Source organism: Haemaphysalis longicornis, unplaced genomic scaffold, assembly GCF_048455015.1.
Source record: "Haemaphysalis longicornis isolate Haplotype H1 unplaced genomic scaffold, Haemaphysalis longicornis Haplotype H1 scaffold_9, whole genome shotgun sequence".
Classification (NCBI taxonomy): domain Eukaryota; kingdom Metazoa; phylum Arthropoda; class Arachnida; order Ixodida; family Ixodidae; genus Haemaphysalis; species Haemaphysalis longicornis.
Window position 1 is genome coordinate 65043313 of NW_027526460.1, and position 72089 is coordinate 65115401.

A 72089-nucleotide genomic window follows, 5' to 3' on the forward strand; every position below is an offset into this window, starting at 1 on the left:
ATCAACCTGTGTGATCTGGGTGGCGATATAAGACCTCGAAGACCTCGAAGACTTCGAAGTGTTACCTCAATGACAGAGTAGGTAACATTTCTTTTGCAGTTGAACCGAAAACGTGTCCCTTTTATCTCATGAAGCCTTTCAAAGTCTTCTTCACCCCCACGACAAGTGAAAGCTTCAGGCTTTAGCTTGCTTCTGAGTAGGCTGTCTGTCACATCTGTGCTGTTCGGAAAGGTCGTCCACGTGCCATACTTCTTGCGAGAATAACTGGCACAGTAGTAAAACGTGTGAGAACATCCGGCGTATTGGGTGTTTTTAAGCCTAAAATGAAGTTGCGTTTCCTGTGCACAAACGTAAGCGTTAGAAATATTGTGGCTACGAGATATGAAATCTTATCCGGGATCTGTGGCTATGGTCCACTTCGCCGTTGCGCAACAACAGTACAGATGGTTTGACTATACCTTCCCAAGGATATCGTGCGAAGAAAAAAAAACCCACCTTAGTTCTTAAAAAGGGTTTCATAACACTAATGCCGGAATATGCATGTGTGTGGGTTCCGCACTTTCCTAGAATTACAGCCGTAATCTCCGGGCGCGCTCAGCGGTTTAGGATTAAAGTGGCGTTATATGTATTACGAAGTCGATCCGTACCACACTTTGAATTACAGAGAGCAAGGGCTTTTTCCTGTGGATACTGGGTTTGTTTAGGCTTAAGGACTTTCTTTCCAGCATTGGACAAATCGTAGGCCTGGTAACTTTTAACTCACTGCACGCCGAGAAGCGCGTACGAGTAGGATACGGTAGACCTTGAGGCTTGCCATTAGGCTCAACGTCAAGTCGTTGATTACACACGTCGCACCTTCCCTGTATTACAGGTTATCTTTTGCGCAAGTGGTTTATAAACGGGAAAATATGGCAGCTTTAGAAATTAAGCTCTAGTAACCTATCCGCCAAAGAGGCCATAGCCTAAGTCAAGACGATGTGTGTAACGGTAACATAAATCTCTAGTATTTCGAGTGGGCAACTTAGACTCTTGGTGGTTTGGAAACCCGCCTTTGACTCATATTCTCCTGCGTTGTGCCCCTACTCGTTTCCCAACACATTTCCATGGTTTCGGGTTTCATGACATATATACAACGAACAAGGAAGCGGACGGAGGGTAGACAGTACCACACGACGACGCATAAATCGGCCGCAGCGACACCCATACAATTGCAAAGACGAGATAACGCTCAACCATGCACGAACGGAATCGGACTCCACCTTGCGGATACGTAAGTCCTACGGAATAGCGCCCTGTTCGCGCTATTCCGTAGAATGCATCGACGTAGTCGCCTATCTCAATTATAACCCAACCGAAATACCTGCCACGAGAAAAGGACGAAAACGCTGAAAAATGAGAAGGCTGCTCTGGTCTCGTCCTGTTTCTTATCTCAGTTTTTTGAGCACGGTCACAATTTTGATACGACCTACAAAATCACAAAACAGTACGCTTTGGTAAGCCTTAACCAGATGTAGGCTAAATACGATTCGTCTTCCGAAATACGATTCGTCTTATACGAGAACTCTGACCGCGGTCTGGTCATAAAAAGGCATCTCGCTTCCTAGGTTCAAGTAGAGCGGGATGAGAAATGTCACAATCCCCCTTTTCCACTCGCGAAAGAACCAGACGCGACAACAGTTATTTATACTTGCAGGATGACCGGCCCGTGTGTGTGCACGTGTACCGAAGTTGCTGGAGTTACTGAAACTTCACACGGGTGCAGGGGTACGTTTGAGACAAAATACTTTTACTGCATGCACAAGACGAGATTACATGGGGACAGACAACGAAGACGAGAAAAAAACCCTTCACGTGGATATCGGCTTTGCGCGCGCCGGCACTAAGCGTGGCATTATTACGGACACTAAGCAGTCACTACAATCTCCGCACGTGCACGCAGGGAGGATAACGCACTCCGTTAACTTGACAAGCGACAACCAAAAAATTCCCCGCATTTCCCCGAGGGGAAGAATGTGAAAGTGCGAATGCAGGAGTTGAATTTGCGTGGTTCGGTAATGTTCGCGAAAGAGAGATCACACACACACACACAACTACAAAGAAAGAAAGATGCATTTATTCACAGACACCTATTTGTGTTGTCGTTGTACTTGATTGCTAGAGCGGATCTCAGCTTTGAAATTTCGTGTCAGTACTCCTTTAAGCGGGTGCATTAGCCCTTCTCACGCCCGATTCCTGGCCAATCCCCCACGTGGGTATGTGCCATGTCAGCGGCCAGGCAGCGCACGCCCATCTCCCCCCGTTGCCAAGGAAGACGAGGAGATTCCTGGCCAATCCCCCACGTGGGTATGTGCCATGTCAGCGGCCAGGCAGCGCGCGCCCATCTCCCCCCGTTGCCAAGGAAGACGAGGAGCGCGCGCACCCGCAGCTGTTGCTATGCGGACGGCGGCGGACGCTTCAGGCTCGCTTAAGAAGTGCATTCGCACTTAAAAAAAAAAACCCGAAATACACAATGCGGGGAACACACCGACACACTCTCTGGGGAGGCTTACATCTTTACCCTATAGACAACAACAACAACAACAACAACAACAACAACAACAAAAATCAAGTAGCCCGCCACGGTGGCTCAGTGGCTAAGGCGTTGCGCTGCTGAGCACGAGGTCGCGAGTTCGATTCCCGACCGCGAGGGCCGCTTTTCTGATGGAGGCGAAAAGCAAAAACGCCCGTGTGTACGAGATTTCGGCGCACGTTAAAGATCCCCAGGCGGTCAAAAATTAATCCGGAGCCCTCCACTTCGGCGCGCCTCATCGCCTGCGCTGCGTCGGCGTGTTAAACCTACAATCAATCAATAAAAAAAATCAAGTACAAACGCTGTAAGCGACATAAACACTCTAGGATGAGGCATACACCTTACCGTAGGCGTGGCTATGAGTAACTGCGTGTTCAATGACGGAAAGTCACGGCGAAGTCGAGTAGGCTTCGCCGGGCAGCCGCTAACGCTTTCGGAGTTCCGGGGTGCGGAATACGGGCAGCCTTGGGACACGCGACAACGAGGGGAGCTCGATCCCGAAGACGAGGCATTGGTCGTTCCACCGCGTCACCCACGGACCCTCCCCAGCGTCTTACACGTTGAAAAATCTCCAGTCGACTGCCCAAGCTGCCGCTCGCAACACCTTAAAAAATCACGCCATATCCACGGAATGAATGATGATAAGTGGGGCGAAGCTCGGGAGGGGGAGATCATCGGTAACCGTAACTCTCCCGTGAAAGTTCGCCCATTACATCATTAAGGAAGACGTAAGACTGTGTGCTATGCAGCGATGGCGTAGAGGTAGAACACCCGCCTCGCGTGAAGAAGGACCGTGGTTCGAATCCCGGTGCCGGACAATTCCCACCGGATTAAAAAAAAAATCCGCGTATTGATGGAATTGCACAAAGGGGCTTGGGGTGCGGCCTGACCCCGGCGACCATTGCCGGTAATGCACTCCCTCACCAGAGCAGGATTGGCCACCCTGGTGTAGAACCGGCCACAACCTCCCATGAATACGCCAACTAACCCTCGGCCCTCAGTCCCCAGCGGCTGCGAAGCAACTGACCACGGCGGCGGTCAGACCTGTGACGCAGCAGGGGGTGCTAAGAATCACTGGATTCGGACAGGCCGCCAATGGAATCTGAACCTGGCAACGCTTAACGTGCGAACCTTATCTAGCGAAGCAAGTCTCGAGGTGTTGTTCGAGGAATTAGAGGGCATTAAATGGGATGTAATAGGGCTTAGCGAGGTTGCTGAAAAATGGACACGTCTTATGTTACCGTGGTCTAGAGGGCAGAAGAGAACTGGGAGTGGGACTTCTAGTCAATAAAAGCATAGCTGGCAACATAGACAAATACCACAGCATTAACGAAAGGGTAGCAGCTCTTGTAATTAGGCCCAATAAGAGGTACAAGCTCAAGGTGGTGCAGGGCTACGCGCCCACATCCAGCCACGACGACCAAGTAGTGGAACGCTTCTATGAAGATGTGGAATCGGCAATGGCTAAAGTAAAAACGCAGTATACTGTAGTTATGGGGGACTTCAATGCTAAAGTAGGCAAGAATCAGGCTGGAGACAAGGCAGCTGGGAACTATGGTCTGGGCAGTAGAAATAGCAGGGGGGACCTACTAGTTGAGTTTGCAGAACGGAATAACCTACGCATAATGAATACCTTCTTCTGTAAACGGGAGAGTCGGAAGTGGACCTGGAGGAGCCCGAATGGGGAGCACAAAAATGAAATAGACTTCATATTATGCGATAACCCTGGCGTCGTGCAGGATGTGGAAGTGCTCGGAAGGGTAAGGTGTAGTGACCACCGTATGGTAAGATCTCGAATTAGGCTAGAGTTGAGGAGGGACCGCAACAAGCTAGTACGAAAGAAGCCGATAAATGAGCAAACAGTAGGACGTAAAGTAGAAGAATTCAGGATCGCGCTGCAGAACCGATATTCCGCCCTTAACGAGGAAGCCGAGCTTACGACACAGGAAGCCAGCGACAACCTTACACGCATTCTCACGGAGTGTGCAGTAGAAGTCGGGGGCACTATGGCTAGACAGGATACTGGTAAACTTTCACAGGAGACGAAAGATCTAATCAGGAAACGGCAAACCATGAGAATCTCCACTGCAGCTGACAGAATAGAACTAGCAGAGCTCTCGAAGTTAATCAATAAGCGCAAGACAGCTGACATACGGAAGTATAATATGGAGAGGATCGAATACGCTGTAAAGAACGGAGGTAGCCTGAAAGCAGTAAAGAGACGTCTTGGCGTGGGGAAAAATCAGATGTATGCACTTAAGGATAAGCAAGGCAATGTCATCACAAATAGGGATAAAATAGTCACAGCGGCCGAGGAGCTCTATAGGGATCTGTACAGTAGCCGAAACATACAGGATAATGCCGAACGAGACAGTAGTTCAAAGGAGATAGACATCCCACCAGTAACGACCGAAGAAGTAAGGAAGGCTTTGAAAGAAATGAAAGGGGGCAAAGCACCTGGTGAGGATCAGATAACAGCAGACCTCTTGAAGGATGGCGGAGAAATTGTACCTGAAAAACTGGCAAACCTGTATACGCAATGCCTAATGACCGCAATGGTACCGGAATCTTGGAAGAACGCGAACATCATCCTAATCCATAAGAAAGGCGACATGAAGGACTTGAAAAACTACAGGCCGATCAGCTTACTGTCAGTCGTCTACAAGGTATTTACCAAGGTAATCGCTAACCGAATCTCTGCAACCTTAGATTTCAGTCAACCTAAAGAACAAGCAGGGTTCCGTAAAGGTTATTCAACAATGGACCATATTCACACGATCAATCAGGTGATAGAGAAGTGCGCTGAGTATACTCAACCCCTATATATAGCCTTCATAGATTATGAGAAAGCATTTGACTCGGTCGAAACCCTAGCAGTCATTCAGGCATTACGGAACCAGGGGGTAGATGAGCATTATGTAAGAATACTAGAGGATATCTATACTGGGTCTACAGCTACCATCATCCTCCATAAAGAGAGCAGTAAAATACCTATAAGGAAGGGTGTCAGACAAGGGGACACAATCTCTCCAATGTTATTCACAGCATGCTTACAAGAAGTATTCAGAACGTTGGATTGGGAACAGGTGGGAGTAAGGGTTAATGGAGAATACCTCAGTAACCTCAGATTTGCTGATGACGTTGCCTTGCTAAGTAACTCGGGGGACGAATTGCAAAGCATGCTTTCCGCACTGGGCGAACAGAGTAGAACCGTGGGCCTGAAAATTAATATGCAGAAAACTAAAGTAATGATCAATAACCTCGGGACAGCACAGCAGTTTGAGATAGATGGCGAGGCAGTGGAAGTTGTAAGCGAATATATATACTTAGGCCAAGTTGTGACCCCAGATCCCAACCATGAGGCAGAGATAATTAGAAGGATCAGAATGGGGTGGAGTGCATATGGCAGACATTATCAGATAATGAATAGCAGCCTACCATTGTCGTTGAAGAAGAAGGTGTATGACAGCTGCATCTTACCAGTACTCACCTACGGGGCAGAAACTTGGAGGCTCACTAAGAGGGTTCAACTTAAATTGAGAATGACTCAGCGGGCAATGGAGCGGAAAATGATAGGTGTAACATTAAGGGACAAGAAGAGAGCGGAGTGGGTCAGGGAGCAAACTGGTGTTAAAGACATATTAGTAGAAATTAAGAAGAAGAAATGGACTTGGGCAGGGCATGTAATGCGAAGGCAAGATAACCGCTGGTCATTAAGGGTAACAGAGTGGATCCCTAGAGAAGGCAAGCGCTGCAGGGGGCGGCAGAAAGTTAGATGGGCAGATGAGATCAAGAAGTTTGCGGGGATAAATTGGTCACAGTTGGCACAGGACCGAGGTAATTGGAGAATAATGGGAGAGGCCTTTGCCCTGCAGTGGGCGTAGACAGGCTGGTGGTGATGATGATGATGATGAAGACTGTGTGCGTACATTGTACAAATCAACTTTTATTTTCGGAGTAAATGCTCCCAGGCCCAGACCTGGTGAAAGACCCCGCGCCATCGAGGACTACCTCGCACCTCCACCACAATTTGTCACGTAGGATGGGACACAACGGTAAAGAAAGAACTTTTATTTAGGGCGAACTTGTGCCCGAACAAGACGAGAGGAAACGAGCAAAGGTCCCTGCGTCTCGTTCGATCTCCGAGAACGACTGCCTGCGTTCGTGGCGTGATTTCTTGCGTGATCTCCCCCTCGCACTGCACGTGCGCTCGCGCCTCCGTTGGCGAACACAGACAAGCTCGCGCTCCCGGTGCCGAGTTTGCGCTGCCGGTTGCAGCCGGTTCTTGCGCGTGCAACGCGGCCCACTTTGCGACATCTCCGAAAGCATGCGGCGGTCACGTACCACGAGACACAAGGGATGGACAGACCCATGGCTTTAGGAGCTTCGCCCCTAATAGACTTCGCCCGATCACCCGACTGTACCGCATATGTGCACCTCCGCCGTCCCCATTGGTTTTTTCTTCCCCCACGCCGCATCTGCGAGTGCGGGGCTGCTTCCCCGATTACGACGTCACCTTCCCGGAATCGCGGAGGCACCCGAGACGGACCATACCGGTTCGCCCTGGCGCACTGACGTCGCCTCCCGATTAATCGGGACAGCCTTGAGCGAGCCAAACTAACGCGACCCCGCCACGTGCCCTCTTCGGAGCGGTGACAACGAAAGGAAGGGGAAAAAAAATTAGCGAAAACGGGAAAAGCAGAGTAAGTGACTCAGGTGCCGAAGCGCGACCAAAAATGGCCGTCCCCTGCCGAGGAAGCCGTCATGTCGGCCGCCCGAACTGAAAAAATTGAGGGCCTGGCCGTTTGTTCGCGACGAGCACCGAAGACGCAAAGCCGTAAGCTCTGGTTCAGATAACGCAATTTCCACAGGCCGCGATTCAAGTTCTAGGCTTCACCTGAGTCACAGTAAGCCTAACCTCAGGCGATATGGGTAGATCGCTTGGTCGTAGATTCACATACAACGGCGCTCTCGAACGTTTCTGGCAACAATGGAGTCAACGCTTATGTTTCTTACCTCGTGACCATGTCGAAGACCGAGGGCGCAGCTTCGTGTCCAGCGCAAACGCAGTCTTTTCCGGGTGGCGGACTCGTAGACGCAATATGGCTGACTGCTCTCTTCGGCTGTTGTTGTTGTTGTTGCGCCTTTAGGTATGGCACATACCCAATCAGGGGATCGGCCAGTCAACAGAGGATGGTTAAAATGAATGGAATTCTTTTCTAATCACGCGACGTTTAGGAAAGATAATTTGGACCGGTTTGAAAAATTTTTGAGAAAAAAGGAAAAAAAATATCCTGAAAAATCAAAGCGAGGGTGACCAATCGCAATCATAAAGAGAACCGTTTTGAATTTTCAATGTAGCGCAGGAGGGCAGAGCATACATCCCGGCGGCAGAACCCCGTTTCGGATGCCCCGAACGATAGAATAGCCGGCACTGTTAGGGATATCCCCAAACTGTAAAGCGGCACCTCCAGGGACTGACGTCTGAGTCGGGAGAAACGTCGGCATGTCAAAAGGTAGTGATCGACAGACTCGTCTTCGTTGCAATAGCTGCACAGAGCTGTTGGCGCCAGACGAGACCTGTGCAAATACCTATTTAACTTGGGTACTCGACAACGTAAGGCTGTAATAATCACCTCTAAGTTGCGTGAAGGGCACCATTCAGGTTTCCTTGAAAATTTAAGATGATTAAAATCCCTTAATGATAATAAAACCGATTCTTGCTGTACTTGGAGTTTCAGCCTCCTACGGTACCTAGCTGCTGTTATTAAAGGTGTCGGCTCTACGACGTCTACTACTGGCCCAGAAAGCGCTACTCTTGCTAGAGAGTCGGCAGTCTCGTTGAATGTGATCCCTGCATGACCAGGAACCCAAAGAAGGTGAATTTCAGTGAAGTGAGGTGGCAGGAGTGACCGAAACGTCCGCAGAAGGGGAGTGTCTTTAAGGGAAGAAAGGGCTAGGCATACAGAAAAAGAATCGGAAATTATCATTGGAGATGTAATTGACACATCCAGCTTTCGTAGCGCCAGGACAATTGCCAGGAATTCCGCAAAGAATATGGGGATAAAATCACGCAGACGAACCGAAAAGGTCCAGTTAAGGGAAAGGGAAAATATTCCGATACCGGATTTTTCTTCTCGTTGAGAGGCATCTGTGCTGCCACTTTTTCTGCCTCTTCTTCTTGATCTATTCGTCGCGCGCTGTTCAACGTAGATTTTCATGTCAAGTCACAGACACCAGCACACTGACGGAAATGAAGACAAGCAACAATGATTTGATTTCGATCTCTTCTTCTGTTCCTTGCGCTCTTAAACCTTCAACCGTCCAGGCTCCCAAACGAAAACTCGCTCTTTAAATGCCAAGCGGATAGAAAAGAAGATCAAATCCTATTAATATTTCTTGATATTCCATGTGCTACCATTCTGGAAGCGGAACTCCATGCCATCATTCAAGCCATCGACTTCCTCATGTTCAACTTTCACTCCTCCGTCCATTCACAAATGCGCATCCTGACGGACTCATTCGAAGGCCTAAAGACACTACAAAGTCCCACATCGACCAATCCCATTGCCAACAAAATCCTGCATCCGATCTCCATCCTAAATTCTAGCGACATCCATCTTCGCATCGACTGGTCGTCTGGACACGAGGAGTGCTCACCGGGGAACCAGGCAGCCCACTCGGCTGCACAGGAGTGTATAACCTCCAGTCCTCCGCTGGTACCCGACTTGGCTCTTCCGCCTCCTGAGTCATTACCGCAAGCCATACAGATTCTACGGTTCAAAAAAGACAAAAAAGACCGCCTCAAGACCCTCACTCCAACCGGCTTTTTATCTGCACTACCCCCGCTCCCAAGATCAGCCAAAATTTTTATGAACAAATATTATGCAAATGCTAGCTTAACCCCAGAGACATTCCGTAAATGGTATACCCCACCCCTGCCGCCTCGATGTCCCTTCTGCGCCTCCCTCACACCCGCCAATCTCCAGCACCTAATTTGGCACTGTCCGAAATTTACGCGTAACAGAAACTTCAACCCTCCTCCAAATGCCTCCTCCTCATACATCGACCCTCGAACACTGGAACCCTCCACGCTGACTTTAATTGCGCACTACTCCCTAGAAAGTGGTCTAGCGCGAGCAGTTTAGAGCCGCGAGACTGCTCTCCCCACCCCACGTGGCCTCTTCCGCCTTCGTAAGAAGCCAACCAGCTTCAACTTGAACGGTTTATTTTCAAGATGTCCCAAGCTACGAATATTCCACCCTCTACTCCAACTTACCCCACTTGACTTAGCGTCTTCCTGATGTAATAAAGGCTATCTCCTCGTCCTCCTATTCAGGGCGGGTATCTCCAAATGCTTCGGTGCACAGAGCACCCACGTGACATGTCTGTTCGCGCATGCAGAACGGTAATTAAACGTGGTCATTGACTGCGCCACAAACCTAAAGCGACCTAAAACACACCAAATCACTAATATTAACTAATTTGTTTTAAGAAAAGAAATTATAACAAACGGTAAGGAATGAAACAAAAGGAAAGTAGAAATATACCTGCCGGGGTTCGAACCCAAGCTGTCAGCATCACTACTTAGTACTCTACTTTGAGGCCACAGAGCCCGAACGGTAGGCGCCTTTTAGCAGGCCTTCAGAAGAATAGCGCGCGCAGTGACCTCACACATGTCATGTTGGTGCTCTGTGCAGCGAAGCGTTTAGACAAACACGCATTCAGGGCACCCAAAAGTTTTCAGCTCTAATTGTGCAGCCACCTCAGTACAATAAGCCGCACACGTACCCGAGACATACTCCAGCCTCAGTCAGACAAGACTACCCATCCACAAGGGGGGGGGGGGGCTCTCGAGGTTCGCTTACCATTATTATTGCGTTACTTGGTTAGTGCCGATGATTGGTTAGGGTCAGTGGCGCTCTTCCTTGATATATGCTGTGGTGGCTGCTACTTTAGAGAATCTGGCAGACAAGATCCTGTTTCGAATGGTGCCTCGTTGGCAGTATTGATTTGAATCTTTTGGAGGATGATGGCTTCTAAATTTAGGTCCATGCGCATAAAATATTCTACAAAAGCTGCCTTGACGTTTGTGACGTACACTATTTCAATAGGCCGAAGAACGTGCGACCCTACTAACACAACCCGCCCCAGATATCTGTACTTAGCGCCTAATTTGCTCACTGACCGATCGACCGACCGACCAACTGACTGATTCATTGACTCGGTGACTGAATGACCGAGTCCAAATCCTAAACTGCTGGACCTGAAATCCTTAAACTGCCGGTGGAAATTCCTTTCGAAGCGTCTGCATCACTAAGGCTGCCTGCTTGGGACTTGCGCTCCTAAATAATAAAGGATCTGAATTTTTCTTAAGATGTTTGGCTATCCCGAAGGCCCATAAAAGACATCGAACAGGTTTCTGCTAATGTTTTTACCCGTAAAAATGCCAGAAGTCATCATCATAATCACTAGCCTATCTACGCACTCTGCAGGGCAAAGGCCTCTCTCATTAATCTCCAATTACCCCGGTCCTGTGCCAACTGCGACCAATTTACCCCCACAAACTTCTTGATATCATTTGCCCATCTAAATTTATGCCGCCCCTGCAACGCCTTTCTCTAGGGATCCACTCTGTTACCCTTAATGACCAACGGTTATCTTGCCTTCGCATTACATGCCCTGCCCACGTCCATTTTTTTTCTTAATTTCTACTAATATGTCTATAACACGCATTTGTTCCCTGACCCACTCCACTCTCGTCTTGTCCCTTAACGTTACACCTATCATCTTCCAGAAGTAGTTTTATGTATTATCCTTGCCATATCATGCCAGAAGTAGTTTTATGTATTATGCGTTACGAGCCAGATCTGGTTTTTGGGGTACAATGCGTGTTTTTACGATTCGTCAATACATATTCGGTTCGTCGACTAATCTAATGTATTTTCAATTAACACTTTACGCGCGGTCATCATCATATGTATCAACATCACCATCGCCCTCCTATTGACGTCCACTGCAGAATGAGTATCTCCGCCGTCTGCTTGCAGCCACTCTTTTCCAGCGCTGCCGGATCGAGTCTTGAGTCTTGCCACCAAGTTTTCTTAGCTCCACCCCCCGTGGAGACACCGTGATTCCTTAAAATGTTGTCCCGCCTCCCGGTAGCCACTTCGTTACCTTGTTTGCACATCGGTTATCAGTTGGTAATAGTGGTGGCACCCCTTAAGTTCACCCCAACTGCACATAATTTTCTTATTTTCAGCTAGAATATCGCTTTCTTATTTTGAGCCAGGATTGAGCTAAGATGATCACTTTCCATTTTAACGCGAAAGCCTTAACAGCCCCATTCGGAGACAAGGCGGCCATGTTGTGGTGGTTGTTGTCGCTGTAGCTATGCGGTAAAGAAAATGGCCGTGGCCGTAAAGCATAAACAATTACGAACACACGTATGATGCAGTACGATTTGAACCCGGGTCACCACAGGTGCAGCCGAGGGCTATACCAACAGTGCCATCTCCGCATGTTGACAGCGTAAAAAAGTTGTTGAGGTTGTTCCTTTCTCCTTAGGACATACGCACTTTAGGGATTGGCCAGGACGTTAGCCTTGACGGGTCGTGTTCCCACTTCACAAAATTCACAAAACTATTAAATGAGTGCGACTGGCGTGACACTTGAACTTGATGGTACGTGAGTGGAACAGGTTCACAACAGCCCAGCGGAAACCTGAATCTATCGAGGCTGTGGCGTGTGCGAAACTACTTTTTGGAGTAGGTGATGCAAAAACAGTGCGGTAGGACGAAATACACGAGGAAAGAAACCATACAGGACGAGCGCTGACTATCAACTGAAATTTAGTTGAGCTAAAAGACATGTATACATAAAAAACATTGAAACGGCGCATGCGCTAAGGCATGGCGTAAGAGGGAGAAACGAAATCGAAGAATGAAGCAGAAACACGGTGGAACAAAAAGGATCCCTTGGAGGTAAACTGAAGCAAAATGGAAAGACGAGCTAGTTGGTGAATATTCATGAGCGAAAGTTAAGCGCGAACAGACACAGGGACTGGTGTCATTTCTATTTCTCGTCCCTGTGGAGGTAGTTCGCGCCAAGAGACAAAAAACGAAAGCAGAGAAATTTACGCAAATGTTATGTTGCTGTAAAAAATTGTTTGACAAGTGTCATCGTGCTTTCGAATTGTAATCACGTAAGCAGTGTTAAATGCCTCGAGGAAATTTTAAAACATTTCTAGCGATCGCCTGTCCATGCATCGTAGTGCAAGTCTAAGTGTTCCTTAAAATTATTACTGAGTTCCTGAGTTTTTGTATTTTATGTCGTCACCTGCAGCCTGCGTTGGTTGTATTCTTTTGTTGGGATGGTTTTGATGGTGGTGGTGTATACGACGAAGATGATGAACTGGTGAGTGGTGCTTTTTGTCATTACGCCTTTAACAGAAAAAAGAGGCCTAAAAGATGACACGAAGGATTAATTACAGTTTATTTAGATAAGAATGTCAGACGGCTAAAAGGTTTTAACCTTTCAGCCCTAGAATTTTTATTTCAAGAAAAGTATTTTCCTGAGTGCTTTCATAAAGCTTAGCACTTAATGAGGTTACAAACGAAAAGGTGAGCTGATGGTGCAAGTATTTATTATTTTATAGGCACGGCGATTAATTAAGGCATTAGGCAAATAAAATTTCTGTTTCAATGTTTAAATTTTTTCTTGTTTCCTTAAGAGCAAAGACGCCCTGAGCCTGCAGACAAACCAACAAGCTAGCAGTGAAATAGTTTTTGAATATGCAGAAATCCTGACAAACCATCATTTGTTTCCCCCTCCTCCGGTCGTCAAGCCTTGCCTCCACGGGAGCTTTTTTCATAGCGCCCAGTTCCGCGAAAACACAAGAATGGTAATGTCAACAGCAAGAGGCATCCCTAAAAAACTTTTCCCCAGAAAACCTGCAGTTTTGGTCTTGTCCTATAGGCTCTAGCAAATATTTTGTGCGGTGTCGTAAATTGACGATACCGTAGGTGAAGGACTTAAGACTATTGTTCACTATCTCGAAGGCACATGGAGATATATAGCATCTTTAGTTAAACAGCTAAGTGGTGGTGGTGGTGGTGGTGATGTTTATTGACGGGTGGGCCTAGCCTTGCGTGGTATGCCGCAATTGCTCACCCGATCAGCACCTTTTTACCGCTATGCGCGGGAATTCACCATGCCTCGCTGAGGCTTGTGACACGTAAAAATTGCAGGATCAAACGAAAGGTGTCCCTCCTCGTGATCCAATGGCCTTCCGGGAAAATTAAATCGTTCAAAGAGGCATGCGGAGCGGCCATCCTTCGCAGTTCTTTAAACAAAGCTAACCGCTCCTCCGCATGCTCTCGGCAGTCCATAAAGATGCAGTTCAGAATGATGCAAAAGCAGTTCCAAAGGCTCCTGAACATCCCGTCCGCCCAGGGCGCCTAACGAGTATATTAACGATAATGTGATACTGCATTTAAGCTGGGCCCTCCTACGAATATGCGGTGCATGCGTGCAAGCCGACTACTGTGTTCACTAAAATATGACTCTTCTTGCATTTAACACATACACAGTTAGCTCATAATTTAGGAATGAATAAAAAAAATAATAAGGCAATTAGGTCTAGCTAAGAGATTTGAACGCGAAAGCAGAAGGGCAATCACAAATCATTCGTGGTGAGCCTTTGACCACACCTCTCATCTCCACAGACTAATCCCCCTGAGTTGGTTTGAGGAGATTCTGGTTGAGTATGTTGTTGTGGCAGCCGAAGGAAAATTGTTGAATAGGCCGCAAGCTTTTTGAGGAAGCTGTAATTATCATTTGGCAATCCCCTTGAGTGAGTATGTGGTCAAACCAGATACTTCATTGGGGCATGTTCATGGAACACGAATGATATACGCGGGATGTAACCAAAACGTATCGCCCGGAAAGCCATGATGCTGTCGCATTCATTACTGTTGACATTGACATAAAATCGGCTTATGACTGCGTGCTCCATGTAGCTATCTGTACGGCTATTAGGTCTGCAGGTATTTCGGGATGCATGTACGATTGGGTCTGTGATTGCCTCTCCGGCAGAAGCTTCTACATGCGCGTAGCAGATGGTAACACGTAATCGCACAATGTTACCCGCGGTGTCCCCCAGGCGGCGTTTTGAGCCCAACCCTTTTTAACCTCTCCTTGGTCGGTCTTCAGAGATAACTGCCGCAATCGGTGAAAATCTCAATGTACGCAGGTGATATATGCATTTGGTTCTCAGGCCACAACCGGGGTGTGATTGAGACTACAGCGCGCTATTAACTCGGTTGCGAAGTTTCTCGCGATGCGCGGCCTTGAGATATCACCCGCCAAGTGCGCCGCAATGACCTTCACTAAACGGGATGTATCGAAGTGTCATTTAATGGCCGCTGGCGTACCAATACCATATGTCGATCAATACAAATTCCTTGGTGTCACCTTTGACCGTCATCTGAAGTTGAGACCCCACGTTCGCAGCTTAAAAGAGAAGCTGCCATCATTTGCGGACATTATTGGTATGCACTCCAACAGCGCCGGTGGATGCAGTGTCAGCTTTCTTTTAAGGCGATGTGACGCTGTCTGTGAAGGCCTCCTCCGCTACAGCCTCCCAGCACTAACCCCACTCTCCAAAGGGAACTTCAGTGGGCTAGAAGGTTTACGGGCGAAATTACTACGAACCTTTCTTGGGGTTCCGAAGACCACATCCACTCTGGAAACGATTAGAGAAAGTAGACGTCTTCCGCTTCCTACTCTGCAGGCACTGGAACTATGTCGAGCGCAACTGCGCCTTGTAACTAGACAGCGTGGGCATGCACTTGCCGCGGTCCATGTTTCCAGGGCACAGGAAGTCCTACCTTCACATTTCCAGTCCCCAGCCCCTTTTTTTCACCCACCGTGGATGTTAATTCCACCCATGAAAATCACAACCACTGTTCCTGGCTTCAAGTGAAAAGCAGCCATGCCGGCCCCAGCTTTGAATTTTTCTGCCTTGGAGCTCATTAATACTTACTATAGAGCCCATACGCACGTGTACACGGATTGATCAGTGACGGGTATCTCTTCGGCGATTGGGGTTTGGATTCCCTCGTCAGGAACTACCATTTGCGTCCCACTTAGCCACAAGACGTCAACGATGGCTACCAAGCTCTCTGGGCTACGGGCTGCTTTTCACTACATCTTAAAGCAGCTACTCACTAAATGGGCTTTTTTCACTGACTCCCGGTTCACTCTAGTATACTTAGGATCACTACCGAAAGATCAGATGACATGCGACATACATCATCTGCACCTCCAAGGTACACAACAGTGGTACAGCGTCGAATTGCAATGGCTTCATGCTCACTGCGGAGTCACCGGAAATGTTGCAGCTGATACTGCAGCCTCATCGGCCCTCAGCTTCTGTGTTCCACCGCGGCCAGTTTCTTTTACAAGAAAGAATGCGGCAACCTTCGCGCATTCGATTGCCTGGAGAACACAGCGGTGCATTTGGACCGACAAGAAACGTCAGCACACGTCTCTGCATATCCTTGAGCCTAAATGCAGCTTCAAGATGCCTCCTAGGCTCAGCAAGCGCGAGGAAGCGGTATTGCACAGCCTACATCTGAACGTGGCGTACACGCAGCCTCTCCTCTGCAAAATTCAGCAGGACTCGTCACCACTATATCCAACATGCCATGTAACAGAATACATCAAACTTGTCATCTGTGCCTGTCCAAACTTCTCAGTGCTAAGGAAGACTCTGTTAACATCTTTGTGTATGCCACACCACGTAGGCCTCTTGAACTAAGGGCAGTTTTGGGCCCTTGGTCAGACCCACACCGGGCCGTACGGGCTACAAAATGTCTGTTGGTGCTCTTGCGTAGTACTGGCTTGCCACAAGTGCTGTGACCAACTTAGCTTCTAAACACTGTGTGTGTGATTTCCAAACTTAGTAAGTGCGCTTGATCACTCGTGCGCATCCCCCTTAGAAAACGTATAGCCCTCCTGAACCAACAGATCCAAACGTACTCCAGCCAGCTTCACAACCAAAACTGGAGGGACTTCTGCACCCGCCTGCGAGGTACCCTACACACCCGCAAGGCCTGCCACCTCCTCCGTTCCCTTCTGGACAACCACTCCACTCAACGTCAATCAATACACTGCATCTTTCAACTCATCTGCAACCATTGGCAACCCCCTCCCGAGCTTCTCCGCACAATCAAGCAGCATCTCTTTGGTGATCCGGTCACCCATCCCCCTGCCAGAACCTTCAATACACCAGACCCCCCAACGCCCACATGGACCTCCCCTTCACCATGACCGAACTCCACGCTATCCTTGCCCGCCTAACCCGCAACACCACCCCGGGCAGAGACCACATTACCTATAGAACTGCCCGCAACCTCCCGGGCGAGACCCTTGAAGACCTCCTCACTTATTACAACAGCCACTGGGAAGCCGGCACGTACTCCTCACAGGGGCGCCACTCAGACATAACCCTTATCCCCATGCCCAAAAAACCCTTCTCCGCCACCACCCTCCGACCCATCGCCCTCACCTCCTGTTTCGGGAATATCTATGAACACCTAGTTCCCCAGCGCCTCTCCACCTACCTCGACGACCGTAACCTGTACCCATTACCATGTTCGGTTTCCATGAACATCTCTCCACCCTAGACGTCCTTATAAAAATAAAAGAACGGCTCCTCGACCATCTCAGCCGTGACACCTCCAAAACGCTCCTCACCCTCGATGCCAAAGGTGCCTTCGACAACGTTACGCACCAAGCCATCCTCGATAACCTCAACCACACCGGTTGCGGCCACCACTCCTACAAATTCGTCTCCGCCTTCCTGCGGGACCACACTGCCACCCTCCGGTGCGGCCCTCTCCAATCCCCTATCTTCTATTCCCCTGCCAAAGGCACACCGCAAGGCTCCGTAATTTCCCCTTACTCTTTAGTATCGCCCTCCTCGAGCTCCCCGATCTCCTGAATGCCATCCCCGGTATCCACCATGCGCTTTATGCCGGTGACCTCACTATATGGACTACCAGCGGCTCCAGCGGCGCACAACAAGACGTCCTCCAGCAAGCCATCGACACCACCGTCACTTACCTCTACCTAAAATGCCTAACGGTCGAACCAAACAAGTCAGCCCTCCCCGTTCTCCGATCCCGCACCCACGGCCGCCCCCACAACCCACCCCACGGCACTCCCATTACCCAAGTCGCCACCGTTCGGGTACTCGGAGTTCCTTTTCACTACGACGGCTCGGGCGCCATTCTTCTCCCACAGCTCCGCAATAGAATCACCCAACTTACGCCCCTCATTCGTCGCATCCGCGGCTCCACCTACGGCCTCAAAGAATCCGACACCTGCAAACTCGTTCAAGCCCTCCTCACATGTCGCCTCACATACAGCTGCCCTTTCGTCAACCTCAAGATGCAGGAAGCTAACAAGCTGGACGCTCTGATCCGCAAGACCTACAAAGCAGCCTTAAGCCTCGCTACCTACACCTCCAACACACGCCTTTTCCAGTTTGGCCTCCACAACACCCTCACAGAAATCTCGGAATCCCAACGTACTTCCCACGTGACCGACTCTTCCTCACACCGGCTGGTGGACCGGTACTTCAGGTAATCGGAGGTGGTGGTGGTGATTTATTAACAAAGGAGGGAAGAGAAAAGGCCTGGGGATATTGTTGAACTCAACGGGAAGTTCACCCTCATCGCACGGTCCCTGCCACCCCACACGCGCCCCAACGTATTTCCCTCTCCATTCGTCAACGCATCCACGTCGCTCCCGCCGCCAAGCATATGCACCCCTTTTACAACCAAGACCACCGCAACGCCCGCGTCCGGTTCCTCGAAAAACGCTACAGCACGGATCCTAACACCTGCTATACCGACATAGCCCAGTCCTCCACCCGCCACGGCCCCACCATCAATCCTCACCAATGAGGGCCGCCTCCCCACCGCGGCCTTTTACCGCCACATCCGCATGCTCACCTACGAGTCTTGCCATCGCCCACGCTGCCTTGACCCACTGCCACCAACCCTACCTGACCATAATCCCCACATCGCAGCAAGCCTGCCGCATTTACCAAGCCGGCCTCGCTTCGCCAGCAGCCATTCACCTTATTTAACGCCTCCCTGAGGACAATGGCCTCTCCATTGTCTGGACCCCCGGCATTACGGCCTGCCAGGGAATGAGGCGGCCCACGCCACAGCCCACGCACTCATTACCCGGGCACTTTCCTCGCCTCGTCGCGACCAAGCAACTCCCCACCCCGACCCAGGAGCCCTGACACCTCTGAACCCCATGTAAAACTCCATCCTCTCCCACTACACTAAATCCTGACGGCTATTCCCGCCCCCCACCCTTCCCTCACCGCCGAACAGGCCTACATCCTCCGCCGACTACAGACCGAAACTTACTTTAACATCATCCTATCCCACATTTCCCCTTCTCTCTTTCCACCCGACAGCCCACGTTGTCACATCCCTCTCAACACCTACCACCTCGTCTTCTCCAGCCCCCAACACCCACATCCCATCCTCTCCCCTTACTCTGAGCAGTGGGAGTCCGAGCTGACCAGCTCCGCACCGGAGCGCCGGGTCGCCCTGGTGCGGCGCGCGTTGGAGGCAGCCCGGACAAGAGGCCTCCTGGACTTAGGAGGCTAACCACGCCGTTCTACCCGTTTTCTTTGGCTCAATAAACGTTTTTCCGCTATTATCACCTCGCATATTTATTTATTTCAGTTCACAGACCCTTCGTTCCTTCATATGGCGTCGCATGCTAAGCGATATGGCTTGGCTAACCTCACTTTACCATTAAATGCATTCTCCCTCTCTCTCTGTCTTGTATGTCACGTACTCTCTGTGGTTGGCTGAAAACGCGTGGCGTAATTTAAACAGTTGGCGGGAATGTTTATTTCACACATTGGCAAGTTCAGCCCGAGTAAAAGTGAAGTAGTGTTGCGTAAAAGCTTGAAAACGGCGGTTGCTGTCGCCGTGAAATAGGGCAAAAAATGTCACCTTCCTTGAGCACGTGAAAACCCCGTAAATTCGCAGCAGGCGCAGATTCGCATGACGCGCGGTTTAAAGCACGTTTTCTACCAGACGAAATAATAGTTTCGACTTTTTCCTAGTCAGCGATCACGGAGCATACACATAACGTTCAGTATTTTGCTTTTATGATTGGCAATAAAATAAACAATATTTGTTTAGTGTAAAAGCAACACAAGAGCTGTACAAGCCTCTGCATAACAAAGAGCACCCAATGCATGCTATTTGTCCACACTCTTTGTAGTAAGCTGCTGGGCCACATGATCGAACTCAAGAGAAAAATTTACAAAGAAAAGTTACTCTTGTTGTTTTGTGCTGATTGAAGTTCAGCCTGACGAATGAGTTAATCGGCGACATCGGTACGCTCCGTGGTTATCAGGCGTAGCGCTTGGATGCTCTCACGCGGCATACAAGCGATGGTCGCGACCATCTTTATCTGGAATCACGCCATAAACTTGCAACACGGCAGCAGACAATAGCATGGCGGCGGTGACGGGCTGGAAGGTGTTAACGCAACAAATCTTGCATTGAAGGAGAGAGCTCAACTATGTTACTAAAAGCAAATGAAAGAAATAATTAGATACGGCAAACAGATCGTGTGATGTTCTTTAGCTCAACATCTCCCTTTCGCTCGCTTTTGGATCAACGTTACTCGATCGCCTGGTGGTGGTGACGCCAATTATGTCCTGCAGAAATATGTTTTCTTTGCCAGCCTCAGCTACCATCTTAATTTTTATAATACATGGCAAGGGTTTTTATACCTTCTATGCGCAATATATGATACCTTGGTAGTGATCTTCATTTATGTAGCGTCCAGCTACACTGCATGTCGTCATAGCTATACGTGTATCCCGCCACTGATTGCCTACGTTGTGCTTAGGCAAAAAACACGGCGAATTCACTGTGAATTTGCAAGTCAAGAATTACGCCCCTATTCTAGAAACATTGGGGGAAACCGCCCGTGCTAGACCATTGCGCCCTCCATCAGTGTATGTGGTAACCGGTTTCTGCGGGGTCGCCGGCGGGTTTTGCACCTACTATTCCCCTTTAGTGACGGACGACCTTCAGCAGACAGACTATAAGGCTTGACCTAGAGCATCTTCGCTGCTAAAAATATGGAATTCTGTTTGTTGGTGCAGGCTGCCGGCACAATCGGAGTTCGAAAACAAAACCGGACATTGCTCGCTTTTTTTCCGCGGAAAATGTTTCATTTTCTAACAGTTCATTAATACCAGCTTCGTTTTTTTTACCACAACATCAATGACAGGCCCAACAGGCTGGTTGTGCGAAGTACGTTTTGTTTAATTGCAATAGTATGCCCTTTGGCATAAGGTCCTACAGGTACAAGTAGGCACCTGTTTCGCGGAGGAAGTCCAGAAGACAGCGGTGGTGGGGCTCCCATAGCCATCGCTGAAGATCGGGTGTCTGCCAGGATGCAGGCCTGTGCCGCGAAGGTGTCGGGATTTTGCTGCACTCAGGGAAGGGCACGTCCATAGGAGGTGACTGGTGTCGGCGTCTTCGGCAGGAGCGGGGCAGAAGGGGAGTTGTTGATAAACGCGGCATGCTAACGCGGTGGCCACGCCCGGTTTACCGCAGGAGAGAGGGACACCCCAACTCGAAGTCTACGGAGCAGGACCTCTTCCCAGCGAGTGAGCCCACTGGGAAGGTCTGTTCCACACGGTGGGATGAGAGCGCGTGTGGCGCGACGCAGATCTTCCTTGAGTTGGACTAATTGTTCATGTGGGTAAGTTGACAGCAAGGGCAGCTGTTGTGGAACCGACGTAAGGTGAGAGAAACTATCTGCCGCAATATGAGCGGTCAAATTATTACGCCGGATCCACGACAGTCGGAAAGGGCAGGGGTACGTATCCAGTAGCTTATGAATGTCTCTTGAGACAGACGAGTTGGAGGCTACACGGCGCAAATCCCGTACGGCCGCCGTTGAATCCGTGTAAATTTGTACAGTAAAATTTCCTGGGGCTTGAAGTGCCGGTAGTAGCGCTAGCAGCCCGTTCTGGATGGCTGTAAGATCCGTTAGCATAGGAGGCCAGGTGCGGAGTGTTTCTTAAGCGCAGTTTTAGTTCGCTTCTGAATGAGAGGGACATTCTATCGCCGTAGTTAAAACTCCGTCTTGGGCCCCAGCGTCCACAAATGCCTCTAAAACCTAGGGCTGGTTCACAGGCGCTAGTATTGGTGCGCTCGCGGACTGCGTGTCGGCGTTTCCGGTCGACCGGCTATGCCAAGTACAAACGATTGTAACGATAAAATAGCGCTGACACAGCGGAGGACGAAGAGAGCACGGCGTAAGCTCGGCAACCCTAATTACGGAGTACATAGTTTATCTCGGTGAGCGCCCCTTTCCTGGCCAATCCCCTTGAGTGGGTATGCGCCTGTTTATGGGCCACCACCACCACCACCCACGGTACCGCGTGCGCTCGTTCTTGGTCAGCGCAGCCAATTTGAATCCCCCAGGATTTGAGGGGGCATTTGTGGTGGGACAGGCGCGGTCCTGTCTCGGTGGTCACTTTAGTTTAGTTCGTAGCTGGTTTGTTTCACGCGGCCGCAGGCTTCCCCGTGAGTTGAAGAGCCTTCTTGAGAGAGATGAGTCACCTGCGTCTCTGTGGTCCCATCAGCTTTTGACACATGCGGCACGAAACCAACTGACGCCAGCGTTCGCCAGCCCAAGCGAGGCCAGGAAGTTTGTTACGCAATGTAAGTACTCACACCGGCGGGACGCTCGCAAGAGCCACCTCACGATTCGTTTGCTCCCACTTGTGATTTATAACGGCATCTCATAAATAATGTAACACTTCGGGAGAGACGTATTCGCTTTTCGGAGTTTGTAGTTCTGGTTGGGGTTTCTTTTTCTGGGTGCCTCTGTATCGCCGCTTCTTTAGCCTATGCGGGACACATAGCGAATTCTTCGAAATCGAGAATTGCGCAATCAGTCACTCAATGCTTCCAAAACCGGTATGGCAGCTGTGTCGGAACCAGAAGTGACGGATAGGCGATGCTCAGAGTATAACGGTACTGCCAATAACTATAGCAGCGATTAAGTGAGCTGAATAATCGCGCGACAAATCACCCAGTGGCCGCAAAGACGTGTCGCGGCCGTGTCGAGAAATCTGACATGCTTGGCTAGACGTGCTCGTCGAGAGTTGGCAGTTCCAATATAATAGCTCTAACATTGGACGTCATGCAGCATAAAGCACTCGCCAATTTGGTTCTGAGGGCAGTGATTTTACGCCAGAATCAACAGCAATATTATTCAAGAAGCGGTCTTCCCATACACAAAAAGTGCCGAGTAACCAATTCCACAAAAAAAAAAATTGCTCAGGTAATGATTACTACATTTATCAATTATTAAGCTTGAAGTTTTTGCCCTCCTCTCGCGACTTAAAGCACAATGGATGCTACTGGCTTACTAGCTTGAAGCAACACCGCCTAAGGGCAGGTGTCAAGGTCCCTGTGACTCCATGATATGCCCAACTATGGGCGGTGCACAGCAGCGCGGCACGCGTTTTATGGCAGCCGACGCTCACGCCCGCCTACGTCCTTCTAGTTGTGCTTCGAATTCCGTTTCGCGTGAACCATGTTTCTCAACTCGCGTTATGCTTAGAATCAGCGAACCCATCACTTGGGCGTGAGGTATGAGAATGTAAAAACGCAACAAGCTCCGCCGCGACGAATTTTAGATGAGAGTTTCGCCAGCATACTGTGCCAGCTTGAAAGTACTTGGATCGTCCAGGGCTTTCCTTGGCCGATTCGAGAAACAAACTGGTAGGTTATTGATTGGGGTGTTCACTGGTGTGGATGAGACGATTTATAGGCAAATTTTCGCCTCACTATCATCGCCTTCCACGCACCTGTAGCTGTGTTTTCGCCACGAGTTTCATTCGGTCGAACGGGGACTAGCTGGAGCCGCAGTTTGCCTACGTCGTTTCATACGCGGAGGCTGAAATATGTTTCCCAGAAATGCACTGGTGTGTACGTGGCCGCACTGAAGCGAGGATGGCATGCGCGTGGAGCGTTTGTCTGCAGAAAACGCCTTGTGCTTCCGCTTCATCCACTTTAGAACTACCCGCTAAGTCTATAAACGGACGGAGACTGGCTTTGATCCCTATGAGCCGAGCCAGAGAATCGCCGCTCGAACTGTCCGAACCACCGAGTACCTCCCTCCATGGAAGCCGGCGGCGCTGATTGGTTGCAGCCAATAGTGGGACCCACCAATAGCGGCACTGAACTGCCCCAGCGGCTGCTCGTCACAGCCGCTGGTAAATGGCGTCGAGAGTTCGGAGGAAACAAGGGAAGAACGCAATCTCTTTTTGAAAGTTTGTATGGCTCCTGCGAAGGTGTAATATTTGGTAGATATTTCCGCCAACGCATGGTCTAGTAACTGCTCGAGTGTAATCAGAACCTTCGCAACCCTGTTCCGCGCACCATGAATGGCGCTCCTCGAAGAAATAGGACACCCAACGCGGTGGCTCAGTGGCTAAAGCGCTGCGCTGCTGCGCACGAGGTCGCGGGTTCAATTCCAGACCACGTGGCCGGTTTTCTGATGGAGGAGCAAAGCAAAAACGTCCGTGTGTATGAGATTTATGCGCACGTTAAAGATCCTCAGGTGGTCAAAATTAATCCGGAGCCCTCCGCTACGGCGCGCCTCATCGCCTGCCTTGGTCGGCGCGTTAAACCCTACAGTCAACCCAAAAACATTATTGAAGAAATAAGACAAAGATCATAAGACAAACATAAAGATAAGTCAAAGATAAAGATAAGATGGAGATCATTGCGGCGAGGTGGTCGTCGTCATTATCTATAGTGGCCTGTTTGGAGCCAATAATAGGTGCACATACGAAATAACTACAACAAATGCGCTGTTATTTCATCGTCAGACATTTAGCGCCCAGTTCTTCAGGATCGTGCATTTCTAATAGTGCTTTCCACTGCTGTGACGGATCATTTGTTCATCGCTGTGTGGCGCGTTTTTGTATTAAACTGTCGAAGCCTAGAAGTCTGCACGTCCAATTCAATTGACGTAGGTCATGAAGGGCGTGGCTGTTGTTCCTAATTGCACCGACCCCACTTTATTGCAGGGAAGAACGGCCGGTTAAGATGTGGCGCCTCGATGACTTCGAGATCGGCCGACCACTGGGAAAGGGAATGTTCGGGAAGGTCTACCTTGCCCGAGAAAAGAGCACCCAGTATCTGGTCGCGCTTAAGGTAAAGCTTGAACCGTGAACTGCAGCGCCCCTGAAACAGTGGGATAGCTAAGTGTCGACCTCAATCCGCCTAGGACTAAACAATCTATTTTAGTTGTTTTGGTAAACAAAACAAAGTAATAAGGGACACAAAGCAGGATCTAGAAGGGTTGTTGACAACGAGGTATTGCTGATGCAGAAGTACGCTTGTGGGGCGGTGTTTTAGCATTGCACAAATGCAAAAAACTTTGCTGCTATATAACAATGTGTCTTGAGGTAGCAAAAGCGGTGCAATGTTCTATCCGAAAGTCTATGTTGTTGTGCATTGTATACTTGAAAGTTTTAGACGCTTTGAACACAGGAGTGTGACTCAAAAAACTTTTATTGCAGTAACGCTGTATACACAGTAAGACCCCATTAGAGAATTTTAAAGCAATTACGAACGGCCGTGCCAAGCTATGCATCACGGCGTTGTGAGCATTTGTGGGAGGGGGAAAATTGGTGCGAGTTTTGCGGGTGACTTACACCAAAAATTCTTAGAATTTGTTAATTACTTGTGCGGGTTATGCGAGAAACCTAATGGTAGTTCGGGAAGATGTTGAGTGCCGTATGGGTTAAACGTGCAGGCGAAAAGCGAAAACGCTAGTGTGTTCGAGATTTCTGCTCACGTTAAAGATCTCCTGGTGGTCGAAATCAATCCGGTGCCCTGCCCTCCACCCCCTTATCGCCTATGTACCGCCGGTGCGTTAAACCCCACAATCAATCAATCAATCAATCAATCAATCAATCAATCAATCAATCAATCAATCAATCAATCAATCAATCAATCAATCAATCAATCAATCAATCAATCAATCAATCAATCAAACTCCCTCTCTTCTTACCGGTACCGCTGTGCTAGACATCATTATACTCTCAAAGGCCAATCTCCATGCAACGTTTCAAGAACTTTTTGTATACGTTAATCCGATGGACAATTCACGCCTAGAATGTTAGACTGGTAATCCATGGCAACGAAGGCGCAAAACAAGCAAGGACGAAGAAGAAACGACAAGGACGAGTGGAGAACGGAAATTTTATTGTTTAAACAAACCGACCTATACGCCTACAAAACTGCCCACCATCATCACAACGACTTTCCTACAGCGCACACAGCAAACACGTGTCGGCTACTGACATTACATGCAAGATGATAGCAGTGATATTTGTTTGTCCAACAAAGCCATGGAAGGGTGACTTACACACTCGTTTTTGTACTTAGAAATACGAAATGCTTCCACGATCTCTCTGGAAGTTTGATTGGGATGCGTAAACAACACAACAGCCTTTAAAGAACTGTATAGCCACACTCTTGACCGTGCGTGGGTAAGTGCGTGAAAGGGCTTCCTTTCAAGCTCGACGCATGTTTCCTTAATTTTATAATGAGGCACCTTCCAGTTTGCCCTATGTATATACACGCATTTACATCTAAAAGGTTTTTTGTAGACAATATTTTATTTGTGGAGTACCTTAGAACCGCACAATGTCCGTCCGCGTCCGTGCGCACAGCATTTACAATCCTGAAAAAATCACACAAGCACCGGCTTGATTCGAATCTGTGTCTGGTAGACAAGACAGAGTTAGTGTCAGTCGTCTTACCCATTGGGCTACGACCATTCGTTTTTATTATTACCTTTTTTCCGCACACAATACACTTCAAGGATAGAATAAAAGGCGTCGGTTGAACTTCGGCTGACGGAAAAACGTAAAATAAACATCAAACGTACACAGTTCTAGTACAGGCAGCCATTCCAAATCGGGCGTCTGCAACTTGTGCACTTCAAAGAGAAAACTAATGTTTTGTACGACGTATTTGCTCACAGTGAGGGCGTGAGGATCAGCGTGGCGCACCGCCATATTGGACCTCCAAATGGCATGGAAGTCTAGAACCATGATGAGGTCATATGGCACACTGTTGTCGCTAGGTACGCCAAGAAATCGTATGCCTTCGGGTGAAACGGGCAGGTATATTTTAGATGCGACTGCATCTCATTCACTCGCCTTGTCCCTCCATACGGCGCTGTTGTTGTCCGTCCACACCCCTCCCCCATTCTCCTCGCCGCGCGAGCTGCCCTCTCCGCCGCTCACCCCCTCTCCTCTCCGATAGCGAACACTCTCTCGCGAGGGGCATTGGATTGGATTCGATTGGCTTGGATTGGCTTGGCTTGGCTTGAATTGGATTGGATTTGGATTGGATTGGATTAAAGTGGATTGCGTTGGATTGTGTTGCGTCATAGCCGCGCCACGTTGCGTCATAGCCGCGGCAGGGGGTTCACGGCACGTTTCACGCGATGGGAGAATCAACCTAACGGAAACAACAACGGAACCCCCTATGCGTCGCATCTACACAGGGGTTCCCGCGAGGGGAGGTGGGAGAAATTTTTAAGGTACTTTGTAACACATCCCATAAAAAGATGGATTAGGCTACGACCGTCAATTAGTACCCGAGAGTCAAACGGCTTACTCCCTCGAACCTTAGGACCTCCCAATGTCCGTCCGCGTCCATCCATGCGCACACCACCATCAAGCAAAAATCAAGCGAAATTCGATTTCAGCCGTGAGTTGCAGCTTAATCTAGTTAATTATCAATGGTCGAATGACGGTCGGGGCGGAAGTCGGATATCACTCGGGGTGCAACTTGGATGTCATTTCTAGTCCCTGTATTCCGCACTCTCGCCATCATCCACGGACTGGAGTTGCTGCCACTTTTAGTACATTCAAGGAATGGACGCTTCTGACTAACAGTTCAGTCATTTTTTACTTCATGTTTACCCTCAAATTTCTCTTTGACCATAGGACAGACACTACCTATTTTGTTTTTCGCAGGGAACACCACTTTCACTGCGTTCTCAGCCACTGTTTTAGTCGATTGGAGAGGCCATGCACAAATAGAATAAGAAACCTTAAAACGTTCTTCTACTTGTCTTCCCTGTGCTTTTACTTGCGTCTCGGGCTTAAGCTTTCGTAGTAGCCCATCACAAGAGGCTCGCAAGACAGTTAGCGGATAGCCAGCATCTTGCAAACATGAAATCTTTAGTTCGAAGGCCTTCCCTGCGGAATGAGAGCAGGACTTAAACAACGCTGCTCTGAAGCTCGCAACGACTATGCCATTCTTTACTATCCTCGAATTATCGGAGGCGTAGTTCAAAAGAAGCCTCTCGGCTCTGGGCGAATAGCACCAGCACACCAGCACAGATTCTTAATGATAACTGTTAAAACTTTATAGATCATCATCATAGCTGCACTGATGAGATCATCATCATCGGGGTCCGTATCACCCGGGAGCAGCTCTCGCTCTAGCTGCTTTGTCTTCCTCTGACCGCCATCTTTGTAAAATAGAACCACCACCTATCCCTGGGACGTCGCGGCTCTTGGTCTTTCCTTTTATTTTATATGGTTCCGATAAACCCGGGATGAAGGCCCTCCTGCGACTCAGAGTTATCTGTACTTTGGCCTATTAGAAGGAGGAAGAACCATTGATGCCGACGACGGACCACTGGGATGGAAAGAGCCACGGTGGTGCTACCGAAAGGCGACCGACGTCACGGGCAAATGACACGACCATGCAACTTCACCTCCGACGACTGCCCGATGTGTCCACAAACTAATTTTGTGAAAGGTGAGGTGCACGTTAAAGCTCATTCCATATTTGAAGATGCATCACCCGAACAGAGTATTCGTGTGTGTACGATCCATCTTGATGGACTGAAAACAAGAGAAGAGGTGCGGTTCATTGCTCGAGAACTACGCAGAGACGCAGAAGCGGTACTGCGGTTGACCACAAAGACCAACGATGTTTACGATCGGTTGAAGAGTTTCATGCGCTTGTTACGGAAAACTCAAGTTGTCTTGAGATTGTTAAACGAGGAAATTGAATCGTTCATCGACACTGACTCCGTGGATGAGGAATATGCCACCCAAATTGACTGCGAGGATGAAATCATGCATATAATGATACAATTATACTACCGATTGAAAGACAAAAAACCTGAAACCATCGAACAGTGCGAGATAATCGCGAAATCGTTTTTTTCGAAAAACTTCAATGAGTTTCTTGCACTTTCGGAACTATGCTACGGCACACCTGATTTTAGAACCCTTGGTGAACCAGCCTTGGTGCAGAAAGGTCCCCTCTGTAACATTTCTTTCTTCACAGAGACAGTGAGAATGTTCCCCTTTCGTTGATTGCCTTTGAAGTTCAAGTGGAGGGTGCCTTAAGTTCATGTGAATTTGAAGAGGCCGCTGGTATGATCTCGAGAAAGACAAAGGGCTCATCGACTGCCATTGCGCTGGCAGTGCGTATGCCGAATGTCTCGAGCGTGAATGTTCCACTGCCAATGTTCAACGAGAAAGAAGAGGTACACATATCTTGCCTATATAAAAGCGATGCACATAACTGAAGAGGGGGATCACTACGTTTCTATAAGATATGCAAGGAAAGTGACTGCAGCACGTAATCCCCAATGCATTTTAAAGAAAACAATATACTGCACAAACCTTCTGAAGAACAACGCACCTGACAGCGACAATCTAATTACGGGAGTCCAGAGCTTCAGAAAGAAGCGGAAGCCTCCAATACACTATTCAGCGATCGCAGTTAAGAAGGCTTAGGAACCTGCATCGGAGTACAAGAACCTCGAAGACGGGCTTTGTATTTCAGCCTTGCTGCGCTATCTGCGCCGACATTCTGGGCGTGTCTTGAAAAGACGTCCCCTGTGACAATTTCACTTTCTGACTGCCCTATCGGATCGGACCGGACCGAACTTATCGTAGTTAATGCACTCAGACTGACCCCGGCATCTTTGTGGCCGGGGAAGTGTTCAAATTTTATAGATCATCATCATCATCACCGAACCAATGCGATCATCATCATTGGTGCCCGTATTACGCGGGAGCAGCTCTCGCTCTAGCTGCTTGGTCTTCCTCTAATCGCCATCTTTGTAAAATATAACCACCATCTATCATTTGGACGTCACGGCTCTTGGTCTTTACTCTTGATTTATAAATGAATTTATCGTCGCCTGCTTTGGCTACTAGCGAATTCTCTGTACAGTCGGTGTTAAAATGCTCGAAATGTCGGCTAAGTATGCGCTTCGTCTAGCATTACAAGTACGTGGCTCATTACACAACGCTCCTTCTACCTTGATTCATTTGAGTGAACAGTGTGTGGGGAGGCGTATGCAGTCTTCTTTCTGTGACGAAGCTGAAATACCGTATTCACTCAACCGCAGGTGATGTTCAAGGCTCAGCTTCAGAAGAACAATGTGGAGTGCCAGCTCAGGAGGGAAGTTGAGATCCAATCACATCTCAGGTAGGACACCACTCCGCTCTGTGGTACAATGGGCACACGCGTTTTCCTTTTACTGAGAAACTAACTTCTCTCTCAGCTAAACGCACCCACAATTGCTAACGCTTTGTGTACATTAATGCGTACCATCCTTTACCGAGTACCCCAAAAGCCAGGAACGCGTAACGCCGTGCATTTCCACAAAAATGCAAATTTGGCGAAATATGCAGCTGTAATCGTTATAACAGCGTAAATGAAGATAATTGGTCGAACATAATTTCTAAAAAGGGATAATGAGACAGATAGAAAAAGGATTCATAAATAATCTCTCAATCAAAAATACTCATCTCATACATATCCCCCCAAAACCAAAGCGTAAACAAGGAAGTCCACAAAAGAACGTTGCAATTACGTGTAAAAATAGCGTAATTGCGCCAACTCTGCGGCACCCCTTGCATATTAAAAAAAAAAACGAAATATTAACCAGCGCTGTGAGGAAACTTCGGCAATATAATGGTATATATTTATATCATTGGTGAAAAGGAGCAAAAGAAAAGTTAAAAGGAAAATAATAATCCACCGACTTTCTCAACTAGTAGCCACATTTGGCTGTAAGGAACTCACTCTAGACAAGCGGTATAAGAATGCCGCGCATTAGTTGACAATGAAATGAATGCTGACTTCTTACATTTTTTACATCGAAGCCGTATATAGATATACTCTGGAGTGGTTGTCGGTGTCCTGTAGTCATCGCTTCGTGTGGACAAAAAAAAAATTTCGCGTCTAGTTTCTCGCGAATGCTCTGTAGATGTCAGTCTAGTGCACGTAACTTAGTGGCTGTAACTTTTGTTCTATCTCACCTATTACGAAATATATTACATGAGAAATAATTTTTTATTGTTTTAACGGAGTGATATGTAAGCGACTTTATTCGACCAATTTAGTAAGTCCCCACACTTAATTGAATATATATGTTATCCACCAATATAGCTTCGCTGGTCTGACATCTTCACAGTAGTGAGCATGGCAGACAATCGCACTAAAATGTAAAATGTTTTAAGGCCAGTCGTCCACGACCTTTGGGCACGTGCCACGCTGCGGATCGCCCTCTGATCGAATGGAAATTCAATTCGAGAACCAAACTGGGAAAAGTGGTTACGGCGATGGTGTTGGGGGTGAAGGAGGTGCGTCTGGCCTGACGTCACTTCGGGAAACGTCCAGAACGGTGTGGCCTGTCGAGCGCTGCTGTGAATACCCCGGGAATTTGCTGGACACACTGCAAGCTGTTCTATGCAACGTAATTTGAAAACACTGCGATTAAATGGCCGCGTCGCTGCTGTAGGTGATGTCGTTGCAAAAGGTAATGTTGGTGCGTATCTTGTTGTATAGGCGCCGAGGTCGTTGGAATTGCAGGGTTGGTGGATCGGCGCGTAATTTTTAAGTACAGAGCACTTTAGGTGGTCGCCTTGTTGTCCTAGCTCGCTCGCAGGAACCAAGAATATTGCCACGGCGTTACGGTGTAGCCGGTCACGGTCTCTTCACCACGGCGAAACCCAGAGGCTTCGAAAGCCAAGCGGCTATGCCAGGATATACGTAGCGTGAGCTAAGGTTCAGCTGGTTATTCTTAGCTTTCCTGGTTGTCTAGGATTAGCTGATTATCATGCTTACCGGTGCTTGTCATCCACTCCAAATCTAATCGAAATCCAATCCAAATCCAATTCAAATCTAAATCCAAATCCAAATCCAAATCCAAATCCAAATTCAATTCAATCCAATCAAATCCAATCCAATCTAATCCAAATCCAATCCAATCCCCTCCAATCTAAAACCAAGCCAAGGCAATCCAATCCAATTCAATCCTATTTAATGCTAGCCAGAATTTCTGCTGGCGCAATTTCAGGCAGTAAGGGAAATTCGTATTGCATGGAGTGGTAGCGGTAAGCGGATAATGGCGGTACAGCCCATTATGACGAATCACTGCTCTGCACATCTGACAGCTTTCACATCGACTGGAACGGCTTTCTTTTTTTGCAAGGGATGGTTTAGGATTGGAATAGCTGATGGTATGAGGTCGCGGAAAAACGGGAAGTCAGCAACGGTTTAACCTAGATGCGCGGCAGGGACTATTGTGTCTTGCATGTGTTTCACGTATCTTGGCAAACGCCTAAAGTAGTAATTTGGCAGAAAATTTCTTCTTTTCGCGTGCCCCTTGTTTACTATAATGCAGGTCACTTGATTCAAATCAGCACATTAGGCTTGGTAGAAGTGCTTCATGGCTAGATATGGTTCTGTGGATTTCTATTTACATTTTCAGCACTCAAGTAGTGCAGGCCTTGCCGTGTACGTCCCTACTTGTTAGAGTCGCTAAGTGTGTTTTGAGTGATCACGGAGAATTTTAATAGATGCGAAATGATGGTTTGCAATATAATTCTCCTAAGCAGAAGTGTTCGGTTACAACGTTGACGGGAAAACAGGGAGCAACTTCTCATTGCACTTATTCCAAGCAGTCGGCAAGCGTGGATGAAAGAATATCTAGAGTTGCGAAAGTAGACATCTTCCTTCGCTGATAGACACAGCGCTACGAGCTACATTCGCCATTGTCACCCTTGCCTGGCAGATTTCCAAAAACTGATGACTATGTACTGGTAGAGTCCAAGTCTCTGCTATCTCCGATAGGTAGTGCAGTCGTCTTCGCAGTAATCGATCATGATTGGGCATGATGATTTATTATTGCGTCCTGAGGCGGCCCCCACATCAGTCCTTGACGAAGGCAACACTTTTGCTTGTGTTAAGGACAACGCTTCTGCGAGGGGCAATATGGCCATTTAGACATAAGTTTTTGGCCTGGAGCCTGGACCTTTTTAGCGGTTTCATATAAAGTCACCGGGGCTATTTTTTTAATGCTTTGCTCGACCTGACCTTCTTCACTGCTGGCGCCTTGTATCTGGGCTGCTGAGTGCGACATGTAATGAGATTAGATTCGGATGAATTAATTCAGACCTTTGTTAAAAATTTATCAGTTGAGAGTCACCAGTGTTGTTGTAGTTAAAATTGTGCGCTTGGTTTAAATTTTTTGTGGTTTCTGCTTTCAACGCCTGCACTGACAACAACTGTCCCCTTTTAACGGAGTAGGCTGGCTACTCTGTCATTTAGGTTTCTCTCTCTCTCTCTCTCTCTCTCTCTCTCTCTCAAATCAGCGGGAACTGCTCAAACCAATCTTCTTTATTCTTTAGCGAGCTGGCCACACAGAAAGACACCTCAAATTCACCTAAAATCTGTGTTCAATGTAAGCAGCTTCAGAACATATTAAAAACCCCTGGAAAACGAAAACAAATCGTAGTCCGTTCCGGCCCTGCGACAGTGGATGACAAGCAAAGCTTTTTACTACACGGCGTGAAGGGGACGTAGAATTTAGATGACATGTACGAGGAAGTTTTTTTTTGCGTTCTTGCCACAAACACGTTTATTTTGAATGTATACTTTGTGCTTCTGCTGGTAGTTAATTCCCTCCAAATGCATATGCAAGCAATCAGACGAACATGTTTGTGGTCCGGCCCAAGTTTTTAACACCGTGCGACTTGGCGTTCACCGCGTTTTAATAGTGTACACACGCGAACGTTTGTTTTCCAACTCCGCGCTTGATTGCCTATCACGCGCACACCACGTCACGCGCTACGACACAGACAAATAGCTCCGAAGAAAACAGCGAACTGCGTTTGCTTTGGCGATAAGCTTTGTTTTTGTACCCTGGATATTCAATATTGCGTTTTTCCGCCCACGCGCCAACGCAATAGTATCTTAGCCATAGGGGCTTAGCTTATCAAGTTAAATTTGTTTCAAATAACTCACGGTGCGAACTATCGGAGCCACCTCGCAATCCTATTTAACCGGGCCTTACGCTCATGGCTGAAATTGGGGGCGAGCATTTCTTGTGAGCGGGGCGCCGAGTGCGCTGAGCTGTCACTGTGGTTTGGTATGGGAGGGTGTCCAACCGGTTTGTCCATTCCTTCAATGAGGGCTTCCTTGCACTCTTACAGGCACCCGAACATCTTGTGCATGTACAACTGGTTTCATGACGAGATCAGAGTTTACCTCATCCTTGAGTACGCCCCTCAGGGGGAGCTCTACAAAAAGCTCAAAAAGGTCAGCCGCTTCACCGACAAGCAGGCAGCCACGGTAAGAGATTTTTCTAAAATTACTCAACGTATTTGTCTATCCGTAGCCAAATCTGGCTATAAAAACTCAGTGAAGATAAGCGGCGTAAGAAGCGTACGAATTATTAGACAATTATATGAATTCCTGCGCATTTTTTCTCCCCCCACCGGTAGAGCAAATTATCTACCCGTAAATAATCTACCGCTAAAAGAAAGAGAGCTCTGCCTGTTCTACTCTACCTATTCTTCTACGTACTCTACCAACGGCGCAATGAATATTATGGATGTATATTCGGGGACGCTTGCAGGCCATAATATAACTCTGGAAACTACGTAATCATCAAACTGTTATTTTACTGCCAGTATAGGAACGTCTTGATCAATGCAATAAACCCTGATATCTCCAGCGCTGCCCCTAAAAAGTAAATATATTGCACGAAGGTGTTATTTCACACAGAGCAAAGAGTTCGCTTGGGCATGACAACTCTAAATTACTTTCCAGAACTGAATATTGTTTGTCTGATTCAATGGCGTAGTTTGTATGGCTCGAGAGCTTGGTTGCGCAACCTGCTAAACTTCAAACTGCGCACAAATAAAGCTTTAGACAGACGCACAAATCAAGCTATAGACAGAGGTATATAATATCTGTGCAAAAATATTTTGCATTATGCTGAATAACTCCGGAGCAATAGCTGCTCAAAGAACTGCGATGGGCTGGAGAGCTTCACCTTGCCATGCCTCATAATCATTTGTCCGCATAAATACCCATAATCCAACTAGATTACATTTCACTGACTGGTCCTTCCGTGCCCAAAGGGTATGTGCAAATCAAGGGTAATCCAGATCACCATAAAAATGAAAAATGCGTGTAAATAATATGGCAGTTAAACAGATGCAGTCTCGAGTCCGCTACTGCGGCTACGTTTGGGCGCAGACTCAGGCGTGAGTTTGTCTTTGTGGGAGGCATCTGAGCGTGCGTTTGAGCCGTAGTGAGCCTTAGCACTTGCGAGATTGCATGAACGTGAGGCTATTCTTAGAAGGCGTGAAACTGGGCTGGATCAACGCCCGGGGATCTCGAGACTACATATTATTTTAAATCCCGTAAAGCCTAGCCCGTGCAGACCCGAACACGATGAAATAATATTTGGGGCCCAAGAGAAGGCGACAACTCTAAACTGAACATTGTCATTTTTTATGCTTATAGAAGTTTTTGGCCGTTTATTTTCTTGCCAGGTTGTTAATATGTGGATTTGACACCATCCTTTAAGTTCTGTTTCCATGTGCATTCAAGCGGTTTTTTTTCATTAAAGGTAGCTGGAAGTGAGTGCTTGCCTGTTGTCCTTTTATCCGTGTGCGGTCTGTCTTTTTCGCTGTGTGTGTCGTGGAATAACAACTACCCGGTGCCTTCGCTCCTTTTGAACAATATTGGCCCACGTTAATCTGAGCCACGATGTTCGCAAGGCCACAATCGCAAATGGAAGAAAATCCATTGCTTCAGTTGGGTGGGCGTTCGACCATATCCACTGGTCTTGTCTATTTCAAGTGAGGTAACCAAGCCGCCAATTCACGCAGAATATTCCGTTATCTCTCAGGATATCGTCAAAGGACTCGTACAGTAGCGAAATGCGCAATCTATCACAGACATCGTTCTTTGCTTACACAAAAACCAGCAATATACGCGTTTGTCAGGTACGCCTCTGCTTAGGAACAGACAAAGCTTCGCATGAGAACATAGTGAACTGTTTTTTTACGACATTAGCGAACGAAGTTAATGCTTGCGGCCGAAGCTAGCACAACGTATTTTGTGTGATGTGACTGTCATAGTGCTGTAATTGAGATCTATTTAGCGGTTAGCTGACAAGGGTAATACCCCAGCCAGTGAAAAAAAAAACGCACTTTAGTGAAACTAAGATACCTTTTTCACGTTTCCTTCAATGTTTGATTTTGATTCGATAAACTAAATAAAATTGTTCCTCATTCTTATTCGAAAGAAATTACTGGAGGTTCTCTGGTACTGAGTTTTTTTTTTTTCGAGAATAATTGCAGATATTTTTTGGTGGGCTTAATAATGCGTGGAAATTTTGCCCTTCTCCGCGAATTTGAAGCTTGGCCCGAGCTCATGCACTGTTACGGTTTGCGAAGTCCGCAATACGACGTTTTTCGCCTGTCTCAGTCTCAGTGGCCACATTTGCTCGTTTTATCAGCGCACTGTCTGCTATTCATGCGCCAATGTTGGCCTTTCGTTGCCGTCGTTTCCATTCCCTCCCCCATGCCGGCAGTACTGGCTGCAGACTCAATTCCAAACACGCACAAGCACTGTACATGTCTATATGTAGGTATTTGTGATCATTGCATGCTTATTCAGAGTTCTGGCCGCGGTGAGGGTTGCGTAAGGTTAAGTGTATATAATACTACAAATTATGAATAAGTGAGCAAGGCAAGGCGTGTCTGCCTCTCGGATTTACCCTCCATCTGGTGGGTATGCTATCCGAAGTATGGTTGCGGAGGCTCGCAGGGAGGTTCGCGCGGTGAAACCACAGGTTCATACCGAGTATCTTGATATGCGGTGCGGGAACCACGGTGGGACCCTCCGTCATGCGAATGGTTCGGGTGGGAGAGCTCAGTATTTCTTTCTTGTAAAAACGAGAGGGAGGGGGCATTTTTTATATTGCACTAGGATGTCATCCGCTTGTACTGACAGGACTCGCACAAAATGATTCCTACGAATATAATGTCATTTGTAGCAGACGATAAAGGAAGATGAATAGGTTGAGTTGACGTAGTGTGAAGGACTTTTATCCGCAGCTGTCCCTTCCCAGTTATTAAACCCATTAATGCAGCATTTTGCGGACACCCTAGAGTGATTCATTTAGCGAAGTGAGGAATGGGCAGACCTGTACCGTATGTTCCACCCTACCACTCGCTGGGAGAGTTTTATTCAGCCGTGTAGACAACTGTGTTAAATATCATAGTTTTCTTTTTTAATTAACGGATCTAGTCACTCGAATCTGTAAGAGTAAACGAAGCACGGGTTTGTGAATTTAAGATAGTTTTGCACCAATGTGGCTGTCTGCATAAGTTCTGTTGGTGTCTGCAGGTTTAGCTAGGAGGACGCCCTGAAACAGTCTCGTACACGATACTGACAAGGCACGTGGCGGAGGAATACTCTTAAATTCTCCAATATGTGCTCCGTTTGCTTTCGATTGCACCTGCATGGCACTGCATACGCAGCAATGTTCCACCAATGTGGCAAATTGTCAGCCTCTGTACCGTGTCCCGCCGTTCGAGGGTGTGTGCGTGCGCATGCGCAGTACATCCACCAGCTCTGCAATGCCCTGAAGGTGTGCCACGAGAACAAGGTCATCCACCGTGACATCAAGCCCGAGAACCTCCTGCTGGGGTACAACGGGGAGATCAAGATCGCAGACTTCGGATGGTCCGTGCATGCCCGGTCGTCAAGGTACTTGTTACGGCACCCTGACCCTTCGCCTCTGACGGTCTCTTTGGTCGTCACGTGACTGTGGCAGCTTGGGCAGTTGGAACATCTGGGAGGGACGGGAATAAGTTGAAGGAGCAGCGGGAGAACGCTTTGCGTTTCGTGCAGAGCAGCGCGGCAGCACGTTTCTTGTCAATGGTCTTGTCAACAGTACCAGTTTGACTTCCTCCTGCACTGCCTTCAGATAGCTCTGCGTCTAGAATGTTGCCATGAATCGTAACGATATGGAGTCATTTGGAGCAAAAAATGTAAAAAGGTGTCCATCCCACCTTCAAGCTTATGCAAGGTGAAGCCAGCGCCTCCTGCGCTTGCGCGAAGTGAAAACGTCTATTTACTCGCTCGTTGAAAAGGAATTGCATAGCGAGCCACGAATAAATGATACAACGAGACGCCGGTGCATTCAAGTTCAGTGCTCGTTCGCGCCTACAGCGCCGACTGGGCCAAGAACCGTCTGCGTTTTGCTTTGCGGGGCAGTTGTGTGTGTTCCTTCGACGAACAGAGCTATCACTCGTCCAACTTGGTTTAACAACGTTGAACCCTTGCAACCTTTTGGATAAGGTCACGCCATCATTTTGCTATTGTTTATCTGGAGCATCCTAATTAGGAAATATCTGTATCGCCCTCAAAGTTGGCAAGTAAACACCAATTGTTGTGGCAAACACCTCGTCACTGATGCAAAGCAAGCCTTTTCGCAACTGTCTCTGACCAGGAGAAAAATTATCTCAAGAAGTGAAGGCAGAAACGACAAGGCGATATGTAGATGCGAGAGGTGGAAGTATACGCACTAAACCCAATTTTATAACATAAACGGCGCTCTATCCACAATAATTACGTGAGATGGTCCCAATTGAGCCAGCGACTGGGCAGAGGAAATAAACAATTAAAATATATTGTTAACGTGAATCGAACGTTAAGGTATGCCAAAAGAATCTTTAGGCAATTAGGCTACTAGTTTGCTGAAATTGCTACTCTATATTCGTTCTTTTAAAATTGGAGTATCCGGCAAGTTTTTGGGATACAAATACGGCGTCACTCTGTGTTGAGTTGCAAAGCGTTCAGAACTTAGCATCGCGTTTCATTATCACCGCACCGCTAGCGTTGCATCTACGAAACTAAGCCTATCTGTCCATTTTCTCCAGCGTCGTAGAAAACAATTTTGGTTGTGTTTGTTTCACAAGATTTAGGATTTTATTGGCACCGTCAGAAACGGGCTAATGTCCAGCCATTCTTACATGTCGTCCCGCATCAAGCATCAACACAAAGTTCACGTTCCATCGCGTCGTACAAACCTGTTTCGCGATTCCTTTGTTCCCAGCACATGTGCTCGTTGGAACAGCCTTCCTTGGTCCGTAGCTGAAATCAGCAATGAGATTTCGTTTCGTTCAGCCATAACCAACATGTTTGCTTAACAAGCTGTTATTCGTAATCTGCATTCTTTCGCTGCTTTTGTCTGTATTGTGTGTTTTTCGCTTTCTCCCTAACGTCTTCACGCCCTGAGGTTAACATAAATAAATAAAAATAAAAACAAACAAATAAATAAATAAATAAATAAATAAAAATAATAAATAAAAAGAAATAAAAAAAAATTAAAAATAAATAAATAAATAAATAAATAAATAAATAAATACACCTGGAACGCCTTCGACTGTCCCCAGTAAAGAAGAAGAAGAAGAAAAAATTTATTTCAACATCAAATGATGTTGCCCAAGACAGATCTGCACCATTGCACCCTGCAATAGCCATTAGATATGTGTCCAACGATGCTCTGTAAGCTTCCAGTGCCAAAAATAATAAATTTTGTAAACAAGTTCTAAATAGTAGATGCAAATAAGCAAGATAATCCAGCGAGCTTTCATAGCAATGATCTGAATATTTCAGATTTAGTACTTGATAGTTCCTTTAGTGCCAAAATTGACACAGCTATTTGCCCTTAAGGCATTCTATTACTTAATAAGTGACTCATCAGCATCGTAGCGGAAGAACGAGACAAGGAAGACCGGGGTCGTGACTGTCCGTAACGGGGCTGATAGCTTTAATACTTCGGTAATCTGCACGATGATGATGATGGTAATGAGCTACGCATACTCAGCAGGAGATTTAACAAGCATAAATGAAGGTCAAGTGTCTGGTCTGATGCCTCAGTGCCCTCTGCGTAGAACCGTGCGGCTGACAACCTATGCGCGCAGGCGGAAGACGGTTTGTGGCACCCTGGACTACCTGCCACCGGAGATGATCAACAGCAAGGTTTACGACGAGAAGGTGGACCTCTGGGCTGTGGGCATTCTCACCTACGAGTTCCTAGTGGGGAACCCGCCCTTCGAGTCCGCCACCGCTCGCGAGACATACAGGCGCATCTGCAGGGCTGGTGTGCGCTTCCCTCCCCACGTCGGGGACGAAGCTAAAGACCTCATCTTGAAGGTGAGTGATTGCGCCTACTTACCATATCAGCACAGCCCATCGGTTCAGCGACAGTGCGCCTACTTACCATATCAGCACAGCCCATCGGTTCAGCGACAGCTAGATGATGTTCAAAGACCGCTGGGTCTGCAGTGATAACACTGTCCTTTCCTTCAATCCCTTCACGGTTAGCACAAAACATCAGTCAGTGAAATAACATAAATTGAAGTGAGTGTAACCCTCTTTCCAGGGCCCCAGTTTCAGCTGACCCGATCTTCGTTCTTCGTGCCAGCTCTCGCTGAGTCTCCAGAGCGAAGTTGTCCTGGGATATTTTCCAGGCATATATTGTTTTAGCCTTTCTCTCCCTCTTTCTCTGTCTCTCGTTGGTATTCTCCGAGGTTTATATGATGGTGCATACCCAGGATGCGGAATAAGATTTGCTATCTCTCCGTATTTCTTGCAGTGTTCAAGTATAGGCTTGCTTTAATATTCGCGAACACCACAGACGAGCACGAAGCCGGATGCACGTGTTCCGGCTCCGGAAAGAATTAACGGCTCATGTGTGTGCCGCCGCCTGCTGCATTACCGTCAGTCTTGTGACTTATGCCCTAATCCGGCATTAAAATAATGCTTACGCGTAGTGAATTTCATAATTACGGAACAATCTGCTTTTAGGAGGGGGGGGGGGGCAGTAAAGCAGTGTAAGCGTTACAACTGTCCGTGGGGGTCAATGCGTTGTGTATTTCTGCGCACCAAATGTTGCAGTGTTCGTAGGGATAGGCTATGTAGGCATCGAGCGTCTCTGTAGCCTGTCAGGAGATCAACATTATCCTTTGTACTGCGGGAGAACCCCGACGAAAAAGGTTTATTGGATTTACGTATGTAGTCTCACAAAAACCAATGTTTTGTCATGTTTACTATCTGATGATTTTGCTCTCGAAATTGTACGATCCACGTAGCATTTAAACAGTCCACACCAGGTTGAATGGTGGGGATTAAGATTGCACGTGGTTGAAGGGGAATGTCATTTCTATTCCACGTGCAGCTATTATAGTTTTGTAGAGATGGTAGAGTTAGATTTGATAAGGAGCATTGTGAGGGTTCATGTTAAGGGTAACCTTAAATGCTTCAAAAAAGTTGAGACCCATGTTATCCTTTTATCACGATACTGTTGGACACAATTTTGCAAAGTTCTTGTAGGGGTGCGCAGATAGTTTTAGATTTATGGCAGAAAATTTATTAGTTGCACCAAATACATCATAACATTTTTTCTGTGCATGGAGGCGTGCTTGGGCTTTGTTAGCATACCTTATAGAAATGAGGCACACTTTGTGAAACTGCACTCACGCCTCACTGGTTCAGACGGAATACTGGCATAACCACTTAGCTACGACTCCTTTGTTCCCTTATAAGGATAACTGCGCAATTTTATAAGTAGCTGGGAAGACCAAAGGGGGAGGAAGAAAGAGAGGGGGAGATAGATAGATAGATAGATAGATAGATAGATAGAGAGAGAGAGAGAGAGAGAGAGAGAGAGAGAGAGAGAGAGAGAGAGAGAGAGAGAGAGAGAGAGAGAGAGAGAGAGAGAGCATTTATACAAGCCACAGTGAATGGGGGCACCGGGACGTAAATTCAGTATCTCTGCGTTAAGCGCATTCTGAATCACCAGGCAAGAGCTAACTGTACTTGGAAACAACTTTCTGTAGCAATGAAGTGAAGAAGACAAATCGAACACGCCGTTTCGCTGCGCGGCTGGAGGTAGCTCAACCATAAACAGTTTGCTGCCTGTAACCTAAGCAATTAGAAACACGTAGTTCGTACTCTTTAGTCTAGCATTTGAAATTCCACGAAATAATTACCCAAAATATGTGAAACCGAACCCATCATTTTTTTAAAATTTCAGGGTTTTTTTGGTTGCGGCGGTCGACACTGGCGTCGCAATCGCAAAGCTTCGCTTCAGAAAACCTACGCCAGCTGCCTTTCTCCCCGGTAGCTCGCCACTTCAGTCGCAGCGTAAGATTTACAAGAAGCTTGAGAAGCCAAAGCTGACAAAACAAACGGAGAGAATGGTCTTCAATGTGTATGCCCAAATGGCACTGACGCAGCCGGCACTCTCCGTCGCTTCCGCATTTCGTTGGTTAGCCACCCTGCCACCGTAAGCCAGCGTACTGACGCACGGCTCAGGGCGAGGGGGCCTGACTAGTACCATGAAGTCTGCAAAGAGTAAAAGCATTTGTTTGGCAACTGGACAATCACCTAATGTTGCTGAAAAGACTCAAATGCAGCGGTACGAAAGTTTCACCTTTTCCTGCTCTTGGACAGAAAGTACACGAGAACTTTATTCGCAGCGAGGCGACATTGTCTGCGGCGTGGGCGTCAGCAGGATTTCGTCTTCAGGGGGGCAAATGCGTTGCACCACAGGAAGGGGGGGGGGGGAAGCGTTGAAAAAGTATAAGCGAAACTCAACAGCATCCATGGGATACCAGGTGCAAAAAGCGAAGAAAGGTTTCTTCTGCTTGTTTTTTTCAGTTTGTACAGTGAATATAGCGTATGTTCTCGACATTCCCGCGGTCCTGCAACCGCGGCAAAATCCTTCTGGCAAACGAGGCATGGCGCCACGAGGCAAATTGAAAAAAATCCTTAACAATAAGTCACCGGGTGATCCCAGAAAACAGTCACGAAAGGATCCTCGGCATGGCCCTACACAGAACCGGCAAAGCCGATCTCATTATCCCTAAAGTAGAGAAAATGTTCGGTTATTTGGCCTACATTGCATAACGCCCATACATCGGAGAAGAAGGAAAGGCAAAACTTATGCAAGCGCTGATCGTAAGCCGGATATCGGACACCCTGCCGTATCGTGGACATAGCCGCACTAAAGAAAGCCAAATAAATATAAAGTAGGGCCGCATGAGGAGCAGTACTCGACCTCCAAATTTTCACGGTCACTGCGAATGTCATTAAATTGCATCTTATAATACACTTCAGGAAAACCAGATATTCCACTCCTGTAGCACAGAAGGAGCGCCTGGAAAAAACAAAATGATGGTGGCCGGTCCCCTATGAAATACAGGGCCACCGCCATATATAAAACGGCTGGCCGCCATGACAAAAATGTCACAGCTCGAGCGGCTGTCCATAAACCCTGCCGAAAAACATGGATCCAAACCTACACAACAGCATGCGACAAGCAAGGATGAAATCCCTTCCGGGAAAGTTTCAAAACCAGGAAAACACAGCGTACCCCGGCGCCGGAACGTTCTAAAGTACAAAGGCAACAATTTTCGTTGTGGGCTACAGTGTCAGCCACTTTGACTTGATTACCCGCTTGCCCAGAGCAATCAAAAACGCGGCAACCGGAGCCATTCTCTGCGTGGTCGGCCTTGCGGAACTATCGAATAGACATCCCTACACACGCTGAAAAGGTCATTATGCCCTTGGCTGGAGGCAGAGTACCTAAGCGCTTGGGAAAGATTTTCCAATCCAGAATTATGAAAGTTTGCATCCCATTTACACCTGGACACAAAGGTCTGGGAGCAGACGGCGCGATGCAGCCGACAAAGATCCACGCGAACTCGCATGCCATACCCTTTGATAACGCGAGTACCGAGTTCCTGCCCAAAAAACATATCGAGAACATGTCTTCATATGCATAGCAACACAATCCTCTCCCGTGCCACGCGATGATCACAACACCGAAGAATCGCAAGCTCTGCGCAGGGTACAAAGCATTGCGTAATACATATATCCACAAATCCAGATGGGTGAAGATGTTTGGTAGAAAAAAAAACAATATTAGCTTCAAACTGCCCCTGATACGGGGAAATACCCTTTGTTCTCTACGAAACTTGGTCATTACAAGGATATGCTCAGAGGGGAGTAAATCAAACCTTACACATTCAACTTGTATCGAAACATAGTAGTCTACCGCACCCAGCTAGTCACCTCAAGATCAATGTCAACTGATGGGGCCCTGCACTTGGGGCTTTACCCTCCGAATCTATCATTTGTTTACCCCCTTTATTAAACTTCCACTAAATCGTACTCAACAAAGGTCTTTCTCTATTTGCCTCTATCTCGCTATCTGTTTCCTAATAAAAAAGAAGCTCACACTAACGCGCAAGACTTGAAGGTAGCGAAGCTGTACGAAACCTTCATGATCATTAGGTTGACCATTAGGTTAAGTTTACGTACGTGCTGCATCACTCGACCTTACTAAACCCGTTGACGCAAAAGAAAGCTGGAAAGGCTGTAGCATTTTTAAAATTGTCGTGTGCTTGTTTCATCAATTGTGCTCTTCGGCCTAGGAAAACAGGTTTCGTACTATAACTTCCAACACGTTTGTATGGTGCTGGACGAGCAAACAACGCTGGTTCGACAGATCTATAGCACAATACATTGATTGTAGGGTTTAACTCGCCGACGCAACGCAGGCGATGAGGCGCGCCGTAGTGGAGGGCTCAGGATTAATTTTGACCACCTGAGGATCTTTAACGTGCGGTGAAATCTCGTACACACGGGCATTATTGCTTTTCCGCTCCACCAAGAAAGCGGCCGCCGCGACCGAGAATCGAACCCGCAACCTCGGGCTCAGTAGCGCAATGCCTTGGCCACTGAGCCACCATGGTGGGTGTACAGCACAATAGCGGCAGCTGAAAAAAACAAGGAAGCTCACAATATTGTGTAAGACTTCAAGGTAGAGAAGCTGTTCGCAACCTTCGTCACTATCACGACGGTTTAAGTTTACGGTTGCAGACGATTTGCTCCTTCCTCGCTGCCGCAACGACCTTTACTCCATCATTGTTGCTATAAGTGTGGGATTCCTTCATTTTTTGGGAAGTGGCACTCATTGGACGCCACCTTGCGTCCGCTGTCACGTACGCTGTCCGCTGTCCGCGGGGCGTACGCGTACGATGTACGCTGTCCGCGGGGCGTACGCTGTCACGTGTCTTTCTCGTTCCCAGCAAGTGTGGCCACGATTACGGCTAATGCAGGATGTGTTTTTGACCAATCTGTGCCAATCTGACCACCTGGGTATGCTTAGCTTGACAAACGTATGCAGAGGACCCTGGACGGTCGTGGCGAAGCAGGCACACGCCAGCGCTAGGCATTTTCTTGGTTTTGTTAACTGCTGGCGGTCGCCACGACGCACGCGCTCATGGGCGTGCGCTCGGCAATTTCTTGGTATTTTTAACTGTGGGCATGAGAAATAATGGTTTACGGAACAGCTTCGCTGTTAAAAAGCCAGAGCGTTCAGTCAGACCACGACGCCAGAGAATAAACACTCTTAAGCACTGACACCGCTCAAACTGACCATCGCAAATTTTCACCCATACATATAAGGCCACACAAACGCAGAAGACCCGTGCCTTCCCCGTGACGCGGAGATTAAAAATGTTTGCGGCTGGCCTTGGTCTCGTCAATGAACTTCAGTTCTCGTAAAGCATAAATGGAAAATGCAGCATCCCCGTTCCATAATGGTACCGCGACTCCGAAGTTACGCTATCGCGTATTACTTTCCAAACCTACGGGTAGATGTCATCTGCTACTTTTTCTCCCTTTTTTTTTGAAGAAGGCGCAGCATGAAAACTACGATAGGGTTTGCATGAAAAGAAGTTTCTGATAGCCGGTTTTGATTTGCTGTGGCACTGCGTTTGCCTAAAACCGCTCCGCGCCATGTTCGTGGACGAGAGCTCACTTTGGGGCCAGAATCCTTTGATGTGCCCTAGCCTACCTTTTCCCGCTTCCGTTATGTTTACCCTACGGGGCCAGGACGCACGCCAGTCGAGCAGCTAAGAGTTGGTGCTGCCGATTCACCTGCCGGTGCCGCGTAGCAGCAGAGCAATAAAAGGAGTAGGAGGGTCATGAATAATTCACCTTTCGAACGAAGGCTGCAAGTGCACCTTCAGTTGACACAAGTCCACTTACGGAGGAAAATATGTAGCAAGGGGCAGCATGCAAAAGAGTTTCAACCGTGGCAATAAGATAATGCTTTCGGGCACGAACTCAGAGGAACCTTGCTTGATTTTCAAAAGAGAAGGCATGCATGTGTGGTCCCTGCCATTGACGGATTCACTTATTTGTTTGTTGTGATGTTCCCTTTACACTTTTGGGCAGAACAACGGAACAGATTTTCCGGAAACTAGTTGTTCCGACTACAGGCAGCAGCTGCCGACCAGAATGTTTTGCAGGAGCAGAGAGAGCATCATTCTAGGCTTTAGAACACATTTGGCACGGTCCTTGAGGTGGGGCTACACCTGCCGCTTCGCGAGAAGGTCGTTACCAAAGCACACAGGCACAGCTAATCAGGGAAGGAGTAATATAGGCCTCAAACTATACATGAAATATTGATGAAGTACTTGAAGACAAATTTAACGTAACCGCTACTGCTGTGGAAAGAATTCACAGGAAACCTGCGTCAAAACCTAGACGAGTTGTTTGAAATGTTTGGCTATAACAAAAAAATGCAGGTTCTAAAGAATTCCTCTAAGCTGCAAACATTTCTGTCAACCATGACATGTCAAAGGTTGCATTAACGAAACGTTCCTAGTTGTAGGAATATGGAAAACAGTTTAAGTGTAAATATTCAAAGTGGTCCTTTATTGTAACAGGCTGTACGTGTAAAACGAAAGTCGGTCGCATCCCAGGTGTGTTTTCGAAAAGCATCGGAGATACCGACTAGTTTTGGCGCAGGGGTATCACGGCCCATGAACCCTCTAGAAACTGATTCTGTGAAAATGGCCAGTTGATCCGAGGGAAAGCAGCTGCGTATCACTGTAATGAAGGCAAGAAGTCTTGCTAATAAATCTGCTGAACTGGAGGAAACAATACATTCTTACGCTCGACACATTTTGGCTGTTACAGAAACGTGGCTGAATTCCGAGATTAGTGATTGTGAAGTTACCCCTCCCTCTCACAAAATATTCAAGCGGGAGTAGGAAATTTATCATAGTTATCAGTCATCATCATCATGATCATCAACACTTCATCGATCTATTTTTTTGCATACATCTGGTTTAGCAAACTAGGCGCCTTGGCCAGGCTAACCTCACCAGTTTCACTAGTCTATTCCCTCTCGCTGTCTCTCTCTCTCTCCTCCTGTAAGACCACGGTAAAGAAAAGCATGCAATACTAACCAATGCTTCAGAACAATAAAATTCTCTCTATTGCCGCCGAACTTGTTTTTGTTTGTTTTCCATTTTCTTTGAACAGCTGCTAAAGAAGCAACCTGATGAGCGCATTTCCCTCGACCAAGTGCTTTCCCACCCCTGGGTGGAGAACAACGCGGACAAGGCGGTGAAGTGCCAGACATTCTGAGACAAAGGATGGTCGAAGAGCCTGATTTCATCTGAATGCTCACGAAGGGAGGCGCAATGTCCATTATCTGCATGCCGCAGACTCACCACACGACCGTGAAGATCTGCACGCGCTGTGAGAATTTCATGCCCCCAAGTGTACAACACCCAGCACGCAGTTCTGGCTGGTACACCAGAATGCATTTGTGATTCCGGGTTTGTAAATAAAGGGGTTCGCCTGCAGCTGTTTTTTTTCTTTATTGCCTTTGCCCAAACGGCCGCTTACCCGAAGTCAAAAAATGCATGGAGCAATTCTCTTAGCATTTTAACACCAACTATATTCTTAGTAATGATTTAATTATGCTAAACATACTTCACATTTTCATTATGATCCCACTGTGTTTCAACTTCTATGGCGCAAGCTACCAAAGAGGAACCGCCGATAGTCGCAATTTCCTCTCGACACCGAGGGAAGTGGAGGGATAAGAGGTTTTCACCTCGTGTGACAGGTACGCAGTACCGTGAGCGTGAGTTACCCTGCTATTAACCCCGCTGTTCCCGCGCACTACCGTTATATTCTAAGCACCGTCGCAACCTCATGCCCCACCCCCCCCCCAACCCCGGTTCCCGTCCAAGCAAGCTTCCAAAGACACGCATACTGGCACCCACCGATGCTGTGGCATTTAATACCCCCTCGACTGCAAGTTCTGCCTCTATCCTAATACGACCAACGTTATGACGTGTCCCCGCCAGCACAGCGCTGTATCTCAGCTCTACTCCGAACTCTTTTTTCGAGCCGTGGGGGGCCTGCTTACCAGCTCCGACTACGCTGACTGGATTTCTCTAGTCACACAAGGTCCAAGGGCACCGCATCTTGAGCCAACCCATCATACCGAGTGACGGCTATACCACCACCTTTCATTCTTAAAAACGCCACTACCAATGTCTAGAGAAGATACGTGTGTATTGGGGGAATGGGTATGTTGATGTCGCAGTTAAATGAAATTTGGCGAACCGGTCATGAGCTTCTGGCGTCTGCTGTCATCTAAACTGGCTGATCCACAGGAGTGGGTAAGTGGGCAAGCCGGTGGGTAAGGAGGAGTGGATAAGAAGAGCTTGGGCATAAGTGATGACGAAGGTGAGACCTACATTGAAGTTAAAACACGGCGCTATGTTCAAAGCAAGTGCCTTCTGTGCACCTGTTGCTTGCAGCAAGCGACGAGGAAGAGGAATCGAACGAAGACGAGAGAGACGAAGTGTTCCCGGGGGCTAATTCTATTTTTGGACATGAGCAATTCACTAAGACCATAATCATCATAATCATCATCATAGAACCACCACCCGCTTGTAAGCTCCTACCTTGACTTCATCATCAATGGCCAATACAACTGAGGGTTATGTTAGGCGATCGTAACCAATCTAATATTTACGCGAGGGGTTTTGGTTCCGGGCTATGTGCAGCCAACATAAATTTTGTAGGCAGGTACTTGTCAAAAAAAGGGAATTTGCTTTGAAACTCGACAAAGTAATGTGCCATTGATCATCCCGCATTAAAATGATTAAAATGTTTTACATGGCTGTGGTGTTTCGGTCATTGATGGTAGCTTTTGCTGTTTTCGTATCGTGTCGAGAACTGCCGAATTCAAAGCTTCTGCAATCAAAATCAAAGCGCCAATGATCAAAGGGCAAACCACATGAGAGTGAAGCTGCAAGCCTGAACGATCAAAGTGCAAAACTGCCTGCGAGTCCGTCCGAACTCAGACGACAGCAAACAAATCCCTCACGAGAATCCTGGGCACGTCCCCAAAGTGAAACCTCTTTGGGAGGTTTGGGGTTCGTTTATTAGCGACGGAACCCTTCGCTCTGGAACTTGGCGGTGATGGTGACAATCAGACGAGATGGCGCCGATGACCAGATGACAACAAAGAAAACTGTATTTATATTATTTGTACAAGACGTTATTTACAAAAAGAAAACGACAGAGCTATGCTGTCTTACCGTTCGTCTAAATGGTTATGTCCTAGAGCTTATCTTAGCGATCTACCGGTCTGCAGGTGCGCCTTACACCGCAAGAACTCTCTTCCGTGCACTGAGCACGAAGGCTCGCTCTTCTCACATGAGCTTTTTCAAAGCTATCGCCAAGTCTCTCACTTGGCATTTTCCGCCCGATTTCATAACTTCGCGCCGCACATCCGAATCCGATTGTTCAGCCACCCCTTCAAATAAAACAAAGATGGAGCCATACGCTGTCTTATCGAATTTTTAAGTTCCACCCCTCTCCTAAAGTGGTGGTCACTTAAGAGAGGGAAGACTCTGGCAGGGAATGTTCTCACGCCCACGCAGGGCTGTGTGGCTCCAAACTCAGACGACAACAAAAAAATCCCTTAAGAGAATACTGGGAACGTCCCCAAAGTGAAACCTCTTTGGTAGGTTTGGAGTTCGTTTATTAGCGACGGAACCCTTCGCTGCGAAAGTTGGCGGTGATGGTGACAATCAGACGAGATGGCGCCCTTCGGGCAGAATGTGGAGCAACGATGAGTCGCGTGATAGCATCACAGGCGTGCGGCCAGCTAACCAAGACAGCTTTCATCCAGGATGCGTCATTCAGAGACGCTGTGGACGAAATTGGCGGTTCTTGAACTTCAATACGGTGGCCTGTGGAATTAATGGGCAATGAGCCCCCTAGCACCCGCACGTTCTGGACGTACCGTAGAAAAAAATTCCCCCGCATTTCCCCGAGGGGGAGAATGTGAAAGTGCGAATGCACGGTTGTCGGCCCGCTTGCGGCGCTTGCGCTCGGCCCCCGCAGCCCACCGCCTCGCCGCCTTCTCTTCCATCTCTTCCATCGGGTTTGTAGTATCACGTGTACACCACGCAGTTATCAAGCCGCTATAACGCCGCTGAGTCGCCAACGCACGCCGCTGACGACGTAGTTTGAATGCGTTAAAGATATAAGGCGCGTCACTAACACTGATATCAGCGTCGCGTCCGTGGCTTGGTCGGTAGAGCGTCGCGTTGCGGCCGCAAAGTCCTGGGATCGAAACCTGGCGCCGGATGCTGTTTCTTTTTTAAATATAGAGGAGCACTGCGGACGCCGACGCCGCCGCCGGCGGTGGATGGTTTGGGGTCGCTTATAAAGTGCATTCGCACTTAAAACAATTAGTCGCGTGATCGCATCGCAGGGGTGCGGCCAATGAACCCGGAACTGAAGGAAGGAATACGTTTTTTTCGTCCATCGGGATCAGGTATTGGAGGTGGAGGAGACCCACAGAGCCACCGCGACCGCCAGGGCCCGGGAGGTGGACAGGACTTGGCCTTACTCCCCCTGGTCACGCAACATCTGCTCCCAGTGGTGAGGGGAGGAAACGGGAAGGGGGTACGGGTCTTCGGGGCATTCGCAGAGGGAATGGTAGTGAGTGTCGAGTACCCCGCAGGCTGGACAAGTAGCGTCAGTAAAGAGGTGTGGATGACTGTGTGTTGAAGGTGCGTCATCCAATGGAGGATTCGTCATCCACAGACGCTGTGGACGAAATTGGCGGTCCTTACAACTCCATTACGGTGGCCTGCGCAACAAACGGGCAATGAGCCCACAGCTCCCTTACTCTGTGGACGCATTGTAGAGCGAAAACATAGCATCGCAGATGTGAGGCCAGCGAACCCATGACTGAATGTTCCTCATCATCCGTGTCATCCAGAGACGGTATGGACGGAATCAGAGGTTCTTGCAATACGGCTACGGCTGCATGCGCAACGAATGGGCAATTACCCCACAGGGCGTGCGTTCTGCTAGCATCTCCATTACGAAAGGTGTCAGCAGCCCTACAACCCCCCACTCATTGTTGTGGTTCAAAGCGAAGCATTCAAATTTGCATTAAAATGAAAAATGTTTTCACTGTACCAGGATGGCGCAATCGGATATAGATTGGCTTCATAATTCATGAGACCTTGGTTCGATTCCCACTCCGTGTCCCATCAATATAATCGCAAAGTTTGGATTTTCTTAGGGCGTTTTTACAACACCGTTTTCCGTGAGAATAAGCAGGCTTTGCTTTTGAAAGTACTCGGTAGAGTGACCATCATATTCGGCTCGCTCACACCGCTTGCCCCCAAAAGACGGCACTAGATACCGAGCCACCATTGATGTTTACGTTTCAGTAGTTGGCACGGAAGAAAGAGATATATACATAAAGGCAGCGAGAGGTGGGTCATATTGGGTGGAAAGGAACGTAGATCCTTATGCAATCTGGAAAGAGGTAAAAAACGTATGGAATTAAACCAGGGAAGACAGGGTCAATGATTCTACTTGAAACCGATATAGGGTCTGAAAGATAGGAAAGAAGTGAAAAAAAAAATATGATCGCAAGGTAAGATTCCAATCCACGACCTCCAGAATACGGGCCTGGTGCGATAACAGTCCAACTCACTTATAACAAACTCGACTGTAGGGCTGAGTTTGTTCGTTATGTCCAATGTTCGCTACAAGTTGAATAAGCATTTTCTGTGCGTGAAAACGCACACGCATACGGCGGAAGCCCTGACTACGCGTGGAAATCGCATGAATGGCGAGCGGCAATAAGAGGGCGCAGGCTGCAGCCATTCCGGGAACCAGTGGAGTCGGATTTGGGATTCTGGCTCTCCGTGGGCTTGGTGTCGGCTTAGGATTCTGCCCTCTCGTGGCGATATCCGTCTTTTGCGGCACAGCACTGGCTTCATGAGGAAACGCGTGTTAAGGACATGTGTTTCGAAATTAAGAAAGAAAGAATGGGAGTGGTCAGGGCATGTAATGCGACATCAACGTAACGTGTTCATTAACGGAAACAGAGAGAGATGTAGAGAAAGAGAGATAGAGCTCTTTATTAGTAGAAAGCAGAGAGGTCTGCAGGCAAGGAAGCAGGGCGAAAGAGAGGGGAAAAAAGGAAGACGTAAAAAAGAAGGCAACATGGAGTGCTCCGTGGGTCACGTAAAAGTCCAAGTGGACTCACAGGATGACGATGTATAGCTTTAAACTGTCTCCGGAACGCCGATGTCGTGTAAATAATCCCACAGTGCATTTAACACTTTTAGCTGAGATGATGGGGATGACCATCACCTAAGAAGAGCTTTGAATGATAAAAGTGCGTTGTTGAGGCACTCGATATTTTTGGCGAGGTGGTTCCTTTCCTGGTTGTGCGCCGGACAGTCTAATGAAATGTGTTCAACAGTTTCTGGCTAACCATAGTTATCATAATAAGGGTTTCCGGTTTGACCGAGGCAACGGCGGTAGGAGTCCGTAAGCGCTGCGTTAAGGCGCAGGTGATGGTAGAGCGTATCAAGTCGACGTGGGATTCGCCCTGGGAGCCTCCTTCTCAGGTCAGAGTCTCTATGATAAAGAAAAGGGTGATGAGTTTCGGGAAAGTCCCAGAGGAGGTTTTGTTCCTCCAAGGCAAGCTGCTTTGAGTGGATCCCTAGAGAAGGCAAACGTGGCAGGGGGCGGCAGAAAGTCAGATGGGCAGATGAGATCAAGAAGCTTGCGGGATAAGTTGCTCGCAGATAGCACAGGAACGGTGTAATGGGAGATTCATGGGAGAGATCTTTGCACTGCAGTGGGTCTAGACAGGATGATGATCAAGTGTGCGAAGCTGGGCGAGTCGGTAAGGATTCATGATTAGAAACAGCGCAAGAGACAGGACGAGGAAACTGACAAGGACGCGAGCCCGTCCTTCTCAGTTTCCTCATCCTGTCTCTTGCGCTGTTTCTAAGGATGATGATGATGACGACGACGACGACGACCTGATTCGTACATACAGCGCTGCTGCAGGTTCGGTTTTGACCCACTCGTGTGTTCGTTAACAGTGTTTTTCACCACACTCAGGCCGACCTTTCTGTGTTTATTTCATTTCAATAAAATTCCTCTCTCTCTCGGCTTTTCTGTGTTCGTCTCCGTGTGCTCAGCAATACAGCCTCAGCTAAGATTTTTTTGCCGGTGTCGGCGGTCATGTCAAGTGATCAACCTTCCGTTCATGTTGCCGCCAACCATGTCTTCTGTTCTTTTATACCCTGTTCGCGCCCAGCAGTCGCAGGTAAGCTCGTGTTTCGTTCACTTTTTGTTGTATGCCGCTCCAGCTAATTTATTTGAAAGAGTGGGTATTTCGCCATGTCGTCGCTATACATTTAAACGTTATCATCAGATAACCAGAATTCAGAATATAATTCGATGTTTTTGGAAAGAAGAACGCGGAGAGATAAATGCTCCCCGGAAATACGACGTGCCCGTCCATTCGGCGAAAGCCGCCTGTGCACGTCCCAGTTCACTGCTTTCTCGATGCTTTTGTATTCTTTAAGTTTATTGCGGAGCACAAGTTCACTCCAATAGACCTTTTTTTACTGAAAGAATCTTTCATGATGCTTGGTTTCGGAACAGTGTCCGTAAAACAGACTGTGGATCAGATACACCAATTAGGCTATCGACATCCTCCCACTTTCTGCCAGTAACTGTTCATAAAACCTTAAGCTACGTTACCGTTGGCCATTTAAGTGAAGCCGGGCTGCCCGGAGGGACTCTTGTCGAATAGAGTATTGCCCCTATCGACACACCTCCGTTTTTCAAGTGGGTGACAACTTTCGGCGACCGCCAATGCCACCTCAGAGCCCACGCTACAACCCCAAAGCGCCACAATTGTTTGGGTTTCAAAAAACAAAGGCGTAGCTATCTTCCTGCTTTATCTGGTCTCATGAGACTGGTTCTTCTTATGATTCGTAAAGCTGAACAACGATTTTTTGTCCCATGATTACTCCATGCCTCACTTTGGAGCAGAAAGAGGCGCTGTCGCTGTTTCTCCTTAGCTCTATGACAGACTTCAGTCGCGAGACATTGATCAAAACGGATAGCTCGCACATCATATACCACCGCCTTCGTCGCATTTTTAAATGCAACCCAATATTATCGCCACTACGGTCATCTACAAAGCAGAACAGTAAAGAATACCGGAGGCAAGCCATCGGCAGAAACAGGACTGCGAATAAAGGCTGTTACACTGGCAGGGTTGTCAGCTTTCCCTCATAGCTGCAAGGTTTATCTCAGGCAATTACAAGTACTCCTCAAGTGTAACAGAGATTAAACTAAATCTTTCACTTCACCCGCTGTATCTTCGGCGCAATATTTCGCTTTTATGCTTTTTTCACAAATATCTTTACAATGCAGCAAACTCAACGCTTCATCTTAAAGTTGCAACTAACGTTTCACGTAGGGTAAATAATCAACATAGTTTTTCCCGCCGGTACGGCAACACAGACGCATTTAACTTATCCGCTCTTCCCCTGGCTATCAGGCTTTGGAACGGTCTTCCTGATTGATATGTCGCCAGAAGACGACAACGATGATGTGTGCGCGAGAGAGGCGCTGGGTTCTGTGGCACGAGCGCGCCTCACGCGTCGAACGCTGGCCAGTGCTGTCTCCAACGCCCGAACTACTGCCAATGTTCCTACCTCTTGGGTTGTAATAAATCGTCGGCAGCCATCCACGGCTGTGCGGACGCAACAATTTGGCGACGAGGAAGACTACGGACTCACCGGAACTTCACCGGCAGGTCACCGACATCAAGAAACGGAACGACATGGCGACGTGCGACTTCGGTCGGCTACCCGAATTCAGCGGCAGCTCCGGCTCCTGGAGATCCTGGTATAGAAGGCTTCAATTCTTCGAAGCTAACGACATCAAGGACGCTTCCAAGAAACGCGCTCACCTGCTAACGCTGTGCGGGGAACAGACTTACGACATCGTCTGCGCCCTGGTTCAACCCAAGCAGCCCAGCGAAGTGGACTATGATGACATCGTTGAGGTCCTCAAGTCTCACTTTGATCCGCAACCTTCTGAAGTCTTCGGCAGGGCACGCTTCCAACGACGGGACCAAAGGCACGACGAAACGGTCAGTGATTACGTGGCAGCGCTCAAAAAACTAGCAGCGGATTGTAATTTTGGCACCAGCACAGATATGGCTGCGAATCCGTCTATGCTACCACTGGACGTAATGTTGCGAGATCGTTTTGTCTGTGGTCTTCGGAATGAGCAGGTCCAACAACGGCTACTTGCAGAAAAGGACGTGACGTTCAAAAAAGCTTTTGACTTCGCATTGAGAGCGGAAAACGCCGTTGAAGACCAGAAAAACGTGAAGGCGGAATGGAGAGAGATCCACAAAGCCAGTACAAGTACCTGCAATACGGGAAGGACAGGCCGCTCCAGCAGCTACGCCGAGAAGAAGAACCAACGTTGTTGGCGTTGTGACGCACAACATAGTCCAGACACTTGCAAGTTCCAGACAGCTTCCTGCAACTACTGCAAGAAACGCGGACACATCGAAAGAGCATGTATCAAAAAGCGGAAAGAGGTAAGCACTAGGGGGAAGAACAGCATCGGATATCCATGTGAAGGAATTTCGACAACAGCATCAGCCCAGGACACGACTTCTCAAGAGTCACCAAGCAAGGCGCTTTATGAGCTCAACACCTTAATGGACATATCCAGCACCCAGATGGTCATGATGCAGCTACGCGTACATGGCAAATCGTTGACCTTCGAAGTCGACTCAGGTGCAGCCTGTACTCTTATCAGTGAGACAACGTTCAGATCCACGTGGACGAATGACCCACCTCGGCTCCAGACGAACAACATTCTCCTACGCACATGGTCAGGCCAGTCTCTTCCAGTGCTCGGCTGTGCAACGGTAGAAGTAACGCACAAGGGCAAGACTTTTACATTACCGCTTGTGGTAATCAAGGGATCAGGATGTAACCTCCTCGGACGAAACTGGTTTCCTCATTTGGGAATAGAGATAACCGGAATCGACAAGATGATTGAAGAAACGGTGCGACAGTGCTCTGAATGCCAATCAACGCAGAAGAGCCCAACAAAAGCTCCGATTCCCACATGGGACCGTCCCCAGACACCATGGCACACCCTGCATGTTGACTTCGCGGGACCACTACTCGGGCGCACCTACTTGGTTGTTGTGGACGCGTACACCAAGTGGGTAGAAGTCCGTCACGTCCCCCAGACAACATCCGCGGTTGTCATTGACGTACTCCGGAGCCTCTTCGCTACGTTCGGCATTCCACGGAAAGTCGTCTCGGACAACGGAAGAGCCTTTATTTCAACCGAGATAAAGCAGTTCTACGCATCAAATGGCATACAAGCTATGACGTCACCAGCGTATCATCCTGCAACAAATGGGCAAGCAGAACGATACGTGGCAGAACTGAAGACAGCCCTCTTAATGGATAGACACTACTCCATACAGTGCAGACTTGCAAGGTTCCTGTATCGGCAGCACACGACGGTGCACACAGCCACAGGAATGACACCGGCGAGAGCGATGTTTGGCCGCGAACTTTTATGTCCCCTCGATCTGCTCAAGCCAGAGAAGGAAACGCAGACCTCTGATCACCAGCCGACGCTGAAGCAATCACGTCGTTTCGAAGAAGGGGAAAGGGTGCTCATACGACAGTTCTTAAGAAAGCCAGATTGGATTGAAGGCGAAATTCTGCGACGCGTCGGACCACGATCCTGGGTGGTAAAAAGCTCCATTGGAAAGGTTCGCCGTCATCTGAACCACATCAGGAAAGCGAGCCAGAGCAGGACGCCCACGGACTGGAGCACAGCAGACGATTTCGCTGACACAGCGCAAGAGATGCCGTCGAGTTCTGCTGTTCCACTGATACCGGACTCGCTGGATACTCCAGATGTTTCCTCCCAACCATCGACCTCAACGTCTCAAGCAGGGACCACCCGGCAACTGCGACCAGCCGAGGCTAGGCGGCCTCCAGATCGCTATGGAGACTTTGTTTACTGTTTTCTCTAAGGGGGGAAGAATTGATATGTCGCCAGAAGACGACAACGATGATGTGTGCGCGAGAGAGGCGCTGGGTTCTGTGGCACGAGCGCGCCTCACGCGTCGAACGCTGGCCAGTGCTGTCTCCAACGCCCGAACTACTGCCAATGTTCCTACCTCTTGGGTTGTAATAAATCGTCGGCAGCCATCCAAGGCTGTGCGGACGCAACACTGATAATATTGCCGCCGAATCTAAGCACGATGTATTCCGTAACCTTCTTCAAGCTCACTTTTTCTCGTAATATAGTTCTGAACTGTTATTCACTGCATTATGTAACTTTTGTGTAACAATTTTTTTTTTGCGTTTGAAGTGTGTGTTACTGTTTGCCTGTGTTATTTGAATTTGAAGGATGTTGTTCTCTGTTAGCGCAAGATATAGCTCTTGTTTTTCTTGCACTTTACGTTCGTCTAGATGAGCATTTGCTGCTGGTTTCATGTCTCATTTTGTAACTGCCTTTATTTGTGCCTTATACAATTCCTGTTAATTGTGCACTTTGTTACTTGTAACCCCCCTTACTCAATGCCTTGTTAGGACCTGTAAGGTATTTTAAATTAATTGGTACAACAAATATCCCAGTAATCCTTACGATTTACCATTCCGCTTTTAAACACCAATCCCAGTTCGTACCATGCTCATTAAAATACTTGCCTAACTCCACCGCCAACCTATATAGGTAAGCCGAGAAAATATCCTTCCTTAAGGTTTATCCATCGGACGAACCATGCACCCGAGGCTCTTAACGATGGTGATGACACGCTGTGACGATGAGAATTGTGCGAGGTATACCGTCGGATAACCTCTTCACATGCACTAACAAATTATATTCTGTAAACAAACTGGAATACCTCTTCACTTGTGCCAATGAATTATTATATTCTATAAAAAAACTGGAATACCGATGCGATATCTTCATTAGCACCCCACCTGTGCTTGGATGCGTACGCTAGCCGCAGAAAGAAAAACATTTACTGAAGCTCGCATTCACGCGGAAGACTTCAATAGCGGAGCTGTTGTAGCTGATCATTGACGGACAGAAAGCTCTGTTTTAGTATCGATGTGGTGTCGTGGTTGACATCACCGGCATGGCATTTAAATAACCTAATATTGAGCAAAGCCAGAGTGAGGTCGTCGTTTTGGTCGACGTTTTTCTACGTCCCTATGGAAGCGCAACTTAGTCTCTAGCGGATGCTTTGCTCGCCGAGTCGCTCGAAGCGTGGCCTGTTCCTTGGCCATGCGAACTAACTGTGGCCGGATCATGTGTAGTCAATGGTCAGCTACAGCAGCTTTGACATTCAAGTCGCAGCTCTTCTACGGTGCACAGCGCACGCGAGCGACGACACGAGGGCGAATGAACGAGGAGCGTACGCTACGACGTGTCTTTCTCGTTCCGAGCCAGTGTTGCCACGAAATGGCAAACACTGCAGTTTTTTTGTGGCCAGTGCTGGCCAATCTACGTAAGTGGGTATTCACGGCTGGACGAACGTGCGCTCGAAGTACGCGGAGAACGCTGGAGTTTCTTTGGCCAATATTGGCCAATCATCGTATGTGGGTGTGCTAAGCTTCACGAACGTGGGCTCGAGGCACGCATGCACGAGCGCTTGGCAATTTCTTGGTATTTTGAAACCGCGGATACCACACAGAAACCACTTGCTCAACAACTTCGCTGTTAGATTTCATTGGGAATTTACGTGCCTTTGAGGCAAAAGCCCAAAGATTTCCGAGATCATGTTTTCCTCTCTTTCTTCGCTATAGTTTCTTCGCCTTAAGACGATGATTACTCCGACATGTAGAAATGCCACAGTTCACGAGGAAGTTTCCCCTCAGTCAAGGATCCGCCCTGCGTGCACCGTTCGTATAGGTGTCCTCACATGCTTCTTTTACCGGGCACGCTAAAGGCTAATTTTTGTTTCATTCCGCCGAAGGGCTGAGATTGCGCTTTTTTAAAGATGATAATGTTTCTTCGGCAACCTAAAACCAAAAATATTTGTCCTGCCTGCCTGTTTGCCCGCCTGACCGCCTGCCTGCCCGCCCACCTGCCCGCCTGCCCGTCTGCCTGCCCGCCCGTCTGCCTACCTGCCTGCCTGTCCGCCCGCCCATTCGCCCACCCGTTCGCCCGCCCGCCCGTTTGTTTGTTTCTTTGCCCGCCCGCCCACCCAACTGCTTGTTTTCCTGCCCGCCCGCCCGGCCGCCCGTTCGTTTGCCCGCCCGCCCGTTTGTTTGCCCACCCGCCCGCCCGTTTGTTCGCCCGCCCGTCCGTTTGTTTGTATGGCCGTTTGCCCGCCTGCCCGCCTGCCTGTCTATCTGCCCGCCCACCCACCTGCCTGCCTGCCTGCCTGTCTGCCTGGCTGCCTGCCAGCCCGCCTGTCCGTTTGTCCGCCTACCCGCCCGCCCGCCAACCCGTTCGCCCCGTTGCCCGTCCGTTTGTTTGTTTGCCCGCTCGCCCGCCCGTCTGATTGTTTGCCTACCCGTCCGCCCGTCCGGCCGCCCGCCTGTCTGTTTGTCTGCCTGCCCGCATGCCTGCCTGCCTGCTTGCCTGCCCGCCCGCCCGTCTGCCCGCCCGTTTGCCCGTTCGCCCACTTGCCCGCCCGCCTGCCTGCCTGCGTGCCTGCCTGCCTGTATCTCGCTCAGTCTCGATTCAGCCTTCCGGCCAAAGGCAAAGGAAAACTTGAACGATAAGTAGCCGTCGTTGCTGTCGTCCGATAAAGCAAATGGTAACAAAATGGCTGCATCTGTAAATAAATATTTCTTCTTTAGCTGAGTACCAACAGCAGCACCAACTTACCCAAAACATATGCTTGTGCAGGCCAAATCACTGCCAAGAGTCACACACGTGAGTGAGCGTTTCATTTGGTCAGTGCGCTACTTGCTTTAAGTGAACAACCAAACAAGCTATGACAGTTTTTGAAGAGCTACGCGGAGCATGCGGACTTTCCTGCGGGTATACCGACATTCAGCTGATTTAGTCTGATACATTTTATGGCAGCGTTAGTTTTTACGAAACATTATTACCTAGCCCAAGAGAAAACCGGACGTAAGAACACAGGACAAGTGCCGTTGTTGCGTCTGTTCTTCTTACCTCTCTTCTGCTGTTCTTCTTATGACCCGTTTTGTACTGCGCTACAAAAATGTTTAACGACCGTTACCAAATAGCCTCCCTCAACGCTCTGACAACAGAGCTTTCTTTCTTTTTTAACAAGAAAGTGTTTTATTCCAGGATATACGGACTTCACTGACGCCATATCTGTCACGAAAATGACGCCAGTACAACGGACCATGCGGCCCGTAGAGGTGCACCCCTGCACACAGGGTTTTATTACGGGGAAGCAACGTTTAGTACTAAAGAGTAGGTTACACTTAGTGTTCTTCGTTTTCAGGTTTTATATTTTAACGCGAAAGTGTTTTATGCCGGGATACACGAAGATTCCATTGACGTCATATCCATCACGAAAACGACGCCAGCAAACCTTTGCCGAAGCTACCCACCAGCAGGACGTTGCTCGCCAAACGCACCCGTAAGACCGCCGCCGACCAGCAAATCATGCTCAGCTGCAGATTTCGCTGCACATTTCACTTTCGTGTTTTAACGATTCCTATGACAGAGGAATCAACATAAATTTTTTTCGCTTTGTGTTTTTGCCACGTGGCATATGATTGGAGGTTTAAAGATGGGAAGAGAACAGAAAGTAGGAAGGCAAGAGAAAGAGAAGAAAACAGAGAGAGGCGCTGCAAAAAAAGACATCCCCCTCGCGAGGGGCACGATCAAATGCACAGCATTTCCGAGGGGGTGCGCCGGCAAGTCGTATCTCTCGATCGCGGGACCCGTGTCGCCATTTTTTGGAGGCGCGGGACAACTTGTGGCGCTTTCGAAACAAACGAGAAATGAGTGAAGGATATAAGGCGCGTTCGGTGCATCGAAATCTGTGTCGGCTTCGTGGCTCGGTCGGTAGCGCGCCGGGCACCTTGAGTTCCGCCCGCGGCGTCATGGGTTCGAAACCGGGCGCCGGAAACTTATCCTGGCTGCGGACTACGACAAGGCGCGCCTGCGGACTACGACAAGGCGCGCATGCGGACTACGACAAGACGCGCATGCGGACTACGACAAGACGCGCATGCGGACTACGACAAGGCACGCCAACGCCGCGTGACATTGTGAGTTACTGAAATGCTATGCATTTAAAAAACAGAAAACCTATTCTAACATTGTGGTTTGTTTCGGATGCTAGCCTGGCTCTCAAGGGCCGGTCGTAGATTCGCTGGCCACAGATAAATGGCCGCATATCAGCTCACTTCGCAGCAATTGTCGACCAAAGGCGAGAGCTTTCTGACGTCTTAGCCACGTAAATGCCTCTCTCCTCTTTACCGTCCACCTCACACGCTGTTTACCTCTGGTTTCTCTCCACCCACAATAAAAACATTAGGGATTGCTCAAGCCAATCCGATTAGGTGGTGTTCCAGTGCTCGCGCCATCTGCAGGAACCTTTTGTTACGCTTGAATTTGGAACGCTGCATGAGATTCAAGCTCGTCGCCCGCTTTTTTTGTTTTTCTACGACGAAGTGTTGCTTTCAAAGCATGTGTTTATTTCCCACACAAATATAAAACACTTTATTTTAAAATAAAACACCACCGCGAGTACAGGGTCTGCATTACTGTTTTGCCTCGAATATGCCTGGCGTGTTCATTTTTCGTGATGGTTATGAGAAGTATGAATCTGTATTGAAATATGGTGGTTTGAACAACTTATGATGAACAATATCTGTCTTACAAACTACCTTCCTTGCTAAATTTATTAAGCCATGAAAATTTTCATCCGTCGTTTAACCCCAACTATCTCATCAAAACCTTCGCCCAGCTCATTTCATCTCGGGAATAGTATATGCCTCGAATTTTGTTCCCGTTTATTTTAGATTGATTCTTTTAATGTTCATGTCACTTCATGACTATGCCTATGAACTTTTCTGTAGTGTTTGAGCATTATGTTACAAAACTTTTGTATCATTCTGTGGTACGTAACACTTGTCAAGTTATTTGCACTCATTGCTCATTAATGATCATCATGCTGCTGTTTGCTAACTTGTAACGGGGTTCGGACCTCGCTGCTCGAACTTTTAGTCCCGTATTCGTCCTTTTCAAATGAAATGAACCTGTTTGTTTGTTTAGGAAAGTTTTGTCTATATAATTCGTCTTTATATAGAAACGCGTTGATTGGATAGTGAGACATAACTCATGGAACTCTAAAATGGAAAACATTGAAAGAGATATAACTGAATCTTTATGTATTTGTTAAGGGTGTGCTCGACTGTGCAAGAAATCCTGAGGTCGACAAAGCTCATGGTGATTGTCGGGAGAGGGAGCGTTTGTGGGAGAACTGGAGGTTGCTGCCCGAGTACCTTCGGCACGTTCGGAATAGGGGGCATTTCGTAGGGGGCCCCGGCAACGTGCTATCCCCAAACTCCAAATACACCTACAAGCAGAATGGCGGCACAGAGGAAAAGCACCAAGATGAGGGGTAAAAAGCTGATGTTTCCATAACGGGTTGTCTATGTCGAAGTATTCGTAGTTGGTGCAGGAATTGTGCTTTGATTTCCTGGACGACCGGTAACATTGAGTGTTACTTGGTTGGAAGCCTCCGACCTGCAGACATTGGGTATAAGGACAGCAGCGGAGAACTAGCGTCAACATACTATTATTGCTAGGTTTACGGCATAATGGTAAGATTATAAGTAAAGATAAGAAAAAGCTGCTCTTGCGTTATGATGTCTGTATAAGTGTTGGCGGTTTTTACTTCTATAACGAAATAAAAAAAATGGATTCCATCCAGCATATTCTCGCCTGGTTGGTCACATTAAGCTTAGAGGATGTTGTGAGCAGATAAAGGACATAAGGGTACGTGAACAATGCCAGAGTGTGAGAACACTTCGGGATTCAGCAATCCCATAGCTGTTTCATGTCAACGTAGTGAAGTCTTGTAAACCTTATTCAAATTCAATACGATAGTTGTTATCAAAATTTGTTTGCGCACATTCAGAGGAAACTATTTTTGGTCAGGATATCTCCAAACGTGACAAAACATTTCTCCAGTTTTAATCCCTGTAAAGCATTCAGAAAACGGCTTCGCACAAAATTCCATTTACAACTTTTCACTAGCTGAACGTATCAAATTTTTGACACCTTCCTTATCACAAATTATAAACACAACAAGAAATATATGAAGTCTCAAACATCACAAGCAATATATGAAGTCTTGCTTAGATGAGGGGTAATTACATTGTAATTTTTGGTTTGGAGTGATGGCATTACGTGGGGGCATTGCATTCTCCAGTATCGCAACGAACGGAATGCCATCCATCCATCCACCTTTCAACTGAGCTTGTGGATGACGTGATCGTAAACTAGCGGAATAATGAAACGTGCGAAAAAGGTCGAGGACGATGACGACAATGAGAGCACACGTTAGGGCAATGCGATGGCACTCGCTTGTTACTAACAAGTGCTTGAGTGGCAATTTGAATTTTCGTGACACGCGGCCGTTTCAAGTATAGAATGCCGCTTGGTTTATGATTAAAACCGAAGAAAGAATACTTTCCTACACTCTCCCAATAGTGGCTCGAAATTTGGGACAGATAGTGTTTGGGAAAAAGTCTTTTCAAGCCGCTTAAAAGAAAATGATAGAATGAGTAAAACGGTAAAAATATTCGCCAGCTTACTTCTTTGAAAATGGGCGCTTAACATAAGCGCAAATCGCTCGTTGTTGAAGTTTATAATTTCGGTTCATTTTCGTTCTATTTTTTTCGCCCGAAGCGAATCGCAACACGCTTCCCATAATACATCCCAAGCTCAATGTGGAAAAGTAGCCTCGCTGTCGCATGCGCATTCTGTGTTTTAGTCACTATACAGGTTACTTGAAGGAAGTTTGCAAGAAAATGGTGCCAAATGAAGAAACCTTTGGAATGAATGCGACATACATTTTGTATTCAAACCAGTATATTGTGTAAAATCGTAGTTTTGGTAGTCGCTGTCCAATCTGGAGAATGATCGACGCTGCAAAGAAAAAGTAAAAGCATGCGAGTGATGCGCTGGGATTCTGACGCAGGTCACCAAAGTTGGAGTACAGTGCGCTACGCCTGCGCCATCTCGCACGTTGCCAGCAACAAAACAGTACAACAAATGTTTTTGTCATTGTAGTTGTTACTTTTTTGTGGCGCATACCCTTTGAGGGATTGACTGGGAATGACGACCTGTGAAGATCGATTATGCCGGTTTCACAAAAATCCCAAATCAATGAACTGAAAGCGTAAAAGTTGTAGAATGGTACGTGCCGTGTGACAGCCCAAAGATACGCCACGTGAGCAGAAGCAAAGAAGCCGGTTCGAGCAATTAGCACAAAAAAGACAAAGACGACGCGCATGGGAATGAAGGGAATCAAATTTGTGCTCCGAGAATATTTTTTACATCTCCGTGGCCTAAACGTATCTCCCCCCAAGTGCTATTCGTTCAATCATGCCCGGATTGTATTTCTGTTAAGTTATATGAGGTTATTCTGGTATCCACAATCGAGCGAGAAACTGAGTTTTACTTTCAAAACCCCTTCCCTTCCGCTGCAAAACTTCTACCACGCTCGCTATTAGCCGCTATTTTAAATGAATATTTATTCAAGTATCCTGCTTCTTCTGTGATTTATACTGATGCATCTCAAAATGGCGAGAAAGCTGGAATTGGCATTTTTTCACAATCATTAGATTGGAGTTATTCGCTGCGAATGCCGGATTACACACCCATTTTTATGGCCGAATTTTTAGCAATAGCTCTCGCCCTATGCAAAGTACCGCAGCATGTATCAAAATCATCATATTATCTGATTCGATGGCAGTTATATCAGCATTAACTTCCTCTGCGGACTCTCCATTGTACCGCACACTATTATTTTTTGTTCCCAGGCACGTGAAGGAGGTACGCTTGTCTTGGGTACCTGGCCATAGGGACATCAGGGGCAACGAGCAAGCGGACCATTTAGCTAATGTCGCTGCCACAGCTCCCATTCAATTCGTAATTCCTAATCTGGCTCTATTTACATCTGCGAGAATAATACGATATTGGCATTTAGACGCCACCCCTTCCGATTCACTTTTATCATTTGAAGAGTTCCAACATCTAAAGTTCGTGTGGAATGTTCATTTTTGTGGCTCTCGGCAATGCGAGGTGACCTTCACCGAGCTGCGCTGCAGGGTTCCAAGGCTTAATTTCTATCTGTTCAGATCAGAACTTTCACCTACAGAACTATGTGTGCGGTTCCAGGTCCCCGAAACAATCGAACATGTTTTTCTCGACTGTCGCCGTTTCTCAACAGCTCGACAACTGTTTTTGAAGGACTCTATTGAGCGGATGGGGTTGACCTTATCGATAACACTTATATTATCTATTGGCGTATCAAAGCTGGGGTTTGCAAAAAGGGATAGATATATAACTGCATTCAAAATTTTCTTTCTGCCTCAGGTCGTTTGAATTGCTAAAGGGTGCTGATTAATGGGTAATTCGGGTTTCATTCACAACGAAGTTTCCTTTTACAGCCTCTTCCCGGAAATAAGTATTTTGAAGTCCCCACGTACTTAACCGGTTTAGCCCTGGTCAATCCCCTCTTCTGGGTACGGGCCGAAATACTTGAGGACATCTTCATCATCGTCATCAACGGTGTAGCGGTAGAGAAGTTATTAATATAAATGGACAGGTTTTTGCCTTCAAAGCACGTAAAGAGATGCAACTAACTCAAACATTTTTAGCGGAACTAAAGTGCCCGTGAGTTCCTGGCTAGCAGCGAGGGGAGTTAAAGGCGCAGAATTTGTAATTTTTAAAAGCACAGAAAACAAAAGACAAGTGCAAGGATGTCTTTATAGGGGTTCTTTTTTTCGGCAATTTTATGAAGCCGTGTCACGGAGAACCCCGTCTCGCAAATACCGTTTGAGGGCACGCGGCCACTGGAGCGAGCAGAAGAAGAAGCAACAAACAAAAATAATGTACCTAGTCAGTAATCTAGTTTAACGACTGATGTTTGGCCGATCCCCTTATTGGGTATACGCCATTAATATAAGGAACAACAACAACAACAACAACAAACAGCAGCCATACTGCGTCTGCGACTCCGCCTCCCGGAATAGGCTTCGACTTCTGAGGACCGGGACTGCATCGACTGTGCCGGAATGATCATCAGGTAAGGAAAATAGGCGTTCAACACGCCCCTGCCAGTAACGGTCGGGATTACCGAAGTGCAGGAATATATATGGGAAGATGCTACATCCTGATCTGCGGACGATTGCATAAGCCTAATTCAAGCGAAGAGAACTTGTTATTTCAGCTTTTGCAGCATGCCGTGACTGTTCTCCGACGTTAAGCGTTTGACAATTAATCCTGATCGCCCTCCATCTCAACCAATAAAGGAAGGTGATGCCTCTTTTCAGGGAGGTCGCAACGCAGGCTTCCTGTACGCACGCAGCTGAGAAATGATACCCATCGCCCTCAGTACTGGGAATAAATATCGTAAACTTGTCACTTTCGTCTCTCGTGGTCATCGTTCCGGGAGTTTGTTATTAGGGCTAAAGTTACATAGGTCTCATTGGAAAACGACACTGAATGACTCCGGTGTCGTCACGATTGGTACAAAAACCGACGAAAGACCCCAAGCGAATCAAAGTAGGCGAACCACAACGGATGATTAATGATCACAAAAAAATTAATTAGTGATTACTGGTTGAGAGTACTCCCAACTAAAGGGGATTAGGGTAGATTGAACTTAACTACGGAGGAATAAATATTGATTAGTGAATGATAGTAGATTTTTGAGGTGGATTAGGTTGTATTAAAATCAATTTGTAAGAATCAGGATAGTTTATACGTGGATTAAGATGGGTTATGGTATAATAAGATAGATTAACGTGGATTATGCTATATATTAAGATGGATTAGGCTGGAACAAGACAGATTGAAGTGGACGTTAAGGCTTGGACAAATTGATTCATGGTTAGTTCAGAGTTTATGGTTGCCATTTTTCTTGTCCTGTGTATCGTCTGTTCTGCGCTGTTCCCCTTTTCGTCACTCTGTGGAGACTCATAACAGCTAGTACCTAAAGGTTTTTGTGCGCAGTTTTTCAGTATTACATTTTACTTGACTTCACAGAATACTTATAAGCGGCCACCACAACGGTTACTTTTGTACTGCTTTACACTTTGAACCAGGTAAGAACGTTGCCTTGGCTTTCTTTTTTCTTTAGGATGCTGCTAACTGTTGGCGCTTGGATGGTCATCCTAGTGCTCTCCCATGCCGTGCCACCCACTGCTGGGGAGGTAGACCCTGGACCCACCGACATTACCGTCCCAGCCAACGCGTCCCTTGAACTGAACATTTCCCACGTCGGCATCCCAAAGGTAGGTCAGTGCGAACCACGCTCGCAATAATTGAAATCAATAGTCAGGCAAAGGGGTACAGTGCATTCAGCACCCGCCCAGTGCCTGATGGTTTGGATACCGCAGACCGAGTACCGTCTCTGCCGCTGTAGTTCAAACTGTTATTCCTTCCGCAAGAAGCTAGAAGTGCACGGTGTTAGATGCCTCTACTTTTTTAATGAAGACGAAAATAACACGCTCGACAGAAAGGCTGGGTGTGGATAAAGGTAAAAAATTATAACTTTCACACAGAAAAACATCACACATCTCCACCCCGTGAACGATGCCGAGGGTGCCAAGCACTGGGACGCAAGTTGTGTATTGCCTGTGTGATGAGCGTCATCGTCCTTGCGTGCTGATGCATTCTAAGTTTTAAATGATTTTGAGGTGCCTACACGGCTTGTATAGTGTCTACGGAGTTGAAAATAAAAAAAAAATGAGGCAAGCTCACACTAATGCGTAAGACTTAAAGATAGCTAAGCTGTACGCAACAGTACCGTTTTTCCGGTTTTTCACCTCACGGCGTTGTTTAAGCCTCGGCGCCTTACGAGGCACCACAGCTAGATGTACGTTCAGAAAAGGGGGAAACCAGCGCGCGAAACGCAGGACAAGAAGAGGAGGCACACACACAACACCGCTGGACGAACAACTGGTTTATTCGGCAGGAACACATCACATTTATATGCCAAAGCTGCCCGTGCGCACACTTTTGAACAACGTAAAGAGCTGAACTATAAAGATAAGAATTCAAAATTATTTTTCCGTGATAACAACAGATGGATCACTAACGCAACTCTATTTATTTGTTCTTATTAAAAACGCTTCTAGCAGTTCGCGCTCACGTCTCGTTTTCCCACGACCGATAGTGCTAGTGAGGTGAAACCGTGGGGCACAATTCTGGCAATCTTTTACATGCAAAGCTAAATTGCTTCCCGTGCCCGAGCGGAAGGTTCCTCGGTGCTGCCTCAGGCGTTTGTTTAGGCACCCGCCAGTCTGACCAATGTATATCTTTCCACAGCACAATGAGCTCCACTCAGGCAGTTGTGATTCCCGAGAATTATAGCTAGTAACGCATAATAAAGAAACCATAAAAAGAAAACACGACTTCGTGCAATTAAGAAACTACCCTTTGGCTCATCACTCATGTCAGATCGATACACGAAACATGTTTTAAGAAAAATGTAAGATATTTTGACGAACGTTGATATTTGGGGCTACAGACTAGTAATATGTGCAGTAGTGACAATATAGGTAAGTAATACAAAAACAATAATCAGTGTCTTAATGGCATGTCAGCATTAAAGTGATACGACGAATCGTAACTAGCGTCCACATTACAGCCACCCAGTCATGTTTATTGGCGGTAGCTAGGTCTGCGCCGCAAAGCTCAAAAGCAACTACATAAAAGCAACTACAAACCGTCGGAGTGGCTTGGGAATCGTAACTGCTTAATATGTTTTATTTTTTCGCTGAATTATTTTTTTAGGATCACGGTAAATTTGGTATCATTGCTTTTGCTATGAAGTTGACTTTTGAATGAACGTAGCTTATTTTTTGTCTTTAAGGCCGCGTAAAGTCCTAAAGTTAAGAAAAGAAGGTAAAGGTGCAGGTGATGATGGAATTACAGCCGTTTTAGTTCGCTGCGGTCGAGACATAATGGTAAAGATGCTTGCAGTGTAGTGCTCACAGTGCCTACGGTGGTGTTCCCTAAAGGCGACGAAATGGGAGCTTGGCCCATAGAGAAGGGCACAAAATAACACAACAATAGAGCCCCACAGAAAGATTTTTGCACAGAAACAAATGTTTTGCAGCTTGTTAAAGCTGTATATAATAGCTTATTTAGATGTTTGACTTAAGAAGCTGTTTCGATGTTTTGACGCTATGCTGCTTCGGGCTGTCGGTGTTCCTCGGACGCCTTCCCTCTTGTCGCGTGCTGTCTGGACAAGGGCTGTTCGTCGGTATGCCTTTCCTTAGCTCTCCGTTATGGCGCTTATCTTGTCATGGCTCCTTACAAATGACGTCACCTCCGGGCAACAAGGTCGCACAGTTCCACGAACTCGAAGTCCACCTAACGAGTTCACAACTCAAGCTGAAGAACTAACTAGACAAGGAGTTCACACCGCGTGTATCACAAAGGCCACGAAGTCCCGTTTAACTGACTTCCCGCGCTGCTTATCATGGTCTCCGATGAACGAAACGACGCGGGTCACACTTTGCAGGTTTCGCCGCCCACCAGACGGCCGAATCTAGGCAGCACCAGGGCCGACGACTTTGCTCCTTTCAAAGGACACTTTGCAGGGCCCGTGGGTCTGCTTGGACGAAACTCATGCAAAGATGCCATTCGCATCAGCGGCAGCGTGCGGAAGCCTGTTATTACACGTTACTCTGACGCTGTGATCTATGGCGCCCTCAAAAAGGGCCTTTGTTGGATTGCTCGCGCCGTTGTTTACGCCGAAGTCAAGTATAATAAAATGAAGGTGAAGGTTCGCCTGTACGACGACGGTGTGGGTAAGTCATGCCGGCCAATTTTTTGTTGCTGCCTTTTACGGTAGAGGCTTGAGTGCAGCGTGCAACACAAAGATATGAATCACAGAACTCAGTAAAAAAAAAGAAAGAATCCACCTTCGCCTCACCGCCTCAACCCGTAACGTTGTCGAAGAGTGAGTGAGTTACTTCCAACTTCATTTATACCAAAAGGACATGAGGCAGAAGGCAGAGGAAGAAAGGTTATATGCTCGGTATCCCTCCGCTACCCTGTCGCCCTAGTCGGGAGTATTCTCCCGGAGCTCAAGCGCTGAGCTGCCCAACACAGCTTCCAACTGCTTCTTACAATTAATCTTAACGGTTTAGGAGGGGGGTGTTGGACGCAGCCCCAAACGAAGCCGTCGAAGTGAGCTTGAAGGTGAGCTTGTTTTCAAGAGGCATTGTGTCAATCCTCCTTCCAGAAGGAGACTGCGGTATTTGTTGTACTTGTCTTTACTGCGACCGTTAAGCGGCGAAGCACTGAGTTGTAAGAAGCAAGCCATTGAAGAACGGAGCACGCACGCTTCCGATAAGTCGTACCATATAACTTGTAGAAAGATCCTTTTGTGAACAGTAGCCATGCCAACCAAGCCAAATTAAGTAGCAGAGAACTCAATGCACCCTAAAAGTCTGTTGCTCCAGGCTATATTGCTGATTAGTTTCTAATAAAGTTTTTACCATTGTCAGCAGGATTACGTACGCTTATGGCGTTTCAGAATTTTCACGTACGCATCCTTGGCATATTATAGATAGTGTCAAATATGTTGTTTGTGGGCGGTTAAACTCAGCGCAGTTATCACCTGCATGTCATAAGGCCCTTTAGAGTTCCGCCGTAGAAACCGGAAGATGCGAAGACCGGCTTGCAACCGCAGTGGTCACATTACTCTGGTCCCAAAGGAAGAAGCACCTGAACGCGCAGTGATCTCCGGTAACGCTTCGCTGCAGACGTGAAAATTTGTTTGCCAGCTTTCTGACCAGTGCGGTGTGCAACGTGGTGAAACATCAACCGAACGGGCGAAACAAGACAAGATTGATTATTTATTCCGAATATACATTATTTACAAGGTGGGTATTACAATCGGAATGAAATTTCGACTAGCAGATTGATTATTTATTCCGAAATGTTTTTACAAGGTGGGTAAACTATAGGAATGAAATTTGGACAAGCTTTAGAGGAGCCTTAAACAAACCTCTGTTTGTCCTAATCTTTGCCGAAGCTGCCGATAATGCTTGGATGCGTTATGAGACAGGGGCTCCATGATGTTTTTGTTAGAAGTGCGCTTGATTCCTACCCTGCTTATTATTTTGATAGTGCACAGCGGGATACTAAACTTTAAATCTTCTTCCAAAAGCGATATTACGGATTGAAAAGAGATAGGTTGGGTAGGCGGCCATGCCATGTACTGTGTAGCTTCCGGGATAGCGACGCGCGCTACTAATCAAGTGGGTGGACCTTGCCTAGAAAAACAATGTAAAAACCGAGCAGCATGTGCTTGTGATCGGGAAACTCAACTTATAATAGCTCTGGGAAGGCACGGGCTACGTATACGGTACAATCAAGAAGAGATTTCTTGCCGGTGGGCGACAACAATTGGTTGGTCAGAAATTGCTATTAAGGTGGAAATGGGAGGATCGAGGTAAATAGCTCCAGCTTGTTTGTTATTAAGCATAAAAAGTCGCTGAAGCACCTGGTACGGATAGGCAGCAAGGAATCGTGTGTTGTCGCTTCCGAAATTAGTTGTCGTTGACGAATCT

The 72089-nt window shown here is 47.6% G+C and overlaps 1 protein-coding gene across 1 annotated transcript; it reads left to right on the forward strand.

Moving 5' to 3' along the window:
* The first annotated feature begins 24756 nt into the window (after positions 1–24756).
* Positions 24757–47659, forward strand: LOC144151785 (aurora kinase A-B-like). The gene is made up of 6 exons (XM_077682919.1): positions 24757–24870; positions 30119–30198; positions 34212–34350; positions 37640–37788; positions 40011–40242; positions 47434–47659. The coding sequence occupies exons 1-6, from the start codon at positions 24763–24765 to the stop codon at positions 47536–47538; spliced, it is 813 nt and encodes a 270-aa protein (XP_077539045.1). The 5' UTR covers positions 24757–24762; the 3' UTR covers positions 47539–47659.
* The last annotated feature ends 24430 nt before the right edge of the window (positions 47660–72089 follow it).

Excerpts from the sequence above, each read along its gene's own strand:
- LOC144151785 (XM_077682919.1), top strand. The coding sequence starts at position 24,763 with ATGTGGCGCCTCGATGACTTCGAGATCGGCCGACCACTGGGAAAGGGA. Across the intron at positions 30,199-34,211 it reads GAGATCCAATCACATCTCAG|GCACCCGAACATCTTGTGCA; the intron begins GTAGGACACCAC and ends GCACTCTTACAG. Across the intron at positions 40,243-47,433 it reads CTAAAGACCTCATCTTGAAG|CTGCTAAAGAAGCAACCTGA; the intron begins GTGAGTGATTGC and ends TTCTTTGAACAG.